At 39.3% G+C, this 59,559-nt stretch overlaps 1 pseudogene; it reads right to left on the bottom strand.

The window, feature by feature from the left end:
* Positions 1–27,762: 27,762 nt before the first annotated feature.
* LOC148266749 (uncharacterized) lies at positions 27,763–40,479 on the bottom strand (annotated as a pseudogene).
* Between the last annotated feature and the right edge of the window lie 19,080 nt (positions 40,480–59,559).

The raw sequence follows: 59,559 nt of genomic DNA, 5'->3' as shown, positions 1-59,559 counted from the left end.
GTATGAGGGTGAAACGGGCCGTCCCCATACCCCGTCCGGTATGGGCGCCAAAACATAGACCTCATTACCCCGTCCGGTATGAGGGTGAAACGGGCCGTCCCCATACCCCGTCCAGTATGGGCGCCAAAACACATAAGATCTCCATACCCCATCCGGTATGAGAGACCACAATCCCGGTAGGGTTCCCTACGGACCCGGTCCGTCCACCATCTCCCAGGATATCTAGTCAAGCTGACCACATTATACCATTACCCATTTACATAATTTTTCATTTTCTTTTTCCTCAGTCAGCATCATTAATCCACATACAAGCAAGCAAACAGTAATTTATGCTAAACAGACAACATACAGCATCAATATCCCGGTCATTTAATCCATAATCAATAAAACAGTAAAATATGCACACGAAACTATAAAATGAAAACATCGAACCTCATGCTGCATTTAAAACTGTAAAACAGGCCAAATAACAGTTAACCGACAAATACACTAGACTTGGGCTCCATTAGCGACCTTAAGCAATTTCACACATTCGTTGATTCATGAAATACTGTTTTATCATTTATTGAACTTTAAAACCGTGATAGGAAATAAGGTGAGGGGTCCTTACACGTTTCGGGGTCCGAACACGGCTTCACAGTGCGCCTACAGGCTGTCCCTAATTTTCCCTGAATTTTTCTCGGGGAACTGAAACGCACTACTGGTACCTGCACGTGTTCCAAAAAATCCCAAATTAGGCCCAGGGCCCCTTTCAGCCAATATCGCAACTCCGGCACAGCGGCTCCGCCGTGCTCCGGCGACGGCACCACCGCTGGCGGCGGCGATTCGCCTCGGGTTGGCTGTTTTCAGCCGTTTCCGACCGAATTCGGCCACACTCGCATCGGTCCCTGCGAGAAAACAACCCTAGGGCCCTCGGAGGGCCAAAAAATCACGAAAAAACGGAGCTTACCGGCGGCGGCGCTCTCGGGTGCGGCGGCTCTCCGGCGAGGTTCGTGTTTTGGTGATTCGGCTCCGGTCAACCTGTAGAGAAAAGAATGGTGATCACGGTGATATAAAAATTGCATCAAACGGAGGCCGGGAAGGGCCTCATCGGAGGCAAAAACCGAGAAGGGGCGCGGCGGCGCCGCTGGGCTTCGGCCGTGTATTCCGGCCGTTTGGCCAGGATTTTGGCTCCGATTTGGCCACAGGAGGAATCAGCGTGGAAAAACGAGTCGGGGGTACGAAATTTACCTCGATCGGCGGTCGGAAATCTCCCCGGTGCGGTGGCGGGTGGCGGCGGCCGGCTTCTCCGGCGTCTAGTTCGTCTTCTCCGGCAAGGGTTTTTGTGGTTAGGTGTGGGGGTTCTATTTATACCCTTTTGCCTTTTGATCTCAGCCGTCCATTTTGTTTTAATCTGGGCCGTCCATTTTTGATTGAATCTAGGCCGTCCGTGCGATTGCATCTGGGCCGTCCAATCGCACGCTTGATCTGGACCGTCTGATCGCGCCTACGCGGATCGCCAACGTGGCCCGTTTCGAAACGACATGGTCTTGCCACGTGGCAGGTCCCGGTTGGCCGGGCCTGCTGACGTGGCTGCCGATGTGGCTTTTTTTTTTTTTTTTTTTTTTGTTTCGGCCCCTTTCCAGGCGCTACAAAATATATTACATAGATGGTTTTATCAATGTTGTAAATTTTTCATCTTTTTCTTTTATTAATCTTTGTAAATTTTGTGGGAATACTGTAACGGCCCCGGAAATTTAAAATGAAATATGTGTATTAAAAATGTCGAATGCGGAAGCGAAGTCAAAATTTCGATTAACATCCCTTACACTAAAACCAAAAACGTGCTCAAAATATAAAAGATCAAACTAACTAAAAGAAAGACTCGAAAGTAAAAGCTTTGAATATGACTATGGAGTCTTTAGGCGTCCCCTTCGTCGTCTTCTTGCGCGACAGGCTCGGGAACAATGTCTTCCTGATCTGAAATGATTAAATAAGGGATGAGCTACACTAGCCCAGTAAAGACATTACGATATCTCACCGTCACGGAGGTAAAGGTGGGTAGAAAACACAAAAAGACCAATGGAGCATGATTTACAACAAATCCTTTTATTAATAATAAAACCTTTACCATCCACTTACCTCGGCGAAATTCATAAAACAATATACGAAAGCAATAACATTATCATCATCATGAAATCATATAAACTATATAACATAATACTTATCACGCCTTTTGTAATTCAATCATTACACAACATATTTTCCTCATTTACCAGCCTACTAGTATCCATGGGGATCCATAGGGGTCCCGCTATCCATTAACCCTTAATACTTGAAATCAGATTCCAGGGCCGTCCCCATACCCCGTCTGGTATGGGCACTAAAACTATAAACCTCATTACCCCGTCCGGTATGAGGGTGAAACGGGCCGTCCCCATACCCCGTCCGGTATGGGCGCCAAAACACATAAGGTCTCCATACCCCGTCCGGTATGAGAGACCACAATCCCGGTAGGGTTCCCTACGGACCCGGTCCGTCCACCATCTCCCAGGATATCTAGTCAGGCTGACCACATTATACAATTATCAATTTACATAATCTTTCATTCTCCTTTTCCTCAGTCAGCATCATCAATTTACATACAAACAAGCAAACAGTAATTTATGCCAAACAAGACAACCTCCAGCATCGGTTTCTCAGTCATTCACCCCATAATCAATAAAACAGTAAAATATGCACGCGAAACAATGAAATGAAAACATCAGACCTCATACTGCATTTAAAACTGTAAAATATGCCAAATAACAGTTAACCGACAAACACACTAGACTCGGGCTCCATTAGCGACCTTAAGCAATTTCACACATTCGTTGATTCAAGAATTACCATTTTATCATTATTGAACTTTAATACCGTGATAGGAAATAGGGTGAGGGGTCCTTACTCGTTTCGGGGTCCGAACACGGCTTCACAGTGCACCTACAGGCTGTCCCTAATTTTCTCTGAATTTTTTCGGGGGAACTGAAACGCACTACTGGTACGTGTTCCAAAAAATCCCAAATTAGGCCCAGGGCCCCTTTTTGGCCAATATCGCAATTCCGGCATGGCGGCTCCGCCGTGCTCCGGCGACGGCGCCGCAGCAAGCGGCGGCGATTCGCCTCGGGTTGGCCGTTTTCGGCTGAATTCGACCACACTTGCATCGGTCCCTGCGATAAAACAACCCTAGGGCCCTTGGGGGCCCAAAAAATTATGAAAAATCGAAGCTTACCAGCGGCGGTGCTCTCGGGTGCGGTGGCTCTCCGGTGAGGTTCGTGTTTTGGTGATTCAGCTCCGATCAACCTGTAGAGAAAAGAATGGTGATCACGGTGATATAAAAATTGCATCAAACGGAGGCCGGGAAGGGCCTCATCGGAGGCAAAAACTGAGGAGGGGCGCTGCGGCGCCGCTGGGTTTTGGCCGGGATTTTGGCTCCGATTTGGCCACAGGGGAAATCAGCATGGAAAAACAAGTCGGGGGTATGAAATTTACCTCGATCGGCGGTCGGAAATCTCCCCGGTGCGGCGGCGGGTGGCGGCGGCCGGCTCCTCCGGCGTCTAGTTCGTCTTCTCCGGCGAGGGCAAGCGGCTAGGGTTTTTGTGGTTAGGTGTGGGGGTTCTATTTATACCCTTTTGCCTTTTGATCTCAGCCGTCCATTTTGATTGAATCTGGGTCGTCCGTGCGATTGCATCTGGGCCGTCCGATCATGCGTACGCGAATCGCCAACGTGGCATGTCCCCGGTCGACGTGGTCTTGCCACGTGGCATGTCCTGGTTGGCCAGGGCTGCTGACATGGCGCTCTTTTTTTTTTAACCTTAATAAAAATAATTAATAATAAAATAACAAAATTTTCCAATTTTCCAAGCGTTACAAATACTCTTGATACTGCAACATAAAATTGATTATGGGAGAAACTAATTAACAAAAATAAATAGTTGCACTTTCTTTAATGATTGTGTGTGGCTCTCATTTATTGTTACTAAAAGTGACAAAAAAAAAAAAAAAGCAAATTATGGGTTGTTTTGAATTAAAATTGAAATCAGAGATGAAAATGAAAAAAATGCATGTTTTTGGGGGGTCGAAAGCTGGAACGCATCAGTTTGTCGTGTAAATATAAAGGTCCAGAATTTAAAAGAAACGAATTCATACTTTAATTGCAAAAGTAAAAAATAATATTATAATTTACATTCATTACACAATAATTATGGATTTTCAATACGGTTACGAGAATATTTCTTCTACAGCGTTTCGTAAAAAGAAATGATTAAATGATTAAAACAAATAAATAAATGTCCTAGAGGGTTAACCTCCACTACCATGTGATGGAGTCCGGGAGATAATATACTCACAAACCTCCTGTTGATCAAGATCTGGATTTTAGTCTTCTTAATTTAAAATAGTTAATAAAATAGTGAGCTACACTAACCTAGTAAGAATATCACGTCAATCACCGATATGAAAAACGAAAGTTGGTAAAAATCATAAAACAACTAATGGAACCTTTAATTTAAGTAAATCATTTAACATCAAACCGTTTATTCCATACTTACCGTTACGAGTTTTTCAAAATCAACCTATAAAAACAAATACTCATATAACATTATGATTTCATATATAAGTGAGCAAGAATGACAATTCTCTTTTTTACCTGCTTACTGGGATCTCTGGGGGTCCATAGAGATATTCCCTTACTCGTGAACCTAATATCTAGATTTGTCAATTAACTCGGTCGTCTCCATGCCCCGTCTGGTAATGGGCGTCAAGTACATCATCGCCTCAATACCCCATCTAGTATGAAGGTGAATCATATCTCTCAACTCTTCCAGTATGGGACTTCTCAACCCGTCTGACTAAGAATTAGTACACATTAGGATTCTCTATGTACCGGGTCCATCTACCATTTCCTAGGGTACTCAGTAAGCCTTTCTTATATAGATTCAAAGTATAAATTGATTCTCAGTTACATACTAATAACTTACTTTTACAGATCAATAGTAAATCATGCATATAGGTGATACGTGCATCAAGAAACATAATTGAAATATTTATTGCAAAATGAACCAACAAATGGAGAATATGCAGTGAGGTAAACTAAATAACCGAGAGAGCAACTAGGTCTATCAATTTAATTCATACAATGTAATGATAAGCATTTTAAGCAGTACAAGAAAAAAAAAACAGTAAACAATAACAAATATGAACTGATCGGTTCCGCCTCCATTAGTGATCTGTAATTATTCTTAGGGTTTTTTAATTTTTACAAAGTATAGTATTATCGATTATTAATCTTTAATTTACATAACAAAAAATAAGGTGATGGATTCTTACCCCGGATCAGTGTTCAAAATATTATACTGTTTATTGCGCCTCTTGGCAGTCTCAAGTTTCCTGAATTTTTTCTGTATAAATTAAGATATTCATCAAGTATCCAAAAATATCCCGAAATGCTAGAATAGGTGTTTTAAAAATCCTTACGGTAAATTTTATCCGGCGCTGGCTCTGCCGCCCATGGTGACGGTTCACCTCAGCCTAGCTGGTTTCGGCTATTTTAGGCCAGTTTTGGCCGATTTTATATGTAAACCTACAAAAAAATAGGTTAGGAAGCCTCGGTTGGCTGGAAAAGGCAAAAGATCGAAACGTACCGACGAGGGGGTCTCTGAGTGTGGCGGCTCCACCGGTTCTCCTTTGCGATTGAGGTTCCTCTTCGGCTAAATATTAAACTATAGAAAATATGAGCTGACCTGTTCCGACTCCATTAGTGATTTGTAATAATTCTTCAAATTTTTTAATTTTATAAAAATACAGTATTATTGATTATTAAGCATCAAATTACGTAACAAGAAATAGGGTGATAGATTTTTATCCCGAATTGGTGTTCGAAATACCGTACTGCCTACTGCGCCTCTTGACGGTTCCCAGATTTCTTGAATTTTTCTTGTAGAAATTAAAACACTGTCAAGTATCCAAAAATACCCAGAAAAGCTAGAATATGCGTTTTAAAAATCATTACGGCAAATTTTAGGGTTTTGGTGCCAACTTTGCCGCCCACGGCAGTGATTTACACCTCGACCTAGTCGATTTTGGTCATTTTAAGTTGGTTTTTTCCTGTTTTACGTGTAAACCTGCGAAAACATTGGTTAGGAAGCCTTAGTTGACCAAACAAGGCAAAAGACCAAAATGTACTAGCGGAGGGGTCTCCAGGTGTGATGGCTCTGTCAGTTCTCCTTTGCTGCTGGGGTTCCTCTTCGACTAACTCGTTTTCAAAAAAGATGGTGAACACGGTAGTCAAAAAATTACGTAAAATGGGAAATGGGAAGGGAGTCATCGAAGAGGGTTTCGAGTTTTGGCCGCAGCAGCTCAGCCGAGTTTTACTCGTTGTTTCTACCTCACCCGTCAATCCTTTGGCTCTGATATAGGTATAAAGAGACTCGAGATTGAATTCTGAGCAGGAAGGAAAAAAATACCTGTTTTGGCATCGGCGGTGGCTTCGATGCGGCGGCGATGGTGGTCGGCCTCCTTATTCAATGTTTGGTCCTTTCCTCAGCTGCCCTTCTTTTTCTTCTTCGGTCACCCCTCTCTCGGCTAGGGTTTTGATTCCCTGCAAATAGGAGTTTAAATACTCCTCTCCATTCGATCCAAGCCGCTTGTTTGAGTCGACATGGAGCGAGAAAGACCGTTCGATGATTTTTTATTTAGGCTGATTACGTAAAAAAATCTGAACCATCCATCGCGATCAACTCTATCCATCCGATCGTGCCTGAAGAGGAAATGCATTTGGGTCGTCCGTGTGCGCGGGATGTGATCTAGACTGTCGGATCGTCCGTATGGCCTCCCGTGTGGTGCCGATGTTAGCATGTTTATCATGCAACGTGCTTTGGTTCGCTGTAACTGCTGATTGGGTCGTCCCACATGACCAAACTTCTCCTTTTTACGATTTTATCTCATGTTTTTAGTTTTTCTTTCAAAAACACTCCTTTTATTCTTAATTTTACTAATTTTCCCTAAAATTGCTTTCAATTTCGTTCTTAATTCATTTTTTCTCAAAATTTAATAAAATTTAAATTAAAATAATTTTTTTAATTATTTATATATATTTTATAAATGAGAAAAATTATCTTGGGCTAAATTTCAGACCCGGGTATTACAGTAAATGGTGACCAGTCGAAGCATGCCATGCAAAAGCCACAAGGGCAAGCTATAAATACATGATGAATGAACGGCCATAATGGTGCCAAGTTCACGCGAAAAATGCATCAAACGAGTGAGACCTGTTCGTAGCATGAGAGTGGCGCATTGTAACACCCAATAATTTCTTGATTTTTATTTTTATTATTATTATTAATTTTATTTAGTTTATTTTATAATTTTATTATTTTAATTGATTAATTTAATTTAATTTAAATTTTTCTTAATAAAAATGAAAATAATAATAATGATAAAATGGGGTAAAAATATTATTTGGATTTAATTGAAATTGATTTTGGGAAAAAAGGGTGAAAATTAGGATTCTGGGGGTATTTTTGAAAAGAAAATCGGAAACGGGGGTCAAAACGCAATTTAGAAAAATTGTGCCCCGTCAGCACCACGTCAGCAGCCACTTCAGCGGCCTAGTCAGCAGTCCTGGCCAACTAGGACCTGCCGCGTGGCAAGACCATGTCGACCCGGGAACAGGTCACGTGGGCGATCCGTGTGCGCGCGATCGGACGGCCCAGATGCGTCCCCGCGCGCACGGACGGCCCAGATGCACGCACACGGACGACCCAGATTTAATCAAAATGGACGGCTGTGATCAAAAGATAAAAGGGTATAAATAAAACCCCCACACCTGACCACAAAAACCCTAGCCGCCTGCCCTCGCCGGAGAAGACGAACCAGACGCCGGAGGAGCCGGTCGCCGCCACCCGCCGCCGCACCGGGGAGTTTTTCGACCGCCAATCGAGGTAAATTTCATACTCCTGGCTCGTTTTTCAATGTTGAGTTCTCCTGTGGCCAAATCGGAGCTAAAATCCCGGTCAAACGGCCAGAAAACATGGCCGAAACCCAGCGGCGCCGCCGCGCCCCTCCTCAGTTTTTGCCTCCGATGAGGCCCTTCCCGGCCTCCGTTTGATACAGTTTTTATATCACCGTGATCACCATTCTTTTCTCTACAGGTTGATCGGAGCCAAATCACCAAAACACGAACCTCGCCGGAGAGCCGCCGCACCCAAGGGCACCGCCGCCGGTAAGCTTCGGTTTTTCGTAATTTTTTGGCCCCCCGAGGGCCCTAGGGTTGTTTTATCGCATGGACCAATGCAATTGTGGCCGAATTCGGTCGAAAACGGCCAACCTGAGGCGAATTGCCGCCGCATCGGAGCACGGTGGAGCCACTGTGCCGGAATTGCGATATTGGGCGAAAGGGGCCCTGAGTCTAATTTGGGATTTTTTGGGACACGTGCAGGTACCAGTAGTGCGTTTCAGTTCCCTGAAAAAAATTAAGGGAAAATTAGGGACAGTCTGTAGGCGCACTGTGGAGCCGTATTCGCACCCCGAAACAAGTAAGGACCCCTTACCCTATTTCCTATCACGGTATTAAAGTTCAATAAATGATAAAACGGTATTTCATGAATTAACAGATGTGTGAAATTGTTTAAGGTCGCTAATGGAGCCCGAGTCTGGTGTGTTTGTCGGTTAGCTGTTGTTTGACCTATTTTACGGTTTTAAATGCAGTATGAGGTCTGATGTTTTCATTTCATAGTTTCGTGTGCATATATTACTGTTTTATTGATTATGGGTTGAATGACTGAGAAACCGATGTTGTATGTTGTCTTGTTTGGCATAAATTACTGGTTTGCTTGTTTGTGTGTGAATTGATGATGCTGACAGAGGAAAAGGGGAATGAAAGGTTATGTAAATTGATAATTGTATAATGTGGTCAGCCTGACTAGATATCCTGGGAGATGGTGGACGGACCGGGTCCGTAAAGAACCCTGCCGGGATTATTGTCTCTCATACCATACGGGGTATGGAGACCTTATGTGTTTTGGCGCCCATACCGGACGGGGTATGGGGACGACCCGTTTCATCCTCATACCGGACTGGGTATTGAGGTTAATAGTTTTGGCGCCCATACCGGACGGGGTATGGGGACGGCCCTAGAATCTGATTACAAGTGTTAAGGGTTCAGGGGTAGCGGGACCCCTATGGATCCCCATGGATACTAGTAGGCTGGTAAATGAGAAAAAATATGTTGTGTAATGATTGAATTGCAAAGGTGTGATGAGTATTATGTTATACAGCTCATATGATTTCATGATAATGATAATGTTACTGCTTTCGTATATTGTTTTATGAATTTCACCGAGGTAAGTGGATAGTAAAAGATTTTATTATTGATAAAAGAATTTGTTGTAAATTATGCTCCATTGGTCTTTTTGTGTTTTCTACCCACCTTTACCTCGTGACGGTGAGATAGTGTGATGTCTTTATTGGGCTGGTGTAGCTCATTCCTTATTTAATCATTTCAGATCAGGAAGACATTGTTCCCGAGCCCGTTCCGCAGGAAGACGGCGAAGGGGACGCCTGAAGACTCCGTAGTTATATTTATAGCTTTTATTTCCGAGTTTCTCTTTTAGTTAGTTTTTCTTTTATACTTTGAGTATGTTTTTTTTTTGTTTTGGTGTAAGAGATGTTAACCAAATTTTTATTTTGCTTCCGCATTTGACATTTTTAATACACATATTTCATTTTAAAAATTCCGGGGCCCTTACACGCATTATGGATGACTCAAATCTGTGTGTCAATGATTGAATGTTCCAAAGTCACGTAGAGAAGGTGTGAGCGACACATGTTTGACAACCATGATCTCGCATGTCAGCAATAATAGGATTATGGTGCCGTGGAAAAAAATAGAAAGAGGGAGATTTAACGCTTAAATCCGTATATCGTTTGATCCAACAGCTAAAATTCAAAAGGGCTGATTTTACCCTTTTGCCCCTCTCATCTAACCTAGTAAGACGGTTGGGATGTGTTGTATGCTTACAAATAGTCTAGATCAATCCAAACCATTTTGCCCTTCAAAAATTTAAAATTCTTCTTCTTCTTCCTCTCGACAAACTAAAGAGAGACCCGAGAGAATGAGAGCTCAGTGGTGCGAGCTCCAAATCCGATCAAGAAAGTGACCAAAAATTGAGAGAGAGCGGCAGTCGAGAGTCAAGAAATACATCTGTCCACTTAAAAACAAGAAAAACCTTCAGAACTCACAAAAAAGCCACCAACTTTTGGGGTAATCCCACTTCTTTGGTAAGTGACTAGATCTATTTCTTTTCTTATGATTTTCTTTAGCTTTTCTAACTAATTTTAGCTCGATTTATGTTCTAAAAATAGTTTGAATTTCATAAAACAATTATGAACAAAATTTTTTCCGTAAAACAATTGATTTAAATGGTGAAAGTTTATCAAAAGTCTCGGTTTTCACTAACCTGAGAGGTATGACTTCTTGGCAGATCTTGAAGTATTTTTAGAGACAAATTTATACCTCCAAATCAATTCCTTTTACGTACGAGTTTGTAATTATATGTAGTGGTAATTTTTAAGTCTCATTTCCATGTTTTTAACTCGAAATCTAGCACCATTTTAATCAAATTTGAACATTTCAAAGAAAGGCTAGTAACTATGCTTAAAACCAGTTATGGATACCATTCCAGGCAGATAAAACGGCAAGGAAAGGCTTAGAAAATGTCAAGATTGCATTTGAATGATTTTTCTTCACGTATGCATGTTGTATAATCTATAATTGTATGTTTAATTGTTGTTTGATGATTATGATAATGATCTTATGATGTTTTGGAGTAGTTAGTGATTTTTTGATGTTAAAATTACATGAAAATAAATGGTAGGTTAATTAGGTAATTAAAATAAAATAAACAAAATTAAAACTTAAATAACTAAAATACTAACCAATTAATTCAGAATAAAATTTATAAATTATGTTAAAATACTAAATGGAATAATAGCTTAGTTGAGAAAATGTGAATTTTGGGATGAAGTGAAATTCTTGATGTGGTTGAGTAAATTAATTAATATAAAAGTATGCAATTTGATGTGTTGAATTAATTAGATATTAAATTAATTGAATGAAAAATTCTAAGTAATAAAATTAAAATAAATTTATTTGATTAAATTACAAATGACTATAAAATGGATAGAATACATAGAGAGGTTGGAGTATAGTGAAAATAGGATTAAAATTTTAAAATAAATAAATAAATAACAAATTTAACACAAATAAATAACTTACAAATAAATTACAAATAAATAAATCAAATTAAATGATAAATAAAACAACCTTCATTGAATCTAAAATTCTAAAATAAATACAAATATCATACTACATAAAAAGAAATAAAATTTAGATTAATTGGAGTGCCAAAATTGAAGGGAAAATTGAAATAATTAAAATACGAGTATAGGGACAAATTAGGAAAATAAGATTTAAATGAAAGTAACAATTTAAATAAGAATAATAAACCACAAAATAAACAAAACAATAAATTCATAATGTTAAAATAAATGAAAGTATCAAAGTCTAGATAAAAACAAATAAAACTTAAATTAATTAAAAAGTATAATTTGAAAGGAATTTGAAGTAATACAAACACCATGAGTTTAAGGGCAATTATTAAAAAGAAAATTTATAGAAATTTTAGAATAAAAATTGATAAAAATAAATTATCACGTAACACATCACAAAACAAATTCAAATAACCAAAACGGCAAAATACTAACAATAAATAAAAATGAAAAAATTTAAAAACATAAAACTTTCAAATAATTTAAATAATATGTTACTTAAGATATAAAACATATAACAAACCAAAAAGAAATATCAAATGTTTATCAAACAAATATTCAAGTACGTCAGAATAGTATGGTTAAAATTTAACATGTGGTGAAGCCACAATGGATACCTTGATAAGTTGATCTAATTCCTTGCTCAATAAGAAGGATGAAGACACCTTAGTAGTTGAAATCTTTTTTTATAATTTTATTGATTAAAACTTGAATTCTTATAGATAAAAATTAAAAGCCTATTTATAGAGTAGGTCATGTGCAATATAAAAAATAAATAAATCTTCTAAATTAATTGTAGAAAATTACATAAGAAATAAAATATAGACTTAAATGAGAAAATACTAAGAATTAAGAGGATTACAATCAAAAGGTAGATACGATCTGCCCTCTTTAAACAGGGAACATCTTAATTAATTATAGATATGATTGAGGGAAAAATTAAGAAAGATTTTGACTAATTTAGGAATTAATTGCTCCCATAATCTCCCCAAAATCCATAAGATTCCAATCTCCCATTAAGGCATGAGATTTGATTTCCTCCTTTTGATTTCTTATGCATTTTAGGAAGGAAATTCCCTCATTGGTTGACTCTCGTTTTAGATGAGAAGATTGCTGGCAGGTTTGAGAGAAAAAATCCCTTATGATCCCTTCCTCTTCCATTTAGATTAAACTGTATGTACCATAATATCCTTGGATTAATAGACTTATTTTCTTTTTCTTTTGAGCTTTTTTAAATGATCCAAACTCATTTTCCTCATTGATCCATTCTTAGAAGAAGAGTTGAAAAACTTGTTGTAATCTTTTTACTCTTCCTCTTGTAATGGACCCACTTGATATTATAACATTTTCATGGTCCATACTGTAACACCCAAAATGATTTTTTCTATTTTATTTATTTATTTATTTTTGATTTAATTTAATTTAAATTAATTTTTGTGAATATAAAAATATTAATAATGATAAAATTGGGTAAAAATATTATTTGTATTTAATTGAAATTGATTTTGGAAAAAAGGGGTGAAAATTTGGATTCTGGGGGTATTTTTGAAAAGAAATTCGGAAACTGGAGGTCAAAACGCAATTTAGAAAATTTGTGCCCCGTCAGCGCCACGTCAGCGGCCCAGTCAGCAGCCCTGGCCAACCAGGACCTACCGCGTGGCAAGGCCACGCCGACCCGGGAACGGGCCACGTGAGCGATCCGCGTGCGCGCGATCGGACGGCCCAGATGCACGCGCACGGACGGCCCAGATTCAATCAAGTATGGACGACCCATATTTAATCGCGATGGACGGCCTAAATTTAATCCAAATTAAATCGCGATCGAACGGCCAAGATTAAATCAAGATGGACGGCTGTGATTAAAAGGCAAAGGGTATAAATAAACCCCCCACACCTGACCACAAAAATCCTAGCCGCCAGCCCTCGCCAGAGAAGACGAACCAGACGCCGGAGGAGCCGGTCGCCGCCACCCGCTGCCGCACCGGGGAGTTTTCCGACCGCCGATCGAGGTAAATTATATACCCCCAGCTCGTTTTTCAATGCTGAGTTTCCCTGTGGCCAAATCAGAGCCAAACTCCCGGCCAAACGGCCGAAACCCAGCGGCACCGCCGCACCCCTCCTCGATTTTTTCCTCCGATGAGGCCCTTCCCAGCCTCCGTTTGATACAATTTTTATATCACCGTGATCACCATTCTTTTCTCTACAGGTTGATCGGAGCCAAATCACTAAAACACGAACCACGCCGGAGAGCTGCCGCACCCGAGAGCACCGCCGCTGGTAAGCTTCGATTTTTCGTAATTTTTTGGTCCCCCGAGGGCCCTAGGGTTGTTTTATCGCAGGGATCGATGCAAGTGTGGCCGAATTTGGCCGAAAACGGCCAACCCGAGGCGAATCGTCGTCGCAAGCGGCGGCGCCGTCGCTGGAGCACAGCGAAGCCGCCGTGCCGGAATTGCGATATTGGCCGAAAGGAGCCCTAGGTCTGATTCTGAGATTTTTGGGACACGTGCAGGTACCGGTAGTGTGTTTCAGTTTTTCAGAAAAAAATTCATAAAATTTAGGGATAACCCGCAGGCGCTCGAAAAAGCCTATTTCGGGTCCCGAAAACAAGTAAGGATTCCTCACCCTATTTCCTATCACGATATTAAAGTGCAATAAATGGTAAAATGGTATTTCATGAATCAATAGCTGTGTGAAATTGTTTAAGGTTGCTAATGGAGCCCGAGTCTAGTGTATTTATCGGTCAGTTGTCGTTTGTTTTATTTTACAGTTTTAAATGCAGTATGATGTCTGATGTTTTTATTTTATAGTTTCGTGTGCATGTATCACTGTTTCATTGATTATGGACTGAATGACTGAGAACCCGGTGTTGTGTGTTGTCTTGTTGGCATGAACTACTGGTTTGCATGTTTGTGTGTGACTTGATGATGGTGACTAAAGAAAAAGGGATAAAAGGTTATGTGAATTGGCAAACGGATAATGTTGACAGCCTGACTAGGTATCCTGGGAGATAGTGGACGGACCGGGTCTGTAGGAAACCCTACCGGGAACGTGGTCTCGCATACCGAACGGGGTATGGAGACCTTATGTGTTTTAGCGTCCATACCGGACGGGGTATGGGGATGACCCGTTTCACCCTCATACCGGACGGGGTATTGAGGTTCATGATTTTGGTGCCCATACCGGACGGGGTATGGGGACGGCCCTGTAATCAGGTTATAAATGTTAAGGGTTCACGGGTAGCGGGATCCCTATGGATCCCCATGGATACTAGTAGGCTGGTAAAGAGGAATTATGTTGTTTAAAGATTGAAATGCAAACGCGTGATAAATGTTGTATTATAAAGTCTATGTGATAACGTGATGATGATAATGTATTGCTTGTGTATTGTTTTATGGATCTCACCCAGGTAAATGGAAAGTAAGCGCTTTTATGAACAAATGGGTTTATTACAAATTATGCTCCATTGGTCGTTTTTGTTTTCTACCCACCCTTACTCTTGTGGCAGTGAGGTAGAGTGATGTCTTTACTGGGCTAGTTTAGCCCACTCCTTACTTAACCATTTCAGATTAGGAAGACGTGGTTCCCGAGCCCGTTTCGCAGGAAGACGGCGAAGGGGATGCCTAAAGATCCCATAATTATAATTGTAGTTCTTACTTTCGAGCATTTATTTTAATTAGTTTATTCCCTCATTTGTTGAACACGTTTTGGTATTGCGTAAGGGATGTTAATTGCAATGTTTAATACGCTTCCGCAAATTCAGATTATTTATCTATATATATGCCTTTCCAATATTAAATTTTTCTGGGGCTGCTACACATACTCACATCACCTCCTACATGGAAGAGTTTCTTGGAGGCTTTTAATTTCAGGTACTTTACAGACCACGTCAAACACAAGAAGGAGAAAAAGTTCTCCCATTTGATACAGGGAACATGTCTGTTGATGAATATACAAAAAAGTTCTCAGAGCTAGTTAGGTATGATCCTAATGTGATGGCAGATGAGAGTAAGAAGGCTCGCCGGTTCAAGGAAGGATTAAGGCTAGACATTTATGATCATGTGGCCATGTTTGAAATCAACAACTTCCAGGCCTTGATAGAAAAGGCCATTATGATAGAGGGTCGGATAAAAAATGTTGATTCCTCTACTAGTAGTTCTTGAGCTTTTGTGCCCTAGAAGAGGGCGCACGTCTTGTTATTCCTCCTCTAAAAAAGTGGCTCAAAGTTACTTTAATTCAGCTTATCAAATTTGTTCCTACTGCAGGTAGAGCTTCTGGTTGTCCATATTATGATAAGAATCATAACAATCAACCATGCTACTGGGTGACCAATATATGTTACAAGTGTGGCATCACCTAGCACAGGATTAAGAATTGCTCAATTCTCAAAAAATAGATTGTAATACCCTTAATTAATTAATTTTAATGTAATTAAAATTAATATATAAATATATTTTTTTAGTTTTTTTAAATTTTATTTTAGTGTAAAAATGAAAAAAATTAATTGGAGGATGAAATTGAAAATAATTTTAGGAAAAATGGGTGAAATTTTTGGTTTTGGGGGTGTTTTTGAAAGAAAAATCAAAAACAGGGAGTCAAAATACAATTTAAGAAAATTATGCCACGTAGGACGCCTAGTTAGCAACCCCGACGAACAAGAGCGCTGCGTGGCAAGCCACACTGATGCAGTGCCACGCGAGAGGCCACGCTGGCGATCCGCGTGCCCGCGATCAAACGGTCCAGATTCGTTCCCGCGCGCACGGAAGACCGGGATCTGTTCCTTTTCGAGATGCGATCGGATGGTCAGATTTAAATGCAATGAACGGTTCAGATCCACTTCCTATTTAAATGTGATCGGACGACCCAAATTCGATTGCGATGAACGGTCCAGATTCACTCCCTATTTAATCGCGATCGGATGATCCATATCAAACATGATGGACGACTTATATTAAAAGGGGACGGATATAAATAATCATCTTCACACCAAACCATAACCCTAGCTGCCAGAACCCCCCTGCCGGAGAAGAAGACCCAGCTACTAGGAAGAAAGCCGACCACCACTACCGTTGCGCCGGAGCCACTTCTAACCACTAAAAGAGATAAAACTTTTCTCTTTTACTTGAAATTCGATTTTAAACACCCCCATGGCCAAATCAGAGTAAAAAGACTAGCAGATTTGCATGAAACCGGGGGCAAAGCCCCTCGGCGCCATCGTGAAAAATTACAAAAATAGCCTCCGATGAGGCACTTTTCGATTCTCGTTCTATGTAATTCTTCTACCTTTGTAATCACTGTTTTTTTCTCTACAGGTTGACCGAAGCAAAACATCCAACCGCGAAGGTGAGCTGGCGGATTCGCCGCACTGAAAAAACCCGCCACTGGTAAGTTTTAATTTTTTGACTTTTTTCGGCCAACTGAAGACCCTTAACGTGTTTTCTCGCAGGGATTGGTTCGAAATTGTCCGAATTTGATTGAAAACGGCCAAAACCAGCTGACCTGAGGTAAATTGCCGCTGCGAGTGACGGTGTCGTCACCGGAGCACGGCGGAGCTGCCATGCTGGAATTCTAAAATTGGCCAAAAAGGGTTCCTAACATTGATTTTGGATTTTTTGGGATATTTTTAGGTATTTAAAGTGCGTTTTAATTCCTAAAGAAAAATTTAGGGAACCAAGGAATCGCTAGTAGGCGCAGTCAAAAGTTTAGCATTTCGGACATCAATTTGCGTAAGAATCCCTCACTTTATTTCCTGTTATGGAATTGAAGTTTAATTTTAAATAATATAGTATTTTGTAAAATTTAGAAAACATTCATAATTAATTACAAATTACTAATGAAGTCGGAATCGATTATTTACTATTGTTTGCTATGTTTAACCAATTGTTTGATTTTACAGTTTTCAAGTGCATGATAATACAATGAAATTGGTATGATGATGAGATTGTATTCCTTTTATGCATGTTTTACTTGTTTTGTGTGACTACTTTGATTTGGGAAGCTGAAAACTAAAAGAAAAAGGGAAATTGTTTGATTAAGGGGATGGATGAAACGACAGCCTTACTAGATATCATGAGAGATGGTGGACGAACCAGGTACATAAAGAACCCTATTGTGAACGTTGCCTCATACCGGATAGGGTATCGAGGTTTGGTAATTTGGCGCTCATACCAGACAGGGTATGGGGACAGCCCATTTCACCATCACACCGGATGAGATATTGAGGGATGGTATCTTTTGGCGCTCATACCGGACGGGGTATGGGGACGGCCTGTTAATGGTAAAATATAAAAAGAGGGTTCATGCGTAGTGGAAACATCCCTGTGGACCCCCATGGATACTAATAGGCAAATAAAAAAGAAAAGTTGTTATCCCGACTGGTTGCATATGAAATTATAATATGTGCTATGTTACTGACTCTATAGGTTATTTTTAAAAATGTCGCAACAGTAAGTATGCGGTAAATGACTTTATTTATGATAAATGAATTTACTTAAATTAAGAGCTCCATTAGTTGTTTTTATGATATCTACCAACTTTCATTTCTTTGTCGGTGAGTAGCGTGATATTCTTACTAGGTTAGTGTAGCTCACTCTTTCATTAACTATTTCATATTAAGAGGACCAAGATCCAGAGCCCCATCCACAAGAGGGTTGTGAGTAGGACATTCTGTTTTTTTACTTTTAATTTATTTATTTGGTTATTAGTTGTTCTTTTAGATGGATTATTCCCGTAAGCCCTATTTGGTACTTTTAGTTATTGTGTAAGGAATGTAAACCCTAATTTACTGTTTCGCTTCCACACTAAATTTATAATTTATCACACTTGGAGTTTCTGGGGTCGTTACACAAATCGTAATAGTGAATTAGGGTAGAGTCTACACTCTCACTACCCCAGATGCTAAGGCCACCCCTGGCGTGATATAAGGTACATTTATTATCTTTAAGCATCTTTCACATATTAATTTAAGGCCACACAGTCATTCATATCACCTGCATTTGCATCATGTTTGAGTGTTATGCATGTTGTTTTTGATCAAACTTTGATGGTCGTTATACTTACTGATGCTGTTTAATTTTAAATACTTTATATAAATAATCTATAATAGAAATTGCAAGTAGGGAAATAGGGGTAGATTTAGTCCTCTTAAATATGTATGGTTTTTATATAATCTTAGGATGAATTAGTTGACAACTTATCATGCATATATAGACTGTAATGCCAAAAAGATTGTATTTCAATTTCCTAATGAAGAATCTTTTACCTTTAATTCCTCTTGTAATTAATGATATGTAAATTTCTTAAATATAAGCAGCACAATGATTTATCATTAATAACCAAACTAACATTTGTAAACAATTATGATAGACAAAACTTCTAAAGAAATTTCTTTACAGGAAATACTAGTAGTTCAAGAATTTCCTTATGTATTTCATAAAGACCTTCCAGGATTGCCGCCTGATCGAGAGATTGAATTCTCCATTGACCTGTTGCCATATGCATAACCCATTTCTACCCCTCCATATGAATGAGTAAAGCCTAATTGAATGAACTTCTGAATAAGAGATTTATTCGCTTAGTGTTTCTCCTTGGGGTGCACCAGTCTTGTTTGTAAAAAAGAATAATAGTACTCAGTAATTATGTATTGATTATTAGAGACTTAATCAAGTGACCATCAAGAACATGTATCCCTTATCAAGAATTGTTGACCTTTTTGATCAATTACAGGGTGTTAGTGTGTTTTCTAAGATTTATCTACAGTTTGACTATCATTATATTAAAATCAAGGCATAGGATATTCCAAAGACCACCTTCTGGACTAGGTATGACCATTATAAATTTAAAGTTTTACCTTTTGGTTTAACAAATAAACTTGTATTCATAGATCTAATGAATCAAGTATTTAGACCATACTTAGATAAATCCGTCATTGTATTTATTGATGACATTCTGATCTATTCCAAGAGTAAAGATGAGCATGTTGAACATTTGAGAGTGTATTTAGGGTCCTTAGAAGAGAGAAGCTACATGCCAAATTGAACAAATGCGAATTCTGGTTAGAACAAGTCTTCTTCCAAGGACATATGGTCTCTAAAGATGGGATAACAGTTGACTCATCCAGGATTGATATTATTGTGAACTGGAAATGTCCCACCACAATTATAAAGATTCAAAACTTCCTGGCATTAGCAGATTATTATAGATGATTTGTTGATGGATTCTCTAAGCTGGTACTTAAATGGACTAGTGAGTGATAGGTGTGTAAAAATAATACCCTTGTCATCTACTTTTGTATGTCTAAAATGAATTGCTTACTACCTAATGAAGTTATTTTATCCATTTTGATGCAGGACAAGAGATGGAGCTTAAGATCTGGAAGAACAATAGAAAATAAGAATAAGAACTGTAGAACAACCATATATCACGGTCTAAGCCTTGGGTAAGGATAAGACCTTGTAGCAACAGCATACATTAGGCCACACATACAAGCCTTGCCCAAGACTTACACTTCAGAATGAGTGAACACAACTAACCTTTAGGCACAACTTGCAATTAAGGCAACATAATGGGACCCAAATTACACTTAGTTAAGCCTTGACTAAGGCTAAGGTGACATTTAAGTTTAGAAAGACCCGCACACAATAGAAACAAGCCTTGCCCGAGGCTTGCATCATGAGCTACAGAGTACCTAAAGAAAAGGCGGGCTTTTTAAAATTTGAGAAGATGTCCTCCCTATTGAGATTCTACGGTCGAAAATCATGAAGAGATCATTTTGAAAAGCTAAGAATAAACTAGAATTAAGGAAAAGATCCAAAATTAAGAGAAGAGACTAAAAAAAAATCCTAGCACTTTTGCGAATATAAAGAGGGCGACTATCAGACAAAACTCATCCTTGTTCTTCCTGATGCTTCCCATAGCAACAGTTGTAGATCCCGCACCTCCTTTCATCTCTTTTCTTTTCTTTGATCTTTGAGAACTCATTTTCTATTAAAGACCACCACCTGTGGCTAACTTGCTTTCTTTTCTTAGTTGATATTTGGTAAACTCCAGTGATGTATTTGTGAGATCAAATTGATTCAACCTAAGTTAATTTAAGTATTAGAATTTATTTATCTTCTGCACCTATACCTATTTGCGGTTTTCAATCTGTTTGAATAGGGCCTGTTGAGCAGTAGAGAATCAGCAAACAACTAGTTGAACTCCTCGAATCCGTAATTGTTCAAGTGGTTCTGGCACCTAGTGGAAATTAGTGTTGCACTAAGGAGGTGAGTAATCTAGTAAACCAATTCAACTGGATGAATATGACAACTTTAATAAGCTTCCTCTAGTTCTCAAGGCCGTTGTCAAGTTAAATCCTGAGGACATTCCCCAGACAATTTGGCAGCAAATAACCAACCAATGAACGTTTCTTGGTTGGTTTAGAAATAAGGAAAAATTGGTTGTCAGAACATTTCTGACGATTATAACTGGTTTGCTGAGGTTTAAAGAAAATAAATCCTTACATCTATGATCAATTCCATTACTAGAGCTAGCTATTTCATCAGCTAGGAACTATTCTTATGATTGTTTTAGCTTCTAACTTGCAGCCAAGAGCTTGTTTAACATTATTTTACTATTTACTTATTTCTTGCTTTGCGTATTAAATTCTACAAAACTCCTTTTGTTTACTTTTTATTCGTTGGTTAGGAAAGAAGATAGGCTTCCAATTCCCAGTGGATTCGATCTTGCTTGCCACTACTACAATCTTATTTTATTAGTTAATTAAAAATTTATTTTTGGTGGATTCAACACCCATCAAATTTTGGCACTGTTGTTGGAGAATTGACATTTGCTAATTATTTTTCTTTTTTATGACCAAGAGTAATCATGAAAAACCACTTCTTTATGATCCGGATATTGAGAAGACCGCCAAAAATCTAAGAAAGCATATTAGAGAAAAAAGGCAAATGTATTAACACAACACTTCATCTTCTACATCTGAGATATAGAATATGGAATCAGAGTACACATTGAGAGAGCTGGTTACCCCACCCATAAACCAATAACCTTTCTATATTACCTGCCTAGAATTGGATGTCCCTTGGAATTGAAATTTTGTTTGATCCATGTACTCCCTAAGTTTCAAGGTATGGAGAATGAAAACCCACACAAATACCTCAAGGAATTCCATGTGGTTTGCTCCGGCATGAAACCCCATGATGCGATACTCACTGAGGATAAACCTAAAATAATGTAAGGCAAAAAATGGGCTAGTATTGATGAACTTCCGAGAAGCTACGAAGTGACAATACTCTAGGATACTCTATCCTTGATCAGGTATAAAACAGTAAGGTTGAATCCACAAAAGAGGAATCCTGGCCTAGGAAGAAATGATACCTGAAGGTATGAGAAATCCGAGGGGTAACGGGCCTCACTGTTAAGGAACAACTCAACTCGAAAATCTTGATCCAAGAAGAAACCCAAATGTAGTTTCGATATGGGTGCCCGTGGGGTACACCTATGTTGTGATGCACACACAGGATACTTGCCCTCCGTGTCCGCTGGTGTTCCAAGGTCCCGTAGTGAACCAGTCGAAGCAATCTTATACCCTACAGAAAAATCAAAGATAGGAAAATTCCTTGATGTATAGACCCGGAGGCCCACGCATGAATGAGGACACCCCACGTGCACTAAGCTTGCAGCCCAACTTGTATAGCCAATGTACATGCACGTTCGTGCATGCTTGCACATACTGCACGCACGAGCGCTCGAGAGCACCTGTTCTCACAGCTTGCTAGGCCCCCGCGCGCCTGAGGGGCTGAATGCACAAACCTCATGTTGACAGGCCAGAAATCAGCCCAACAGGCCCAAATGCACAAGCTCACAGCCACTTGTTGGCCCGTCTTATGCGATCCGAACGAACCGGTCGGCTCAACCCATCTGGGTTGTCCAAAATCGGCCATCTTCCCACATTTTTAATTAAATAAATTATTTTTAATTATTTTAAGGCTTTGGACTACCTTTTTAATTCTCCATGTTTTTAATCTAATTCTCACATGCCTAAATTAATTTTCTCATGTGTTTTACATGAAAATCACATGGGATAAAGGCGTATCTTATTTCTATTATTAATTTAATATAAATTATATTCTTAAAATTATTTAATTAATTATCTTGTATTTAGATGAAATAGAATAAATATTTTATTACGTAATTATCCTAGAATTAGAGATAATTTTATTTAGAATATTATTTTATTAATTTTTTAAAGAAATTGTAGTCATATAGAATTATCCCCAGAAAGGTTATAAATAGGCATTTGCTCATAGGTTATAAACACATCAATTACAATCAATTTGAGAGAAATTCTTGAAAGTTTAGGATTTTCTTCAATTAGTTTTTTATAGCTTCTTCAAGTTCTTCAAGGAGTAGGAGTCTTTAGAAGTCTTATTGAGCGAAGGAACGAGAATCAACTTATCGGTAAGTTTGTAGCATTTTTTCTTTTCTTGTTTTATTTGTTATAATCTTTATTTTTGTACTTCTTTTAAGATTGTAGATTCAATTAGAGGGAGAGGTTTCCTAGGTGGTTAAGTTTCGTTATTATATACATTGAGTGGGTTATAGGAGTTTATTTGATCCTTCTCATACCCTCCTGTATCACCCAGGGCATATGTGAAGAACAAATGAAGCTACGAGCATTCCCATTCTCCTTAGATGACGCTGCTAAAGAGTGGCTATTTTACCTATCCCTTGTATCAATCACGACTTGGGTAGAGATGATAAAAGCTTTCCTATATCGTTTTTTCCTAGCATCTCAGGTAGCCGGTATTAGAAGAGAAATATGTGGAATTCGTCAAAGAGATTTTGAGAGCTTGCATGATTATTGGGAGAGGTTCAAATAATTATGTGCGAGCTACCCACAATATGATATATTAGATTAGTCTTTGATACATTACTTCTATAAAGGGTCGCCACTCTCGAAAAGAAGGATGTCAAACACTGCCAACAGAGGCACCATCGTCAACTAGACACCACGACAAATAAGGGAGCTCATATCAATCATGGCAACCACTGTCCAACAATTTGGTTTCACTCGTGACACCCCTCGGAGAGTGACGGAGGTAAGTATCTATTCCATTGAGTTCCAAATTTTCAAATTAAATCATTTGTTAGGATTTCATTTTAAATGATTTTTCTTCACGTATGCATGTTGTATGATCCATAATTGCATTTTTAATTGTTGTTTCATGATTATAATGATGATTTTGTGATGTTTTAGAGTAGCTAGTGATTTTTAATGTTAAAATTGCATGAAAATAAATGGTAGATTAATTAGGTAATTAAAATAACATAAACAAACATCAAACAAAATTAAAACTTAAATAACTAAAATAGTAACTAATTAATTAAGAATAAAGTTTATAAATTATGTTAAAATAGTAAATGGAATAATGGCTTAGTTGCGAAAATGTAAATTTTGGGATGAGGTGAAATTATTGATGTGTTTGAGTAAATTAATTGATATAAAAGTATGCAGCTTGATGTGTTGAATTAATTAGATAGTAAATCAATGGAATAAAAAATTCTAAGTAATAAAATTAAAATAAATTTATTTGATTAAATTACAAATGACCATAAAATGGATAGAATAAATAGAGAGGTTGGAGTATAGTGAAAATTGGATTAAAATTTCAAAAAAGTAAATAAATAACAAATTTAACAAAAACAAACAAATTACAAATAAATAAATCAAATTAAATGATAAATAAAACAAATCTCCATTGAATCTAAACTTCTAAAATAAATACAAATATCATACTACATAAAAATAAATTAAATTTAGATTAATTGGAGTGTCAAAATTGAAGGGAAATTTGAAATAATTAAAACACATGAGTTTAAGGGCAAATTAAGTGTCACGGATCACATCCCGTCTTACAAGATAATGACCGGAGTATATTTCCTTAAATCATATAAACTCAAGTTAAGTAAAATAACTTAACTTCATTAATAATAAAAGAGTCGCAGAAGTGTTACATCCCTTAAATATAAAACATAAACATATGTATGATACTCTAAATTTTCTTACTTACATTACTAAACAAAAGTACGAAACAATAACCTTAATATTAAAGCCTAAGCTTCATAGATTTTTTTTGTATCACTGCTCACTCTGCAGCGGTATCTTCATTATTTGGAGGGTGATAGGGGGGGTGAGATAAAATATCCTAATAAACAATATTATGAAATAACAACATAATACATGCAATATATAATTTCTTTACATACAACAGAACATGTATCATATAATCTTTCCAAAACAGATACAAATCAAAAGACGAAAGCATAAATCAGAAAACAAATTCATGTTGTATACTTCATCACTATTATGGAGAATCATTCAGTTGTCATACATTATACGTAGGCACAGATTGTTATAAGTGGTTCCTCATGTACTCGAATACGGAACGACATACATGAGTATCTTGAAACACTGCTACCCCCTGCGGAATGGTTAGAGCACGCAGATAAGACTGTTTTCCCATACACCTGAACACGGAATGGTTATATATGGGTACATATTATTTCACTAATACACTCGAATACAGAATAGTTATATACGGCCAGATTAAAGCCTAACATAATGCAGGTGCTTTCAGAATAGTTCATTTCCATAATGAGTGATGCACACATATCAAATTCACATTTCGAAAATCCAAAGCGAAATAACATTTGAATCAAAGTAAAACTTTAATAAATATTACTTGGTAAATGTGGAAAATAAATTAAACACGTGCACATTTTTATACGAAAAATACATAAAATACTTCAAAACTACAAAGGCTATGAATTCATAATATCCACTTATCTTAGGTTCTTAGTAGTCGTGGTCTTAATTCCGGCAGAGTTCTGATCTTATTTATAACTTTTTACTCTAAAAAATTCGACAGAGTTTTGGGATGATTTTGGTCACTTTCTTGACTTAAAAATATCCAACACAATACTGAAAAACTAATCCCAAAAATTAAAGAGAAACTGAACTTCAAAACTTAAGAAAAAGCTTACCTTTCTAATGGTTTATAACTTTCTTTTGATCGTGGTCCTTATTCTTCTTCTCTTCCTTTTTCTCTACTTTCATAAATTTAGCATAATTTTCTCAAAATTTTTATCTAAAACCTCAAAATACTCTCAGATATCGCATATGTAGCAGCTCCGGAAATTTAAAATGGAAATTATATTATAAATATCAAATGCGGAAGCGAAGTCAAAATTTGAATAACATCCCTTACACTAAAACCAAAAACGTGCTCACAAAATACAAAAGATTAAACTACCTAAAGGAGAAACTTGAAAGTAAAAAACTACGAATGTGACTAGGGAGTCTTTAGGCGTCCCCTTCGTCGTCCTCCTGCGGAACCGGCTCGGGAACGATGTCCTCTTGATCTGAAATGATTAAATAAGGAATGAGCTACACTAGCCCAGTAAAGACATCACGATATCTCACCGTCACGGAGGTAAAGGTGGGTAGAAAACACAAAAAGACCAATGGAGCATAATTTACAACAAATCCTTTTATTAATAATAAAACCTTTACCATTCACTTACCTCGGTGAAATTCATAAAACAATATACGAAAGCAATAACATCATCATCATCATGAAAACATATATATGAACTGTATAACATAATACCTATCAAACTTTTCGTAATTCAATCGTTACACAACATATTTTTCTGATTCACCAGCTCGCTAGTATCCATGGGGATCCATAGGGGTCCCGCTACCCGTTAATCCTTAACACTTGAAATCCATTCCAGGGCCGTCCCCATACCCCGTCCGGTATGGGCGCCAAACTATAGACCTCATTACCCCGTCCGGTATTAGGGTGAAACGGGCCGTCCCCATACCCCGTCCGGTATGGGCGCCAAAACACATAAGATCTCCATACCCCGTCCGGTATGGGAGACCACAATCCCGGTAGGGTTTCCTACGGACCCGGTCCGTCCACCATCTCCCAGGATATCTAGTCAGGCTGACCACATTATACCATTACCCATTTACATAATTTTTCATTCTCTTTTTCCTCAGTCAGCATCATTAATCCACATACAAGCAAGCAAACAGTAATTTATGCTAAACAGACAACATACAGCATCAATATCCCGGTCATTTAATCCATAATCAATAAAACAGTAAAATATGCACACGAAACTATAAAATGAAAACATCGAACCTCATGCTGCATTTAAAACTATAAAACAGGCCAAATAACAGTTAACCGACAAATACACTAGACTTGGGCTCCATTAGCGACCTTAAGCAATTTCACACATTCGTTGATTCATGAAATACCGTTTTTTCATTTATTGAACTTTAAAACCGTGATAGGAAATAAGGTGAGGGGTCCTTATACGTTTCGGGGTCCGAACACGGCTTCACAGTGCGCCTACAGGCTGTCCCTAATTTTCCCTGAATTTTTTCTCAGGGAACTGAAACGCACTACTGGTACCTGCACGTGTTCCAAGAAATCCCAAATTAGGCCCAGGGCCCCTTTCGGCCAATATCGCAACTCCGGCACGGCGGCTCCGCCGTGCTCCGGCGACGGCACCGCCGCTGGCGGCGGTGATTCACCTCGGGTTGGCTGTTTTCGGCCGTTTCCGGTCGAATTCGGCCACACTCGCATCGGTCCCTGTGAGAAAACAACCCTAGGGCCACCCTCGGGGGGCAAAAAAATCACGAAAAAACGGAGCTTACCGGCGGCAGCGCTCTCGGGTGCGGCGGCTCTCCGGCGAGGTTCGTGTTTTGGTGATTCGGCTCCTGTCAACCTGTAGAGAAAAGAATGGTGATCACGGTGATATAAAAATTGCATCAAACGGAGGCCGGGAAGGGCCTCATCGGAGGCAAAAACCGAGAAGGGGCGCAGCGGCGCCGCTGGGCTTCGGCCGTGTATTCCGGCCGTTTGGCCGGGATTTTGGCTCCGATTTGGCCACAGGAGGAATCAGCGTGGAAAAACGAGTCGGGGGTACGAAATTTACCTCGATCGGCGGTCGGAAATTTCCCCGGTGCGGCGGCGGGTGGCGGCGTCCGGCTTCTGGTTCGTCTTCTCCGGCGAGCGGCAGGCGGCTAGGGTTTGTGGTCTGGTGTGGGGGTTCTATTTATAACCCTTTGCCTTTTGATCTCAACCGTCCATTTTGTTTTAATCTGGGCCGTCCGTTTTTGATTGAATCTGGGCCGTCCGATCGCGCCTACGCGGATCGCCAACGTGGCCCGTTCCGGAACGACGTGGTCTTGCCACGTGGCAGGTCCCGGTTGGCCGGGACTGCTGATCGGGCCTGCTGACGTGGCTGCCGACGTGGTTTTTTTGTTTTTTTTTTTCGGCCCCTTTCCGGGCGCTACAACTCTCCCCCCTTTAAAGAAATTTGGTCCCAAAATTTGCCTCATTACTCTTGATCAAACAGATGGGGATATTGGGTCCTAAATTCTAATTCCAGTTCCCAGGTGGCCTCCCTGGGCATGTGGTTCTGCCACACGACTTTTACAAATGATATTTTCCGGTTGCGGAGTATTCTGCTCTCTCGGTCCGTGATACCGACTGGTACTTCTTCATAAGACAAGTCCTCTCGGAGTGGAAGCGGTTCATGAGCCAAGACATGAGAAGGGTCCGGATTGTACTTACGTAGCATAGATACGTGAAACACATTATGAACCCGGGAGAGCTCAGGAGGCAGTGCAAGTTTGTAGGCTGTGGTACCAATCTTGTCTAAGATTTCAAAGGGTCCAATATATCTGGAGTTTAATTTTCCCCTCCTGCCGAACCTACTAATCCCCTTGAAGGGGGTGACTTTAAGAAACACCCAGTCGCCTTTCTCAAAGGTCAGGTCTCTCCTCCGGGTATCAGCATAACTCTTCTACCTACTCTGAGCTGTTTGGATGTTCTTCTTGATCTTAACTATCTTGGACGTGGTTTCTTCTACCAAATCCGGGCCAAACAATCTTCTATCGCCCACTTCTTCCCAACAGATCGGTGACCTGCACGGACGCCCGTATAGCGCCTCGCATGGGGCCATGCCGATGCTTGCTTGGTAACTGTTGTTGTAAGCAAACTCTATCAGGGGTAGGTGGTTGTCCCAATGGCCCCCGGAGTCAAGGACACAAGCTCGGAGCATATCCTCCAGCGTACGAATTGTCCTCTCTGATTGTCCATCGGTTTGGGGGTGGAAAGCAGTGCTAAGAGACAGCTTTGTTCCCATAGCTTGCTGGAAACTATTCCAAAACTGAGAAGTGAATCTGGGATCCCTGTCGGATACCACTGTTACCGGAACTCCATGCAGTCTGACTACCTCCCGGATATACATTCTTGCCAACTTGTCCAAAGGATCAGTCATTCTGATGGCCAGGAAGTGGGAAGACTTAGTGAGTCGGTCAACAATTACCCATATAGCATCATGTCCCGATTGTGCCTTGGGTAGTCCCGATACGAAGTCCATGGTGATATGTTCCCACTTCCACTCTGGAATCGGTAAAGGCTGAAGTAACCCGCCCGGGCGTTGATGTTCTGCTTTGACCTGCTGACATACCAAGCACTTAGATACAAAGTCGGCTATATCTCTCTTCATCCCATTCCACCAGAACCGAGGTCGCATAGTTTGGTACATTTTTGTACTTCCTGGATGCATGGCGAACCTTGAACTATGGGACTCTGTCATGATGTCTCTTCTTAACTCACTGTCGTATGGGACACACACTCTGTCCTTGAAACGAATCAATCCGTCAGTAGAGATCTGAAATTCTGAGCTCACTCCCTGTTCTGCATTCTTCTTGCAGGTTACTAGGGCGGGGTCGACTGACTGGGCTTCCTTTATTCTTTGGATCAACTCGAGTTGGACTGCTAGGTGGCCCAAACATGTGACTCTCTTCAGGTCTCGCAGGCGAACCTGCTGTGTAGCCCCAATGGACCTACATTCTGAAACCATCAGATGGGCTAGGGTGCCTGCACTTTTCCTGCTGAGGGCATCGGCCACCACGTTGCCCTTACCTGGATGGTATAGGATGTCACAATCATAGTCCTTGAGGAGTTCCATCCACCTTCTCTGACGCATGTTGAGATCCTTCTGAGTGAAGATATGCTTCAAACTTTTATGATCGGTGTAGATCTGAAAGGTCTCTCCATACAAATAATGGCGCCAGGTTTTCAAGGCGTGTATGATTGCGGCAAGCTCCAAGTCATGGGTAGGATAGTTCTTCTCATGATTCTTTAGCTGTCTAGACCCATATGCTATAACCTTTCCATGCTGCATTAGGACACAACCCAGGCCCAGATAGGAGGCATCACTATAAACTGTGTACCCTCCTGATCCACTCGGTAGAGCCAGCACTGGTGCAGTAGTCAGTCGCTTCTTCAACTCTGAAAAACTCCTCTCGCAGTTCTCATTCCATTCAAACCTTGCATTCTTCTTTGTGAGTCGGGTCAGAGGAGCTGCTAGACTAGAGAACCCTTCGACAAACCGGCGGTAATAACCTGCCATCCCTAGGAAACTGCGAATTTCCTTAACTGTCGTCAGCCTTTCCCAACCAAGTACCGCTTCAACTTTTTCGGGGTTCACCGACACCCCTTCCTTCGATATAACATGTCCTAGGAAGGCGGTTTGTTCAAGCCAAAATCCACACTTGCTCAACTTCGCATACAACTTCTTTTCCCTGAGTACCTGCAGGACTTGGGCAAGATGATGAGCATGTTCTTCCCTACTTTTTGAGTAGACTAAGATATCATCGATGAACACGATGACAAATTGATCCAAGAATTCTCTGAAGATTCTGTTCATTAGATTCATAAAGATGGCTGGGGCGTTGGTTAGCCCAAACGACATAACCAGGAACTCATAGTGTCCGTACCTGGTTCGGAATGTCGTCTTGGGGATGTCTTCGGCTCTCACTTTTACCTGATGGTAACCTGATCGTAGATCTATTTTGGAAAAGACCTGTGCACCCTGCAACTGATCGAAAAGGTCATCAATCCGGGGAAGAGGGTACTTGTTCTTAATTGTTACCTTGTTTATCCTTCTGTAATCAATGCACAGTCTCAATGTTCCATCCCATTTCTTTGCAAAAGTAACCCCGGCATTCCATGGGGAGATGTTGTGTCTAATGAAGCCACTGTTTTGTAACTCAGTGATCTGTTTCCTTAGTTCTTCCATCTCGATGCGGCTCATTCGGTAAGGAGCTACCGAGATGGGCTGGGTTCCTGGCTGTAAGTCTATGGTGAACTCGACCTCTCTGTCCCCTGGTAGACTGGGCAGTTCATCCGGAAATATGTCTGGAAAGTCTCGGACTACTGGAATCTCTTGGATACAAACTTCTTTCTTGGGTTTACCTAGTTAGAGAAAATACAATATTAAGGCACTGAGAATTAAGAAGAAAAGAATTTGCCATTAGGGAAAATTAGTACCGAATAATTTTATTAACTTGTAAATGGCTCCTCGTTGGGAGGATTAAATACAATCTTTTTGTTAAAGCAGTCTATGGTGGCGTGATACGCCGCTAGCCAATCCATTCCTAGGATTACATCAAAATCCCTTGTGTCTAACCCTATCAGGTCTACCCTCAATTCCCTATCTGCTATCTCCACGGCAAATGCCCTGTAGACAACCTCTCCTAGCAATGTCTCCCCCCCAACGGTAGATACAAGCAATAATGAATCAAGTCTATCAGGTGATATACAAATTTTGGAAGCAAGAACATGTGAAATAAAAGAATGTGATGCACCAGTATCAAACAAAACATGAGCAATGTGGCCAGAGATAGTATACATACCATGTACCACGTCCGGGTCTGCGTCGGCATCCTTCTGGGTAAGGTTGTAAACTCTACCCTGGATTGGAGGCCTCCCTTGATTCTGGTTCCTAGGGCACTCCCTCGCATAGTGCTGGGCACTGTCGCATATGCGATAGGTGTTGTTGAGGCGGTAGCAGGGTCGGTCCCCATGATCCCTGCCGCAGTACTAGCAGATCTTCCCACGTGCTGCCCCCATAGCCTGAGGAGGGGCCTGGACGGCAGGTCTGGGCCTCTTACTGGGTTGGACAGTCATGGTAGGCGCTGGCCTGCAGAGCGGGGCTGAGGGTCGGGAACTTCCTGCTAGCTGAGGGCGGGTGTCGAAGCTCCTTTCTATGATCTGCGCCTTTGCTAGGACTGCCGAATATGTCTCGAGCTCCATCACCAATAAGTGCTGTCTGATCGCCGGGCGAAGACCCCACTGGAATTTCCTGGCCTTTCGGCCCTCATCCAACAATGTCTCCGGGGCATGTCGGCCCAGCTCCAGGAACTTGCGGGCATACTCCGACACTGTCATGTTTCCCTAGACCAATTGAGCAAATTCCATTTCCTTTAAATGTTGGATGTGTTTAGGGAGATACTCCGCATGGAAGGCCGCTAGGAACTGCTCCCAAGTAACTGGTACAGGCAGGGTGGCCCGCTTGAGCTCCCACCAGCGTACTGCTTCCCCTACCAGCATGTAGGAGGCAATGGCAGCCCTCTGCTCAGGAACTACTCCCAATGTCTCAAAGGCTCTCTCAGTCTCTGCCAGCCAGTATTGGGCCTCTTCAAAAGAGGATCCCCCTGAAAAAGTAGAAGGGTTCAGTCTCCTGTACCTCTCTATGAAGCTGGGGTCGATCAAGGAGGGAGCGGGGTCCCGAGGTAAAGGAACTGGGGCCGGCTGAGGGTGAACTGGGGGACCCTGTGGTGGCGCCTGCTGATGTGGTGGCGGCACTAGAATGTGCTGGGGCGGCACCTGTTGGTACTGTGGCTGTGGTACCGGATCGTACCGCGGCTGTGGTGCCGGGTGGTACCGTGGAGGAACAGGCTCCTGCCGGGGTGGCTCGGGATCAGCCTGCTGTAGCGGGGGCTCAACCTGCGCCAGCGGAGGAGGTCCCGGTAACTCCCTTCTCTCCTCTTGCCTTCGCTGGGTAGTTGGGAGAGCCTCCACCATCTCGAATAGTCTATCTAAATCCTCCCGAAGTGAATTATCTGGGGCCACTCGGTTTAGTGGGGGCCTTCCTCTCCTCATTCCCGTGTACCTGCATTCACAAGGAATGATTGAGTAACGATATATCGGTGAGTATTTCTCTAAGGCACTATTGTGTGAGGGATGGGTCCGAGGAAATGCGGCTCTGATACCAACGGTAGCAGCCTCGGAAATTTAAAATGAAAATTATATTATAAATATCAAATGCGGAAGCGAAGTCAAAATTTAAATAACATCCCTTACACTAAAACCAAAAACGTGCTCACAAAATATAAAAGATTAAACTACCTAAAGGAGAAACTTGAAAGTAAAAAACTACGAATGTGACTAGGGAGTCTTTAAGCGTCCCCTTCGTCGTCCTCCTGCGGAACCGGCTCGGGAACGATGTCCTCTTGATCTGAAATGATTAAATAAGGAATGAGCTACACTAGCCCAGTAAAGACATCACGATATCTCACCGTCACGGAGGTAAAGGTGGGTAGAAAACACAAAAAGACCAATGGAGCATAATTTACAACAAATCCATTTATTAATAATAAAACCTTTACCATTCACTTACCTCGGTGAAATTCATAAAACAATATACGAAAGCAATAACATCATCATCGTCATGAAAACATATATATGAACTGTATAACATAATACCTATCAAACTTTTCGTAATTCAATCGTTACACAACATATTTTCCTAATTCAATCGTCCGGCTTCTGGTTCGTCTTCTTCGGCGAGCGGCAGGCGGCTAGGGTTTGTGGTCTGGTGTGGGGGTTCTATTTATAACCCTTTGCCTTTTGATCTCAGCCGTCCATTTTGTTTTAATCTGGGCCGTCCGTTTTTGATTGAATCTAGGCCGTCCGTTTTTGATTGAATCTGGGCCGTCCGTGCGATTTCATCTGGGCCGTCCGATCGCACGCTTGATCTGGGTCGTCCAATCGCGCCTACGCGGATCGCCAACGTGGCCCGTTCTGGAACGACGTGGTCTTGCCACGTGGCAGGTCCCGGTTGGCCGGGACTGTTGACCGGGCCTGCTGATGTGGCTGCCAACGTGGCTTTTTTTTTTTTTTTTTCCGGCTTTCGGCCCCTTTCCGGGCGCTACAGCATACATCGTATTCCCTCTTCTTCCTTCACCTCTATGTTTTTCACTATTTTTTCTCTCATCCGGAATGTCTCTTCCTCCCTTCTTCTATCCCTTATTTATAGGAGTGGGGAGCCATGAGGGAAAGATTGTCACCATTCCATCATATTATTTCATCTAAAAGTTATCACCTTTTATCATGTCACTTCACTTAAAAAGTTACCATTCTTCACATGTTGTTTTATCTAGAAGGCATTTTCGCATGCCACTTTATCTAAAATGTTACCACTTTTCACACGCTACTTCATCTAAAAGTCGTCACTTTTTGTGATGTCACTTCATCTAAAAGTCACTAAATTTCACATGTCACTTCATCTAAAAGTTATCATTTTTTGTTATATCATTTTATCTAATAGTTACCACTTTTCATTATATCACTTCATTTAAAAGGTTCCCACCTTTTTCTATACCTCTTCATGCTTATTTTAACTCCTTCATCCTTATCCATCATTTTTCCATTTGACTTTAAATTATGTTCTTAGCTTTATTATATATTTTCAAACACATGTAAAGCTAAATTAAATAAATCAAATATAAGAAATTAACTCGGATGTATTTTCAAGCTATCACATTAGGAAAATGAGATTTAAATGAAAATAATAATTCAAATAAGAATAATAAACCAAAAAATAAACAAAATAATAAATAAGTCAACCCAACATTAAATTCATAATGTTAAAATAAATGAAAATATCAAACTCTATATAAAAGCAAATAAAACTTAAATTAATTAAAAAGTATAATTTGAAAGGAATTTGAAGTAATACAAACAATATGAGTTTAAGGTCAATTATTTAAAAGGAAATTTGTAGAAATTTTAGAAAAAAACTTGACAAAAATAAATTATCACATAACACATCATAAAACAAATTCTAATAATTAAAACAACAAAACATTAACAATAAAAAAATAAAAAATTTCAAATAATTTAAATAATACGTTACTTATGACATAAAACATATAACAAACCAAAGGAAATTTCAAATGTGCATCAAATAAATGTGCAAATACGTCAAAAACAATATAGCTGAAATTCACCGGGTGGTGAACCTTGCCTATAGGTGGATGAAAGCTCTTACAAACATGGTTGGGATGCATATTTTGGATTAGGTCACCTGGTGAAAGACTGTTGTGACTAGTTCATTGCATGGTGTTGTGTCCCTACCCATGAAGTAATAGAAGTTATGATCTCACAATAGTACTAGTTATGTTATAATGATATCATAAATAAGATTTATTCAATGATGATTGAATAACATCATACTTTTTTTCTTTAGTACCGAAGGTAGAGTTATTTGAAATCACCTCCTAATGATATTACTTTATTTCTAAATTTTTTTTCTCTCACTAATCAATCATTCTTCTCCATGATATTAGATAAAATTTTGCTAGCAGTTTTCAAACACATTCATATGATTCATTGGGCTTCATCCCAAAGAATTAATGAAGATTCCAATATTAGGTTTTCTAAATTTGAACCTTGTCTTATTCCATATGCTTGATGATCCAAGTGAAGTCATAGTTATCTCATCAAACATATTTTATGTTGTTCTTTCACATGGTAATAAGATAATGTTATTCCTACATGGAAAAAGCTTAATTTTAGTCACAATAACAAATATAAATTCTTATATAATGACAAAAAATGAATATCTTCTGTTAGAAATTTATTATATGTATTTTACTTAATAATGCAACAACAAGCAATATCCTATTTAACAACATTAATTTTGCAATTATTCTTTGTATATGGATGTCTTCCGTATTTCTTTGTGCCAATTAATAAAGAATAATCCCTTAGAGTTGTAGAAAACATCATCAATAATATTTTAATATATTTTTCTTTTCTTTTTATTTAAAAGAGGTATATTCTTGTTTGCTTCTTGTAAAAATTCTTGTTTATTAAAACTCATTCATACCTTCTCTTATAAGCCTATTTTCGAGAAAAAACTTAGTTAATGAAGAATTTATTTACAACAAAGTTGGAAAGTCGAATAAACTCTTTATATTTATGCTCTAGTTACTTATTGATCTCGACCAGATAATAATTCTAAATATATTCATTTATCCTATTAAAGGATAATTATTTTAAAATTCTATATATATATCTCTTAAAATATTACTTGATAATATTTCCTAGCTCTCTTTTTATACTTTACAAAGCTTACTTACTTTACAATGCAAAAAAGAAAAAGAAATTTCTAAGACCTTGTTCGGTGCTGGAGAAGTTATCTCTCTTCTATAGATTATATGAAATCTTGATCATCTTTTGACATTCCTCTTGCTAAACACATATGCTAAAAAGTTTCATAGACAAGACATTTGTATCTATTTCTTATCATCAAATGATGTTGGCCTAACATTTAGCCCAAATGATACACTTCTCAATGCAAATAATACATCTTCAAAGCTGTTGGATATGTGTATATATTAAACCATCAATGACCTTTCTTGATTTTCCCAATGTCTACTTATTTGCATGTTGCAAATTATATTAGTGTCTACTAAGTTTTTTGTGGTCTATCATTAAACTATTTGTTTATTTATTAATGAAAGTTTTTAATATGGCATAATTCTTTGATGAATATCAAAGTTTAACAATCTCCAAGACCATTCACCTCGAGACAATTATATGCAATTAAGATGTTTATGATTTCATTAATTTTTTTGTTTGATCTATTTTACCTTCATGATTCATACCACAATTTTCTTGCATATTCGTGTCCCTTTTTCTCAAAAAAAACAAAAAGAAGATGAGCATAAAGAAATCATGGATACTTTCTTTCGTCTTTTGAGATACTCTATTAAATTAGTCACTTAAAATCTTTGGTCTCCACTTAGAACTAATAAAATTTATGAAATAATTTAATCCTTGGTTTGAGAACACCTTTATTGACAATGCCATTATCATATGACGCTATTTAAAGACACCATATCATATAGAAAAAAAAAATATATATATATATATATATATATTAGTTTTTTGATAAAATATAAAATGTATAATTGGTCATTCAACTAAAATAAAATTTTAATGCTTCAAATTAAATAAAAAATAAAAAATTCTTAATAAATTTTACAAAAGCAATTCATTCATTCAAACTTACCACTTGAATTATATAGAAATAAGATTTCATTGAGCAAATTATACTAAAAGTTTATGAAATCCACATAAAACTTTCTAATTTTTAAAATTGAACAACAAATTAGATAGTTTCAACTTTTTATACAATTTATCTCATAACTGTTTCTAAAGCTAACTTTTGATGCTAAATTTACTATTATGCGCTATTTAATGATAAAATTATCATAATATCTTTACTAATTAATTTAAAGTAGTAAAACTATATAAATAAATATTAATTAAAATAAATGTATATAAATTATTAAATTGATTAAATAATCACTAATATAATAAATAAAATTACTATATATTAGAAGAAAATAATTAATTAATTGATTAACAACAAATATAATTTTTTTCCAAAAATTACTATAACATTCTGTACTTAATAGTAAATTACGGTAATATGTTTACCAATTTATGTAAATGTAATACCCGGGCCTAGAATTTGATCTGAAATTAATTTTAACATTCCAAGTTATATAAAAATTTGTTTTTAAATTAATTTATTTTAATTTTTGTTGAATTTATGGAAAAAATAGGTTATGGATGAAATTAAAAATAATTTTGGAAAAAAAGAGGTGAAAATTTAGTTCAGATGGTGTTTTTAAAAGAAAAATTGAAAATATGGGGTTAAAGTACAAATAAAAAAATTGTGCTACGTAGGATCGTCCAGTTAACAACCCCAACGAAGTAGAGCACGCTTGATGGCGAGACACACTGACGTAAGTGCCACGCAGGATGCCACGTGGGCGATCTGCTTGCCCCACGATCGGACGGCCTAGGATCGATCCTGCGCGCATGGACGATCTGAATTTATTCCCCATTTAAACGCGATCAGACGGTCGAGATCAAATCGCGATGAACGGTTCATATTTATTTTTTCTTTAAATGCGATCGGAGAGTCGAGATCAAATCGCGATGGATAATTTAGATTCATTTCCTCCTTAGACACGATCGGATGGGCGAGATCGATCACGATGAACGACCCAGATTAAAGCAGAATGGGTATAAATACATTGCATCACACGGGAACCTAAACCCTAGCTGCTAGCTCCCCCGGAGAAGAAAAACCAAACGCTGGAGAAGGAGGCCAATCACTGACTGCCGCCGCATCGGAGCCACCACTGACCGCCAAAACAGGTAAAACTTTCCCCTACTCGCTCGGAGTTTGATTTCGAGCACCTCCATAGCCAAATCAGAGCAAAAGGGACGATGGATGAGCCAAAAACTACAGACGAAGCTCGGCGGAGCCGCCGCGGCCAAAGCCCCGAAAATCCTCCGATGTGCCCCTTCTCGATTTCTATTTCATGTAATTTTTTGATCATTGTGTTCATCGTCCTTTTCTGTGCAGGTTGGCCAAAAAACGAACCTCAGCTACAAAGGAGAAATGGTGGAGCCGTCGTACCCGGTGGTCCCCCACGTCGGTGATTTCAATTTTCTGTGGTTTTTTGACCAACAGAGGCTCTTGACGTGTTTTTTTGCAGAAATTTGGCCGAAACCACTAAAAAACAGTAAAATCGGCTAGGTTGAGGCAAACTGCCACTGTGGGTGGTAGAGTTGACGCTAGAGCATGGTAGCACTGCCTTGTCGGAACCCCAAAAATTATTAAAATGAGTTTTAAACACCGATTTTAGATTTGTAGGGTATTTTTAAATATGTGATAAGAATTTTTATTTCTGCAGAGAAAATTTAGGAAATCCAGTACCTGTTAGAAAGCGTAGTAGACAACACGGTGTCCTGAAACACCGATCTGGGTAAGGATCTCTCACCATTTTCTCTGTTACGAGAAATTAAGGCTTAATAATTAATAATTGTGTATTTTTATGAGAAATTAGAAAATCCTAAAAATAATTAAAGGTCATTAGTGGAGCCGGAACCGATTAGTTTACAGTCGTTTCAATTTCTTGTTTATTTTCTTATATTGCCTATATTTGTTTACTATTATACTGTGCATAACTAAATTGATGGTTTTTAGGATCTTTTGGGTTATTTGGTTATTTGTTTCCCTTATATTATTTTTCGGTATTCTGGTCATTTGTTATTTGGTTGTGTTAAACTATATTATTTGTTTAAGTGAACTGTGAGTATAAAATGATATATGGGTATTGCGTGGTTGATTATTATACTGATGGAAATCTATATGGAAAAGACTTACTAAGAGATCGGGAAAGGGCGGACGGGCTTGGTACATAAGGAACCCTAAGGTGAACGTTACCTCAGTCGGACAGGGCTGGAAAGTCCCTTACCAGTAAGGTTTGGGAGATATAGTTCACCCTCATATCGGACGGGGTATCAAGGTGGTGGAATATTTGGCACCCATTACTGGATGGGGTATGGGACGGCCGGTTAATTGTTTAATTAGATATTAGGTTCATGAGTAGAAGAACATCCATTTGGACCCCTAGGAGTACCGTTAAGTGGGTAAAAATTAAAAATGATCGTTTCTTATTGTCTTATATGTGATAATAAAAAGTGTATGGATATGGGTTTTTATAGGTTATTTTTGAAAAAACTTATTACGTAAATATGGAATAAATGACTTTTTTTATAGTAAATGAATTTACATTAAATTAAGGGCTCTATTGATTATTTTTCTTATTTTTACCAATCTTCAGTTTTTCGTATCTGTGATTAGTATGAAATTCTTACTGGGCTAGTACAGCTCACCCATTTTATTAACTATTTCAGATCAAGAGGATCAAGATCTAGATCCTGATCACCAAGAGGGTTGTGAATAGTTTACCATCCAGACTCCCTTTAAAAGCTAGTGAGGTCGTCATAGGATGCTCAGTTATTTTATTTTTCATTTATTTCTTTAATTTCTGTTTGTTCTTTTAGAAGAGATATTCCCATAGTCTTATTAGGCATTCTAAAATATTGTCTAAGGAATGTAAACCCTAACTCGAGTATTTCACTTCCGTATTTAATTTATAACTTTATTTTCATTTAAGTTTCAGACCTTTACAATTGGTATCAGAGCCATATTCCTCGAAACAATTCTTTATACAAAGACCTGAGGAAACACTAAAAATGAATTATTGCTCAACCATTCCTTGTGAAATGCAGGTACAGATAGATGAGAAGAGGAAGACCCCCACTAAACCGAGCAGCTCGGGAGGGTTCACTTCGAGAGGATGTTTATTGACTCTTTGAGATGCTGGAGAGACTCATCGCTGCCCAGCAGGCCTGGAAGGAAAGGAGGGAGCTACCTGACCCTCCCCTGCTGCCATAGTTTGAGCCACCCTTGTAGTGGGAGGGTCCAAAGCCACCATCACATCAGCCAGTACCACCACAGTATAATTCGGTGCCTCCACTGTATCGTCCAATACCATCACAAGGCAATCCAGTCCCTCCCCAACACAATCTAGTCCCTCTTCCACGGGACTCAGTTCCACCCATGATGGACTTAGGCTATATTGAAAGGTACAAAAGATTAAACTCATCTACTTTTATAGGAGCATCCTCTTTGAAGAGGCTGAGTATTGGTTAGTTGAGACAGAGAAGACTTTCGCGACTCTTGGGGTGGTTCTCGAATAGAAAGTTGTACTTACCACCTATATGCTTGTGGGAGAGGCAGGTCGCTGGTGGCAGCTCAAACAGGCCACCCTGCCCGTTTCAGTCACTTGGGAACAGTTCCTGATGACCTTCAATGTAGAGTACCTCCCAAAGCACCTCCAACATCTGAAGAAAATGGAGTTTGCACACCTAGTCCAAAGTGATATCACTGTGTCAAAGTATGCCTGAAGGTTCCTAGAGTTGGACCGGTATTCCCTAAGAGCATGATGGATGAAGACAGAAAGGAAAAGAAGTTCGAGTAGGGCCTCCGTCTTGAGATTAGACAACAATTGTATGTGTTCGAGCTTAGTACTTACTCAGCCATTCTGCCCAAGGCACAACTAGTAGAGAGGACCCTTCGTGTTTGTTCTCCAGCAGTGGGGAATGTAGCGACCTCAGAAATTTAAAAGGAAATGTATATAAAGAATATGAGTGCGGAAGTGAAATAAAAGGTTTTGATTAATATCCTTTACACAATAACTTAAACGTACTAACAATATCAAAAAATAAGTCCTCTAAAGAAAATACTAGAAATGAAAGACTATAAGAAAACTAATAAACATCTAGGCATCTACTCGCCCTCTTCTTGTGGATCGGGCTCGAGGATCAAGTCCTCCTGATCTGAAATGGTTAAATAAGGAATGAGCTACACTAGCCCAGTAAAGACATCACATTATATCACTGTCACAGAAGTAAATGTTAGTAGAAAACCAAAAACAACCAATGGAGCATAAATTCTGAATAAATTCATTTAACAATAATCAAACCATTTACCGTCCACTTACCTCAGTAGAATTTATAAGAACAACTCATGAAAACAACAACATCATAGATATCATAAATTCATACATAATCTGTAACATAACACATGTCATACCTTTATATTTCAATCATCAAACAATTGTTGCCCCCTTCTTATCAGCCCACTAGTATCCTTGGGGATCCATAGGGGTCCCCGCTACACGTGAATCATTTTCTTAACAAACTTAATTTCTAGGCCATCCCCATACCCCGTTTGGTATGGGCGCCAAACAATAAACCTCAACACCTCGTTCGGTATGAGAGTGAAACAGGCCGTTCCCATACCCCGTTCGGTATGAGTGCTAAAATATTTAAAGTCTCCATACCCCATCCAGTATGAGGCAACGTTCCCGGTAGGGTTCCCTATAGACCCGGTCCGTCCACCATCTCTTATGATATCTAGTAAGGCTGTCAACTTATTCATTTATCAATTCACACCTCTTTTCTATTTTTTTCTTAGTTTTCTGTTTCCCACATAAACATGAATACTAAAGCAATCAACGAGTATCCAACAAGGCAAGCATATCATTAGATTCACAAAATCAGGCCGGAATGAAGTAAGCAATGATTCATGCATTCAAAACCATAGAATAATTAAATCAGATACCATACTGCATTTACACTGTAAAATAAATCAAACAGGAACTGATAGAGAAATATGTCCGGTTCGAGCTCCATTAGCAATCGTAATAAATTATGAATATTTATTTTAATTTATACAAATACAGTTTTATCATTTATTAAACTTTAATCCCATGATAGGAAATAGGGTGAGGAGTCCTTACCTAATTCGACGTCGAAAATTAGATTTTCACTACGCCTATGGGTAGTCCTTGGATTCCCTGAATTTTTTTTTTCAGAAACTAAAACGCGCTTACGGTACCTACACATGTCCCAAATAACTCAAAAATCAGACCCAAGGCCTATTCGGCCAATTTTTAAATTCTGGCACGGCAGCTCCACCGTGCTCCGACAAGGGCTATTACCGCAGGTTCGTTGAAGGATTTTCTAGCACTTTGTGTCTAAGTGTTTGATATGTCAGCAAGTCAAGACAGAGCATCAGCGTCCAGGCGGGCTACTTCAGCCTTTACCGATTCCGGAATGGAAGTGGGAACATATCGCCATGGACCTCGTGACAGGGTTACCTAAGGCACGCGTAGGACATGGCACCATCTGGGTAATTGTTGACCGGCTCACCAAGTCTTCCCACTTCTTAGCCATCAGAATGACCGATCCCTTGGTTAAGTTGGCAAGAATGTATATTCGAAAAATAGTCAGATTACATGGAGTTCTAGTGACAGTGGTGTCCAACAGGGATCCTAGGTTCACTTCTCAATTTTGGAGTAGCTTTCAGCAAGCCATGGGAACGAAGCTGTCCCTCAGTACTGCCTTCCACCCTCAGACTAATGGACAATCTGAAAGGACAATCCGTACACTTGAAGATATGCTTCGAGTTTGTGTCCTTGACTCTGGTGGCCATTGGAACGACCATCTGCCCCTGATAGAATTTGCCTAAAACAATAACTACCAAGCAAGCATTGGCATGGCTCCGTATAAGGCGTTATATGAGCGTCTATGCAGATCGCCAATTTGTTGGGAAGAAATGGGCGATAGAAAATTGTTCGGCCCGGAGCTAGTAGAGGAGACCACATCCAAGATAGTTAAGATCAGAATGAACATTCAGACGACTCAGAGCAGGCAGAAGAGTTACACGAACACCCAGAAGAGAGATTTAGCATTTGAGAAAGGCGACCGGGTGTTCCTCAAGGTCACTCATTTCAAGGGAATTAGTAGGTTTAACAGGAGGAGAAAACTGAACCCCTGATTCATTAGACCATTCGAAGTCTTAGACAGGATTGGTACTACCGCCTATAGACTAGCACTACCCCCAGAGCTTTTCAAGATCCACAATGTATTTCATGTGTCCATATTACGCAAGTACGACCTGGACCCCTCTCATGTCGTGGCCCACGAACCCCTCCCACTCCAAGAGAACTTATCCTATGAGGAAGTACCAGTCGGCATTATGGATCGAAAGAGTAGATTGCTCCGCAACTGGGAAATATGCTTTGTAAATGTCGTATGGCAGAACCACATACTAAGGGAGACTACATGGGAGCTAGAATCAGACTTTAGAGCCCAGTACCTCCATTTGTTCGATCAAAAGTGAGAGGCAAATTTGAAGGACCAAATTTCTTTAAGAGGGGGAGAGTTGTAACACCCTAACCAATTTTTTTTTTTATTATTTTAATTTAATTTTTTGAAATTATTATACGAAAATAATGATTTATTATGTAATAATATATGGTTTTAATTTAATTTAATTTATTTAAATAGGAATAATAATAATAATAATAATAATAAGGGATAAAATTATTTAGGGATTTAATTAAAAATAATTTTAGGAAAAAGGAGTGCAAATTTGGGTTCTGGGGGTATTTTCGAAAAGAAAATTAAAAATCAGGGGTCAAAACGTAATTTTAAAAAATTACACCACGTCAGCAGTCCGGTCAGCAGCCCTGGCCAACCAGGACACGCCGCGTGGCAAAGACACTGACGCAGGAGGCCACGTAGAAGGGAGCCATATGAGCGATCCGCATGCGTGCGATCGAACGGCTGAGATCCGTTCTCGTGCGGACGGACGACCCAGATAAAAAACACCCACGGATGGCCCAGATTACATCGCGATGAACGACCCATATTTATTTTCTATTTAATCACGATTGAATGACCCAGATTGAATCGCGATGGATGGCTCAGATTAAAAGCGGATGGTTATAAATAATATCATCCGCACCCAAACCCTAACCCTAGCCGCCAGAGCCCCTCGCCGGAGAAGACAGCCCAGCTGATGGGGAGCTGACCGCCTCACCCGCCGCTGCACCGGAGCAATTTTTGGTTGCCAAACGAGGTAAAAATTCTCCCCTTGACTCAGAATTCGATGCTGAACCCATCTATGGTCAAATCAGAGCAAAAACACCGACCAATTGGCTGGAAAATACCGCCAAAACCCAGCGGCGCTGCCACGAGTTTTCTCAATTTTTGCCTCCGATGAGGCCCTTCAAGAGTCCCGTTTGCTGTAACTTTTCCACCATTGTGACCATCGTTCCCTCCTCTATAGGTTGATCGGAGCAAAACACCAAATCATGACTCGAGCAGGAGGAGCCGCTGCACTGGAGAGTCCTGCCGCCGGTAAGTTTGGGTTTCGGTGTTTTTTCGTGCCACCGAGGGCCCTAGGGGTGTTTTCTCACAGGAATCAATGCAAGTTTGGCTGAATTCAGCCGAAAATGGACAAAAATAGCCAAACCGAGGTGGATCGCCGCCGCTCGCGCCGGCGCCGTCACCGGAGCTTGGCGGAGCCACCGTGCCAGAATTCTGAAATTGGCCGAATAGGCCTTGGGTCTGATTTTTGAGTTATTTGGGACATGTGTAGGTACCGTAAGCGCGTTTCAGTTCTCCGAAAAAAATTCAGGGAATCTAGAGACTGCCCATAGGCGCGGTGAAAATCTGATTTTCGATGTCGAATTAGGTGAGGAACCCTCACCCTATTTCCTATCGCGGGATTAAAGTTTAATAAATGATAAAACTGTATTTGTATAAATTAAAATAGATATGCATAATTTATTACGATTGCTAATGGAGCACGAACTAGACATATTTCTCTGTCAATTCCTGTTTGATTTATTTTACAGTCTAAATGCAGTATGGTATCTAATTTAATTATTCTATGATTTTGAATGCATGAATCATTGCTTACTTCATTCTGGCCTGATTTTGTGAATCTAATGATATGCTTGCGTTGTTGGATGCTCGTTGATTGCTTTAGTATTCATGTTTATGTGGGAAACAGGAAACTAAGAAAAAATAGGAAAGAGGTGTGAATTGATAAATGGATAAGTTGACAGCCTCACTAGATATCCTGGGAGATAGTGGATGGACTGGGTCCATAGAGAACCCTTCAGGAAACGTTGTCTCATATTGGACGGGGTATGGAGACTTTAAATGTTTTGGCGCTCATATCGGACGGGGTATGGGGATGGCCCGTTTCACCCTCATACCGGACGGGGTATTGAGGTTTATTGTTTGACTCCCATACCGGACGGGGTATGGAGAGGGCCTGAAAATTAAGTTTGTTAAGTGAATGGTTCACGTGTAGCGGGGACCCCTATGGATCTCCATGGATACTAGTAGGCTGATAAGAAGGGGGCAATAGTTGTTTGATAATTGAAATATAAAGGTATGACATGTGCTATGTTACAGATTATGTATGAATTCATGATATCTATGATGTTGTTGTTTTCATGGGTTGTTCTTATAAATCCCACTGAGGTAAGTGGACGGTAAATTGTTTGATTATTGTTAAATGAATTTATTCAGAATTTGTGCTCCATTGGTTGTTTTTGGTTTTATACCAACCTTTACTTCTGTGACAGTGATATAGTGTGATGTCTTTACTGGGCTAGTGTAGCTCATTCCTTATTTAACCATTTCAGATCAGGAGGACTTGGTCCCTAAACCCGATCCACAAGAAGACGGCGAGTAGATGCCTAGATGTTTATTAGTTTCCTTATAGTCTTTCATTTCTAGTATTTCCTTTAGAGGACTTATTTTTTGATATTGTTAGTACGTTTAAGTTATTGTGTAAGGGATATTAATCAGAATCTTTTATTTCGCTTATGCACTCATATTCTTTATATATATATTTTTTTAAATTTTCGGGGTCGATCCCAGACCCCTAGTTTCACACCACTAACTAGCATCCACTGCACCAGTTCAGCAGAACTAGAGACCTAGGCAAATGACTCAGGCTCCTCCTCAGGCTTCGGTAATAGGATGTGGTAGGACTTGCCAGCACTATGATAAGAATCATGGGGACGGACCCTGCTATCGTCTCAACAATACTTGCCGCATATGTGGGAGTGCCCAGCACTACGCGAGAGAGTTCCCATGAAATCAGAACCAGGCCAGACCTCTTTTCTAGGGCATAGCTTACAATCTCACTCAGTAGGATGCTGAAACCAACCCAAACATGATACAGGGTATGTATACTATCTATAATCACCTTGTATATGTTTTGATTGATACTGGTGCCTTACATTCATTTGTCTCACATGCTTTTACACCAAACTTGAATCTATTACCTAAAAGACTTGATTTTGTGTTGTTTATGTCTACTCTTGGGAGTAGGACACTATTAAGGGAGGTTATATATAGAGCTTATATCATACATGTAGCAAATAGAAAATTGAGTGTTGACCTAATAGAGATTGACACGGGGTAATTTTATGTAATTCTAGGAATAAACTAGCTAGCGGTGTATCACGCCACCGTAGATTGTTTTCACAAGAAACTTATATTCAACCCTCCTAATGAAGAATCATTTACAAGTTAATAAAAAATTTTAAACATTGTTCCTTTATGGCAAATTTTTCTATTACAAAGTGCTTTAACTCGGTTGTTTTCTCTAACTAGGAAAACTTAAGAAAAAAATTTACATTTAAGAGATTTTGGTTGTCCAAAACTTCCTGGATGTGTTTCCTGATGAACTATCTGGACTACTTATAGAGATAGAAGTTGAATTCACCATAGATCTTCAGCCAGGCACCCAGCCTATCTTTGTTTCTCCTTACCGCATGAGCTGTGTTGAGATGAAAAAGCTAAGAAAATAGATCAGTGAATTGTAGGATAGTGGGTTCATCTGACATAGTGTGTCCCTTTAGGGTGCTAGAGTAACATTTACAAGGAATGAAGATGGGACGTTAAGGTTATATATTGACTACAAGGGATTGAACAGGGTCATGATCAAGAACAAGTACCCCATCCTCAAGATCGACAACTTTTTTGATCAGTTGTAGGGTGCCTAAGTCTTCTCCAAAATAGACTTGCGTTCAGGTTACCATCAGGTAAAGACCAAGGTAGAGGACATTCCCAAGATAACCTTCCGAACCAGGTACGGACACTATGAACTTGATGAACAGGATTTTTAGACAATTCCTAGATCATTTCATCATTGTATTTATCGATAATATCCTGATCTATTCAAAAAGCAGAGAGGAACATGCTCACCATCTAACTTAGGTTTTGCAGGTTCTCAGAGAAAAGAAGTTGTATGCAAAGTTGAGTAAGTGTGGCTTCTATCTCGAGCATAATACCTTCATAGGGCACATTATATCAAAGGATAGAGTGTTAGTGAACCCCAAAAAAGTTGAGGCAGTGCTTGGTTGGGGAAGTTGACCTCGGTCAAGGAGATTCGTAACTTTCTGAGAAAGACAGGTTATTACCGTAGGTTTGTAGAAGAATTTTCTAGCATAACTACTCCTTTGATCTGACTCACAAAGGAGAACGACAAATTTGAGTGGAACAAGAACTGTGAAAAGAGTTTTTCAGAACTAAAGAAGCGGTTGACTACTGTACCTGTGTTGGCCTTGCCGAGTGGGACATATTGATATATAGTTTATAGTGATGCCTCATACCTGGGGTTGGGTTATGTTCTGATGCAGCATGGAAAAATCATACCCTATGGATCCAGGCAGTTGAAGAGTCATAAGAAAAACTACCCCACCCTTAACTTAAAACTTACCGCTATTATCCACGCCTTGAAGACTTGGTGCCACTACTTGTATGGGGAGACTTTTTAGATCTATACCGACTATAAGAGCTTGAAATATATATTCACTTAAAAGAATCTGAACATGCATCAGAGATGTTGGATAGAACTCCTCAAGGATTACGATTGCAATATTTTGTATTACTCAGGCAAGGGCAATGTGGTAGCCGACGCACTCAGTAGAAAAAGTACAGGTATGTCACCTCACCTAATTATTTCATAATGCAGAGTAATAGGGATCACACAATAAATACGACTTCAGGACTTGAAGAGAGTTACATGCTTGGCCTACCTGACTGTTCAACCTAAGTTGATCTAGAGAATAAAAAAAGTCTAATCCACCGATTCCACCCTAGCAACTCTCAAGAAGGATGTAGAACAGGGAGTAAATTCAGAATTTTGAGTCTCTGCCAATGGGTTTCTCGGATTTCAGGACATGGTGTGTGTTTCAGGTGATAGTGAACTAGAAAGGGACATCATGACAAAGGCTCATAGCTCAAAGTTTTCCATGCATCTCGAAAGTACTAAAATGTATCAAAGTATGCGACCCTAGTTTTGATGGAACGAGATGAAAAGAGAGGTAGCCGACTTTGTTTCCAAGTGTCTGGTGTGTCAGTAGGTCAAGGCAGAGCATCAACGCCCAGACAGGTTACTTCAGCCATTACCGATTCGGAAGTGGAAGTGGAAACACATCACGATGGATTTTGTGACAAGATTGCCTAGGGCACTCTCGGGACATGATGCTATTTCTGTAATTATTGACCGGCTCACCAAGTCTTCTCACTTCTCGACCATCAAGATGACCGACCCCTTGGACAAGTTAATAAAAATGTATATCCAGGAGATAGTAAGGTTACATAGAGTGCTAGTAATCGTAGTATCCGGCAGGGACCCCATGTTCACTTCACGGTTGTGGTCTAGTTTTCAGCAAGTCATGAGAATAAAACTGTCTCTTAGTACCGCATTCCACCCTTAGACCGATGGACAATCAGAAAGAACAATTCACACACTGGAAGATATGCTCCGAGCTTGTGTTCTTGATTTTAAGAGCCATTGGGATGATCATTTACCCTTAATAGAGTTCGCCTATAATAATAGCTACCACGCAAGTATCGACATTATTTTGTATAAGGCGTTGTATAGCTGCCCTTGCAGATCACCGATCTATTGGAAAGAGGTGGGTGATAGAAAATTGTTCGACCTAGATCTTGTGGAGGAGACTACAGCCAAAATAGTTAAGATTAGGAAGAACATCCAGTTAGCTCAGAGTAGATAGAAGAGTTATGCGGACACTCGGATGAGGGATTTAGAATTTGAGAAAGGTGATCGAGTGTTCCTCAAGGTCACCCTTTTCAGGGAATCAACAGGTTTGGCAAGAGGGAGAAATTAAATTCTCGGTTTATTGGGTCATTTGAGATCTTAGACAGATTTGGTACTGCCGCCTACAGATTGACATTATCTTCAGAGCTATCCAAGGTCCATAATGTGTTTCATGTGTCCATACTATGGAAGTACAATTCGGATCCCTCGCACATCTTAGCCCACGAGCCCCTTTTACTCCAGGATGATCTATCTTATAAGGAGGTACCAGTGGGCATTGTAGATTGAAATAGCAAAGTACTCTACAATAGAAAAATTTCCTTCGTTAAGGTCCTATAGCAGAATCACACACAGAGAGAGGCCACATGAGAGCTAGAATAAGACTTCAGAGCCGTGTATCCCCAACTATTTGATTAAGTGAGAGGGAGACAAACTTGAGGGACCAAATTTCTTTTAAGGGGGGAAATTGTAATACTCGAGCCCAAAATTTGGCTCGGGATCAATTTTAACATTCCAAATTATATAATTTTTTTAAAATTAATTTATTTCAATTTTTGTTGAATTTATGAAAAAAAATAGGTTATGAATGAAATCAAAAATAATTTTGGAAAAAAGGGTGAAAATTTAGATTCCGATGGTATTTTTAAAAAAAAATTAAAAACAAGAGGTCAGAGTGTAAATAGAAAAAATTTCACCACGTAGGACTGCCCAGTCAGCAACTTCGACGAACTGGAGCACGCTGTGTGAAGAGGCACGCTGACATCGTTGCCACGTGGGATGCCATGAGGGCGATCTGCGTGCCACACAATCAGAAGGCTCAGGATCGATCCCTCGCATGTTGACATTCCAGATTTATTTCTCCTTTAAATGCGATCTGATGGTTGAGATTAAATCGTGATAGACGGTTTAGATTCAATCCTACTTAGGCATAATCGGATGGACGAGATTGATCACAATGGATGATTTAGATCAAAGCGGGATGGGTATAAATACCTCGCATCATACTGGAACCCAAATCTTAGTCGCAAACCCCCGCTGGAGAAGCGAAACCAGATATTGGGGAAGGAGACCGATCATCTACTACTGCTGTATCGGAGCCACCATCGACTGCCAAAAGAGGTTAAAATTTTTCCTACTTGCTCAAAATTTGATTTCGAGCACCCCCATGGCCAAATCAGAGCAAAAGAGAAGGCGAGTGAGCCAGAAACTGGGGGCAAAACTCGATGGAGCAGCCACAGCTGAAGGCACAAAACCTCTTCGATGAGCCCCTTTTCGATTCTCATTTCATGTAATTTTTTTATCATTGTGTTCACCGTCTTTTTTTGTGCAGGTTGAACAAAGAAAGAACATTAACCGTGAAGGAAAACCAGCAGAGCAGCTGCACCTAGAGGCCCCCCCTGCTGGTGGGTTTAGTTTTCTGGCCAACCGAGGCCCGTGACGTGTTTTTCTGCAGGGATACAGCCAAAACTGGCTAAAATCGACTAGGATGAGGCGAACTACCATCGTGGATGGTGGAGCCGGCACCGGAGCACGACGGCACTACTATGCCAAAACCCTAAAATTAGCCAGAACAAGTTTTAGACACTGATTTTAGATTTATAAGGTATTTTTAGGTAAGTGACAAGTGTTTTGGTTTCTGCAGAGAAAATTCAGGAAACCCTGTACCCGTTAGGAAGCGTAGTGATAGTGCGGTGTCCTAAAACACCGATCCGGGTAAGGATCTCTCACCATTTTCTTTATTACGATAAATTGAGGCTTAATAATTAATAAACTAAATTTTATGAGAAATTAGAGAATCCTAAAAATAATTACAGGTCACTAGTGGAGGCAGAACTGCTTAGTTCACATGCGTTTTGATTTCTTATTTATTTTCCTATATTGCCTATATTTGTTTAGTATTATGCTATGCGTAACTGAATTGATGGTTTTTAGGGTCTTTAGGGTTATTTGGTTATTTGTTTCCCCTGCATTATTTTTCGATATTTCGGTTATTGGTTATTTGGCTATGTTAAACTATATTGTATGTTTAAGTGAACTGTGAGTATAAAATAATATATGGATATTGTGTGGTTTATTGTTATGCTGATGGAAATTTGTAAGGAAAAGACTTACTGGGTACCCGGGAAAGGGTGGACGGACCCGTTACATAAAGAACCCTACTGTGAATGTTACCTTAGTCGGACGGGGCTGGGAAGTCCCTTACCAGTAAGATTTGGGAGATATGGTTCACCCTCATACCGGATGAGGTATCGAGGTAGTGGAATATTTGGCGCCTATTATCAGATGGGATATTGGAACGACCGATTAATTGTTTAATTGCATATTAGGTTCATGAGTACGAGGATATCCCTATGGACCCCTAGAGGTACCGATAAGTGGGTAAAAATAAAAAGTAATCGTTTCTTGTTATCTTATATATGATAATAAAAAGTGTATGGATATGGGTTTTCATAAGTTATTTTTGGAAAAACTTGTTACGTAAATATGGAAAAAATGAATTTCTTTATAGTAAATGAAATTATATTAAATTAAGGACTCTATTGGTTGTTTTTCTGATTTTTTCTAATATTCAATTTTTCATATATGTGATTAGTGTGAAATTCTTACTAGGCTAATGTAGCTCACCATTTCATTAATTATTTCATATCAAGAGGATCAAGATCCAGATCTCGATCAATAAGAGGGTTATGAATAGTTCACCACCCGGACTCCCTTCAAAAGCTAGTGAAGGTCGTCCTAGGATGCTCAATTATTTATTTTTCATTTATTTCTTTAATTTTTGTTTGTTCTTTTTGAAGAGACATTCTCATATCCCTATTGGGCATTTTAAATTATTGTGTAAGGAATGTAAACCCTAACTTTAGTATTTTACTTCCGCATTTAATTTATGACTTTATTTCCGTTTAAGTTTGGGGCCGTTCCGGGCCTTTATATTAAAGGTCCGGAACCTAAAGAGAAATTAATTTATAATTTAAATACGTAAGCAAATAATAGAGTTAGGGTTTACATTTCTTATACAATAGTTTAGAATGCCCAATAAGGTTATGAGAATGTCCATTCTAAAAGACAAACGGTAATTAAAGAAAAGCGAATAAATAAATATTCTAAAATAACCTTCACTAGTACTTGAATGGAGTCCGAGTGGTGAACTACTCACAATCCTCTTGTTGATCGGGATCTAGATCGTGGTCTTTTTGATATAAAATGGTTAATGAAAGGGTGAGCTACACTACTTCAGAAAGAATATCACATTAATTATAGATACGAAAAACTGAAAATTTGTAAAAAATAAGAAAAATAACTAATGGAGCCCTTATTTTGATGTAAATTATTTAATATAAAGAAAGTCATTTATTTCGTACTTACGTAGCGAGCTTTTTCAAAAACAACCTATAAAGACCCATATTTATACCACTTTTTATTTTCACGCATATGATAACAAGAGACGATAACCTTCCCTCTTTACCTGCTTACTGGTACACTTGGAGATCTATAGGAATATCCCCTTACTTGTGAACTCAATATCAAATTTAAACAATTAACTAGCCGTCCCCATACTCGTCTGGTAATGGGCGTCAAACATTCCACCGCCTCGGTACCCTGTATGGTATGAAGGTGAACCATGTCTCCCAAACTTTTTCGGTAAGGGACTTCCAGCCCCGTTCGACTGAGGTAACGTTCACAGTAGGCTTCCCTATGTACCCGGCCGTCTACTCTTTTCTTGGGTATCCAAAAAGCCTTTCACATAGAGATTCCCATCAATAAAATAACCAACTATGCAAACCACTATCTCATATTACGTTTATAGATCCATTAAACTATATTCATATTTACAGTATATAACCGAATAAACAAGATAATTGGATAAGGGTATAGAAAACATAAATTTAGAACATCCACTATATAATAACAAGTAAATAGAGCAGTATAAAAAAATAAACAGAAAATCGGGGCAATCATGAACTACCCAGTTCTGGCTCCACTAGTGACCTGTAACTATTTTTAGGATTTTCTAATTTTTTTATAAAAATACAAAACTATACAATGTTAAGTCTCAATTTACCATAACGGAGAATAGGGTGATAGATCCTTACCCGGATTGGTATTTTGAGACATCGGGCTATCTGCTACGTCTCCTAACGGATACCGAATTTCTTGATTTTTTTTGCAGAATCTAAAACATTCATCACGTAGTTAAAAATATGCCAAAAATCCAAAATCAGTGCCCAAAACTCTTTCCGGCTAATTCTGGGGTTCCATCATGACGGTGCTGGCTCTGTTACCCACGATGGTGCTTCGTTTTGACTTGGCCGATTTTGGCTGGTTTTGACTGATTTTGGCTTGTTTTACACGTACCCCTGCAAAAAAAAACACGTTAGGGACCTTGGTTGGTAAAAAAATCACCAAAAACACTAAACCTACCAGCGGGGGGCCATCGGTTGCGGCGGCTCTGACGGTCCTTCTTCAGCTAACCTGTACAAAAAAGGACAGTGAGCACAATGATAAAAAAATTACGTGAAATGGAAAACGAGAATGGGCTCATTGGATGGATTTTTGGGTCTTGGCTGGGGCGGCTCCACCGGGCTTTGCGTGCAATTTTCGACTCACCTACTATCCCTCTTACTTCAATTTGGCCATATGGGCACTCGAAATTGAATTTCGAGCAGGTAAGGGAAAATTCTGAGCGGGTAAGGGGTGACCTTGAGGAACACTCGATTATCTTTCTCAAATTCCAAATCTCTCCTCCGGGTGTTCGCATAACTTTTCTGTCTGCTCTGTGCTGTCTGGATGTTTTTCCTAATCTTAACTATCTTGGCTATAATCTCCTCCACAAGATCTGAGCTGAATAATTCTCTATTATCAATTTCTTTTCAATACATCGGTGATCTGTATGGGCGACCATACAATATCTCGTACGGAGCCATGCCAATGTTTGCCTGATAGTTATTATTGTAGGCAAACTCTGTTAAATGTAAGTGATCATCCCAATGGCCCCCGAAGTCTAGAATATAAGCTCGAAACATATCTTCAATGTGCGAATAATTCTCTCTGATTGTCCATCTATCTGAGGGTAGAATCCGGTACTAAGAGACAATTTCGTTCCCATGCCTTGCTGAAAACTAGACCAAAACTGCGAAGTGAACCTAGGAACTTTGTCGGATACTACTGTCACTGACACTCCATGTAATCTAACTTCTCCCGGATATACATTCTTGCTAGCTTGTCCAAAGGGTTGGTCATCTTGATAGTCAAGAAGTGAGAAGACTTGGTGAACTGGTCGACAATTACCCAAATGACATCATATCCTGAGCGTGCCCTAGGCAACCCTGTCACAAAGTCTATTGTGATATGTTCTCACTTCTACTTCAGGATCGGTAATGGTTGAAATAGCTCACCTGGGCGTTGATGCTCTGCCTTAACCTGTTGACATATTGACTCTTGGAAACAAAGTTGGCTACCTATATTCTCATCTCATTCCACCAAAATTAGGGTCGTATACTTTGATATATTTTAGTACTTTTGGGATGTATGGCGAACTTTGAACTATGAGGCTCTATCATGATTTCTCTTTTCAGTTTATTGTCACCTGGAACACACACCCTACCCTGACGTCTGAGCAACCCACTGGCAGAGACTCAGAATTCTGAATTTACTCCCTATTATGCGTCCTTCCTGAGAGCTACTTGGGTGGAATTGACTGATTGGGCTTATTGTATTCTCTGAATCTATTCAGTTTGAACAGTCAAGCGGGCTAAGTATGTAACTCTCTTCAAGTCCTGAAGTCGTATCTGTTGTAAGGTCTCTATTACTCTATATTTTGAAACCATTAGGTGAGGTAACATACCTGCACTTTTTCTGCTGAGTGCGTTGGCTACCACATTGCTCTTACCTGAGTGATACAAAATATTGTAATCGTAATCCTTGAGGAGTTCTATCCAACGTCTCTGATGCATGTTCAGATCTTTATGAGTGAATATGTGTTTTAAGTTCTTATGGTCGGTATAGATCTGAAAAGTCTTCTCATACAAGTAGTGGCACCAGGTCTTCAAGATATGGATAACAGCGGCGAGTTCTAAGTCGTGGGTGGGATAGTTTTTCTCATGACTTTTTAACTGTCTGGACCCATAGGTTATGACCTTCCCATACTGCATTAGAATACAACCCAACCCCAATTAAGAGGTATCACTATAAATTGTATATCCACCTATCCCATTTGGTAAAGCCAAAACGAGTGCAGTAGTAGTTAACCGCTTCTTAAGTTCTGAAAAGCTCATTTTGTAGTCCTCATTCCACTCAAACTTAATGTTCTTTTTTGTGAGCTGGGTCAAAGGAATGGCTAGGCTAGAAAATCCTTCAATAAACCTGCGATAATAACATGTCATTCCTAAAAAGCTACGAATCTCCTTGACTGAGGTCAATTTCTCCTAAACAAGCACTGCCTCAACTTTTCAGGATTCACTGACATTCTATCCCTTGATATGATGTGTTATAAGAAAGTAGTTTGCTTGAGATAGAACCCACATTTACTTAATTTTGCATACAACTTTTTTTTCTTGAGAACTTGTAAAACTTAAGTTAGGTAGTGAGCGTGTTCCTCTCTACTCTTTGAATAGACCAGAATATCATTGATAAACACAATGATGAACTAATATAGGAATTGTCTTGAAACCCTGTTCATTAAGTCCATAAAAATTGTTGGTGCATTGGTTATCCAAATGGCATGACCAGGAACTCATAGTGTTCATACCTGATTCTGAAGGCTGTCTTGGGAATGTCCTCTGCCCTGATCTTTACCTGATGATAACCTGAATGCAAGTCTATTTTAGAGAAGACTTGGGCACCCTATAACTGCTCCAAAAGGTCATCAATCCTGATGAGGGGGTACTTATTCTTGATCGTGACCCTATTCAATATCTTGTAGTCAATACATAACCTTAACATCTTATCCCGTTTTTTTGCAAATATAACTCTAACACCCCAAGGGGACACACTATGTCGGATGAACCTACTATTCTACAATTCATTAATCTGTTTCCTCAACTCTTCTATCTCAACACGACTCATGCAGTAAGGGAAAACTGAGATAGATTGGGTGCCCAGCTGAAGATTTACGGTGAACTCAACTTCTCTGTCCATTAGCAGTCTGGGGAGTTCATCAGGGAACACATCTAGAAAGTTTCGGACTACTGAGATCTCTTGAATGCAAATTTTTTTCTTAGGTTTGCCTATTGTAGAGAAACAAACTAAGTTAAAACACTTTATAATAAGAAAATTGCCATGAGGGAATAATATTTAAAATTTTTATTAGCTTGTAAATGACTCTTCATTAGAAGAGTTGAATACAAGTTTCTTGTGAAAATAATCTACGGCGGCGTGATATGCCGCTAACCATTTTATTCCTAGGATTATATCAAAGTCACCTGTGTCAATCTCTATTAAGTCCACACTTAATTTCTTATCTGTTATGTTTATGATACAAGCTTTGTATATAACATTCCCTAATAATGTCCTACTCCTAGGAGTAGACACAAATAATATAGAATCAAGTCTTTCAGGTAATACATTCATGTTTGGTGTAAAAACATGTGAGACAAATGAATGTGAAGCACCAATATCAATCAAAACATATGCAAGGTGATTAAAGATAGTGTACATACCCTGTATCACGTATGGGTTAGCTTCAATATCTTGCTGAGTGAGGTTGTAAGCTCTGCCCTGGATAGAAGGTCTGGCTTGTTTTTGATATCGCAGGCACTCTCTCGCGTAGTGTTAGACATTCCCACATATGTAGCAAGTATTGTTGAGACGATAGTAGGGTCGGTCCCCATGATCCTTGACACAGTGTTGGCAAGTTCTACCGCGTCCTGTTATTGAAGCTTGAAGAAGAGCTTGAGTCACTAGTTTAGGTCTCTTATTTTGCTAAACCGGTGTAATAGATGCTGGTCTGTGGTGTGAAACCTGAGGTTTAGGATTCCCCACTTCTGGAGGAAAGATGTGAAGATTCATCTCCACTAGCTGTGCCTTGGCCAAAATGGCTGAGTAAATATTGAACTCAAATACGTACAACTGCTGTGTAATATTAGGAATGAGGTCCTACTCGAACTCTCTTGCCTTTCTGCCTTCATCCATCATGCTCTCAGGGGAATACCGGCCCAACTCTATGAACCTTCGGGCATATTTCGATGTAGTCGTATCACTTGGACTAGGTGTACGAACTCTATTTTCTTAAGATGTCAGAGGTCCTTTGGGAGGTACTCTGTATTGAAGGCCTTCAGGAATTGTTCCTAAGTGACTAAAATAGACAGGGTTGCTTGCTTGAGCTGCCACCAGTGACATGCCTCTCCCACAAGCATTTAGGTGGCAAGTACAATTTTCTATTTAGAAACCACTCCAAGAGTCGCGAAAGCCTTTTCTGTCTCAGTTAACTAGTATTTAACCTCTTCAAAAGAGGATGCCCCTGCAAAAGTAGATGGGTTTAGTCTTTTATACCTTTCAATGTAGCCTAGGTCCATCGTGGTAGAACTGGGTCCCGTGGAAGAGGAACTGGATTTTATTAGAGAGGGACTGGGTGGCTTTGTGGTGGTTTTGGATAATACGGTGGAGGCACCAGATTGTACTGTGGTGGTACCAGATGATGCGATAGAGGCACCAGATTGTAATGTGGTGGTATCGAATGGTACCATAGAGGAGCAAGGTTGTACTGGGGTGGCTCTAAATCTTTCCGCTGCAAGGGTGACTCAAACTATGGCAGCGGGGGAGGGTCAGTTAGCTCCCTTCTTTCCTCTCGGGCTTACTAGGCAGTGATGAATCTTTCTAACATCTCAAAGAGTCGGTCAACATCCTCTTGAAGTGAACTCTCCCAGGCTACTCGGTTTAGTGAGGGCCTTCATCTCCTCATCTATTTGTACCTGCATTTCACAAGGAAGGGTTGAGCGATAATTCGTATTTGATGTTTTTTAAGTCTTTATGTAAGGAATGGTTCTGAGGAATGCAGCTCTGATACCAACTGTAAAAGCCCAAAATTTAATGAAAATGAATTTATAATTTAAGTACGAAAGTGAATAATAGAGTTAGAGTTTATATTCTTTACATAATAGTTTTGAATGCCCAATATGGATATGAGAATATCCCTTCTAAAAGACAAACGGTAATTAAAGAAAAGAGAATAAATAAATATCCTAGGACTTTAAGGGTCACTAGGTGCGGCAGGGGGTCACTGGGTGCAGCGGCTCTGCCGGTCCTTCTTCTTGGCTGGGGTCCTTCTTTGGTTAACCTATACAAAAAATGATGGTGAACATAATGATCAAAAAATTACATGAAACAGGAAACAGAAAAGGGCTCATCAGAGGAATTTTTTAGTTTTTGCTGGGGCGACTCTGTCGAGCTTTGCCTGCAGTTTTTGGCTCACTTGTCGTTCCTTTTGCTTCGATTTGGCCATAGGGGTGCTCGGAATCGAATTCCAGTGGGTAGGGGAAAATTTTACCTTTTTTTGACAGTCGATGATGGCTCCAGTGTGGCGGCGATCGACAGTCGGCCTCCTTCTCTAGTGCCTGGTTCTTCTTCTCTGGTGGGGGCTGGCGGCTAGGGTTTGGGCTCTCATGCGACGCGAAGTATTTATACCCATCCTGTGTCAATCTGGATCGTTCATCGTGATTGACCTCGCCCGTCCAATTGCGCCTAAGGAGGAAATGAATATGGATCGTCCATCGCGATTTGATCTCGATCGTCCAATTGCACTTAAGGAGGAAACAAATTTGGACTGTCCATCATGATTTAATTTTGACCGTCTGATCGCACTTAAGGAAAAACATATCCCGGCCATCCACACTTGCGGGATCGATCAGGTCGTCCGATTATGAGACACGCGGATTATCCTCGCGGCCTCCCGCGTGGCACTGATGTCATTGTGCCTTGTCATTCAGCGTGCTCCGGTTCGTCAGGACTGCTGACTGGCCAGTCCTACATGGTCAAACTTTTTTTATTTGCACTTTAACCTTCTATTTCTAATTTTTCTTTTAAAAATACCATTCGAACCTAAATTTTTACATTTTTTTTCAAAAATTGCTTTCAATTACATCCTTACCTTTTTTTTTTCAATAATTTAATAAAATTGAATAGAAGTTAATTTATAATTAATTTTATATTTATTTTTAAAATACTGAAATTGATCTCAGACCAAATTTTGGGTCCGGATATTTCAATTTATTTAAAATTGATTCATTAAATGCATAAGTGTGAAATGAAAAATAGAAAATAATGAACTAATTAATAACTGATTACTTTCATTGATTACTAAATAAAAACAACTAATTTATTTATAATTAATAGTAATTTGTTCCTAAAATTGCTAAAAAAAATTCCTCTTATTTAACAGTAAAATTATCAGAATAAATTTAATTAATTTAATATTTACTGTAAATTTTTATGATTTAAATAAATTACTAAAAGTTATAGTAGCTTATTATATTACAATAATTTACTGTGTTTCTTAGTTTCAACTATTAAAATTAATGGTAATGAGGGCAAAATATATAATAGTTTGTTAAGGAAGAAACTTTTTTTTTTTCAGTTTTATAAAGTAGGAAATTTCTACATGCTTCATGAAACCTCAAAGAGGTCTCTGTGATTTGCCCATAATAAAATTACTGCAGTATCTTTAATAATTAATGCACATAA

The sequence above is a fragment of the Carica papaya genome, chromosome 3 (assembly GCF_054855325.1).
Source record: "Carica papaya isolate Zhongbai chromosome 3, ASM5485532v1, whole genome shotgun sequence".
NCBI classification, from domain to species: Eukaryota; Viridiplantae; Streptophyta; class Magnoliopsida; order Brassicales; family Caricaceae; genus Carica; species Carica papaya.
The sequence above is the reverse complement of the archived record's forward strand: the minus strand, read 5'-3'. Positions and strand labels throughout refer to the sequence as shown.